This window comes from Lygodium microphyllum, chromosome 9, assembly GCF_053477565.2.
Source record: "Lygodium microphyllum isolate KBCC chromosome 9, Lygodium_microphyllum_v1.1.10, whole genome shotgun sequence".
NCBI classification, from domain to species: domain Eukaryota; kingdom Viridiplantae; phylum Streptophyta; class Polypodiopsida; order Schizaeales; family Lygodiaceae; genus Lygodium; species Lygodium microphyllum.
This window is the reverse complement of record NC_141143.1, coordinates 119,094,589-119,166,677: the sequence shown is the minus strand read 5'-3', so window position 1 is coordinate 119,166,677 and position 72,089 is coordinate 119,094,589. Positions and strand designations below refer to the sequence as shown.

The window sequence follows — 72,089 nt, the reverse complement described above, 5'->3', positions numbered from 1 at the left end:
ATATAGACTTACACTTGAACATAAGTTTTATACGTGGAACAATCGGAAAATGTCGCAAAACCTTACGAGGCACATCCATTGACTTCATCTCCACTTCCTATCTTGATTCGCCACAAATAGGACACTCAAAAAATAAGACACAATCATTGACACATGCATGGATCTTGACATAATAGAGGCCTCCCAGAGATGTCAAGTAATGTCTTGCTTGCTCTCTCTTAGTTGGCAATTTATTTCATTTTAGAAGCATTTGTGATAATAACCTACATATATTTTTAAAAGTGAGTTAAAAAACCACCAATATATATTTCTGTCTAATTTCAAAATATAACAATTAATATTATGATTCATAAGCCAAACTGAATTGATACCTACTTTACTAACGCATCCAAAGTGACATTACTCCATCCATAAATTGTTTGCAAGTTAAGTATCTGGAGGAACGCATGAAGAACGGAGTTCATACAACCTTCATATAACGGAGTAGATGACACTACGTATAGTGGATCATCTGGCTTCGTAGAGTGTCCTTCTCCCTGAACCGGTTGCGAAAATAGATGGTGTACTATGTTGTCCAAAATCTCATCCTCTACGACTTGATGGGGTATTTCATGAGGGCTAGTATCATGGTCGTCAGTATCCACTCTTCTTGAAGACTCTGCCTCCTCGCATCAACATTTTGCAGCCTCTCGACGCTCGGGAGGGAGCATTTGAGGATGTGGCACCGCATCCTGCTCAACCACAAAAGGGAGTTTCATGTACGGTGATATATATTAAGTAACATAGATTAGCAATCTTAGTGTTAAAGAAAAACAATGAATACCGGTGATTTTTCTCGATCCCATTCTCCATACATGCTGAGGTGTGACATTGCAACTCGATGTGCTCGAAAAATACACCCTCGACAACGATCACATATGCATTTAATTTTTCATCGTAGCCATGCATCTCGATTATGAAGACGTAATGTTTCATCCTCATTTGAGTATATGCTCGTTGACTCATCAGCATGCATTGCACTAGGTGATGACGACGACATGATTAAATCTAATTCATGACAACATCAAAATATTTGTCATTCATATGTTTGCATAAAAACTTCAAGTTGGCGTATTAATTATTCTAAGATCTCAATTTTAAATACACAAAACTCATCATAAATACATTAAAACTTATGATAAGAATTCACTATCAAAACTTATCTTAAAATCAAAAAATTATGATAAAACATAAATGCGTGTCTATATCTGCGTTTACGTACACGTCTAAATAAGTGTCTATTTTCGCATCTAACTTCGTGTCTATACGCGCATTTATGTAAACTTAGACGCGCATATACATGCCAAAATAGACACATACGTCAAAATTCAAAAGATACTTAAATCATTTCTTTTCAAATTGTGCCTTTCCTTTCCTGCGTTTTTTGCGGTTCTGAATCTTGAGTTTAGCCGACATACAGTCTCTTCATGCCTCATCTCCTCATGACTCACCTCTTCTTTCATTTCAAACAAACAAGAGGGGAAAGAGGAAAGCCAAGGAGAGGAAGAAAGAGAGAACAAGAGAGAGGAGAACAAGAGGAAGAAGAAGCAAAGGGAAGAGACAATAAGCAGCAAGCAAGCATCAAGGGAGAGTAACTCACCAAGGAGAGGAAGAAGGAGAAGGAAGAAGCGCCACCACCCGCCACACCAAACACCCAAGGTGAGTCCTCTCTCTCTCTCTCTCTCTCTCTCTCTCTCACTATGTCTGTGTATTAGGATTTATGATTGCATTTTGTAAATCATGAATGGCGGTCGTTGGGCCGAAATCAGCCGACTGAGCATGTTTGCCAGCGCGTCTACATTTCAGTGTAGACGCAGGGATAGATGCGAAGAAATGTTTTCTCTCATTGCATCTGAGGCCGCGTCTCAGAGCGTGTGTATTCTGCGTCGAAGATGTGAGAATATACGCACTTTGCACAGAAGACCCATTGACCTAGAAATCGCATCTGATAGTGCGTCTATACTGCATCTCAGATGCGGATATATACGCACTCTGAATAGAGGGTTGACTTTAGGGATGTGTCTGAGAGTGCCTCTATCCTGCATTCTATACACGGTTATACAAGCGCCAGCCATCTCTGATAAAAAATAAATTTCATTGCCTAAACAATATATTTTTGCAATGATGAATGTGACCAATCCCATGTTTGTGTTTATAAGTTTTCTTGATTCATGATCAAATTTTAGAAGCTTTAGCCTTCCAACCACTACAAGATATAGACCTTATAGCGACGTTTAAAGCGACGAAAATACAAACAACAAAATTTGCCCCCGTCGTCGCAAAAAGCGTCGTTATTGACGACGCCATGGAATCGTCGCTATTTGCGTCGCTATATGCGTCGCTATTTGCGTCGCTATTTGCGTCGCATATAGCGACGCAAATAGCGACGGTTACAGAGAATTTGCGACGCTGATAGCGACGACAATAGCGACGCCTGCAGTAAATTTGCGACGCAAATAGCGACGGTAACAGAGGAAAAAAAAATTTTGTGGCAGGGCAGCAAGCTGCCCTGCCACATATAGCACTGTGTGCTGTATGAGAGCCATACAAAATAGTTTCTGCACTGCTGCATACAAAGCGTTTGCAAACAAAAAGAATCTATACTGAAATCATAAAACTGATAGATGAAATAAATACATGATATCGCATAAAATGCGATTGGTACAATCATAAAACAATATCACTAATACATAGAAAATGTCTACATAGATCGGGCGACTAAAAACTAAAGGTATGTGAGTGCTAAGGATCCGAGGGCGAGCTACAAATTGTCGTCCCCCGAAAGCTCGTCCCTCTGCAAAGGAGCATCAAACGGATTCTGCAGAAAAAGAAACAACATATCAAAGGAGCTGTCTCGTTCTTCGTCCTCGGATTCTGCAGAAAAAGAAAAGGATCCGAGGACGAAGAACGAGACAGCTCCTGATCTGCTATCTCTCTGAATCTCGCGAGCTGATCTGGAGACATACGTGCCATCATCTCCTGAAACTCCTCATCGCTCATCCCTCGACTCATCCTGAAAATAAAGATACCTGCAGAGATAAAAAATAATGTTAGAATAATCAATTGAAACTATACAAAGCGCATTAATATAAATCATTTTTGAAAAATCCATCTTAAAATGCATATCTTATCTACCTTTATGGAAGATCTAAACAACGAATTGAGTAATACAATTCTCCAAGAATGAAGTATTCTATGGTCCCATGTTAATCTCCTGACATAACTCTGCATACACTGGAAGGTCGATAGACATGTCACCACAAAAGAACGAGTCTGCCTCGTTCTTAAAAAATTCTACGACTTCTGTATTTCCATCATTGTTAGCCGATGCGGGCTCCAAGCTTGCGGTGGCCTCCACCCCTTGTAATTTCGATCCCTCTATTTGCATATATTCTTCATCTATGCCTGGAACATCGCTTTGATCGTATACTCTCGCACCTCTAGGAGTTGAAGGTATAACATACCACCATCGAGGTTGTCGGGGATTTGGATAGAAGATTACCTGTTCACAAACACTTACAAACCGTCTTCAAATCATTGTGACATAAAGCATGTCGTATTACAATTAGCAAGCAAATGACTAGAAGATTACCTGTTCACAATGTGCCGGCAACACAAAGGTGTCGCGCAAATCCATCCATTTTTTTTCGGAATCTATTTCGAGAAATCCAGATGGACCTCGTCGAACCGTTGCGCCAGCTCCTCCAAGTACCACTTTGAACCACTGCACATCGAATATTATCATGGAGAAGCTACGGTAATCCACCGTAATAATACTTTGCAAATTCCCAAAATACTCCATCTCATCCACAACCGTGTTCGGATCCGTTGCTCGTCGCCGGCTCTCTTGCTCAAACCTTGCCATGACACCACAGTCCATTGTGGAGCGCATTTTGTCAATACGCTCCACCCGAAAATGCCGTCCGCGCGACCACGCTGCACTATATATTTTGTACTGCACATTGAAACACTCAAATTAGATGTAGCAAACAAATTCAGATACGACACATTCTAAACCCCTCATTACCTTTGGACTACATCCCCTCGAGAACTCCCACTCCTCCATTGAGACCTCTGCCCCTTCGCTGGATGCTGCGATCAAGGCTCCATACAACCATCGTGTTGACATAAACCGCGGCATCTCCTCCATGCCTTCGGGATATCGAATCGGTCGGTGACGCGTACTGCGTCGGAATTCAGCTCGCGCTTCCTCTCGATCTTGCCTTGCAATCTGGTACTTGGCGAGCCACGTCTCCATGGAGGCATGGTGCAACATACAAAAGCGATTCACTTTCTCTTCCATTGAGGCATCCATTCTTTTTTCTACCCCATTTCCAACCACCACATCTCCAGTCAGCCTGTCATCGTCCTTGAGCGTCCATAGCATTTCATTGTCTGGTTCCACCGTTGGTAGCCATTGTGAGATATGCACTAATGCCTCTGACACCAACCAACCCTCCGCCATGCTACCTTCCGGACGAGCTCGTTGTCGCACAAAGCCTTTCAGGGTTTTCATGAAGCGCTCCAGGAAGAACATCCATCGCGTATGGACAGGTCCGGCAATCTCCACTTCGTCCACAAGATGCACAAGAAGGTGAACTTGTATCGTGAGCATGCTAGTGGGCAGGTATTTCTCAAAGAGACAGACCGTCTCAACTGCTCCCCGCCTTGCGGATTCAATAGAGGACGTCTTAATCTCTTTCTGTGAGATCCATTGCACCAAAGTCGACAGCTTGTAAATGGCCCCGCGAATTTCTGGAGTTAGGCATCCCGCGATCGCGATCGGTAGGACAAACTGCCACAAATGAGAAAGCATTAAGAATAATGGTCACTTTTCAAATTTCAAAATGTCCACGCTTATTAAAATCCATTCTGTTCACAAACCTGACATATCTTATGCCAATCATGGGATTTTAGCCCAGACATTTGGTTATCTTTAGAAAATGCAGACCTGAGAGAACGCATCATACCCGTCGGAGTGCGGATAGACTTGATTACTTGCTTCACAATGCGCTCTTCTTTGGTAGACAAAACCCAGGGAGCGCGAGGAAGCTGCACTCCCCCTTCAGCACTCGACTGTGGCCAAAGCGCCTCCATCTTACCTACCTCCTTTAAATCCATTCGTGACCCTATAGTGTCTCTCTTTCCTGTGATGTGGTCCCATAGCAAGCTGCCCACATTTTTGAAAATATGCATGGGATCCAACAAGTGGTTGACCTGTAAGTGGGTCCAATATGGCAACTCGTAGAAAACTGAGAACCGTCGCATTCCATTTGGATGTGATTCCGGGTTTACCATTTTCAGCTCGTACCAGCTTGCAGCGTTCATACGTGCTGGAGGTCGTCCAAGAAAACCTTCCCTGAGTTCATGATCCTCCGGCAAGAAAGTGGCGTGTCCTTGATATACCATCTTCTTCATGGTTCGTGACCTTCGGGAGTCTAACTGTGGCCCACACAATGGACATGCATGATAACCTGAGGTAACGAGACCTGCAAGGCGATCCACGACCTAGTGAATACTTGATTGAATGAAATAAAATATAGATATTACCGGCGTGAACAAAGGTCTGCTCACCTGAGCACTCTCCCAATCCCGGAAAGTCATGCATCGTCCACATGAGAATGGCTCGAATGTTGGCTGACCGCCGACCATCGCGCCTGCTCATATCTTGCACCGTGACCCCCTCCTCCCACAAAATCTTAAGCTCATCGACTAATGGACGAAGATACACGTCCATATTTTTTACTTTGTAGCGGCCCGGGACGAGCAAGCTAAGGATGAGATGTCCTTTCTTCGTAGAAAGCCATGGAGGAATGTTGTAGTTGACAAGCACTATAGGCCACACACTGTAAGAAGTCGAGCGCAGACCGAATGGGTTCACACCATCCATGGCGAGACCGAGCCGAAGATTCCTTGGCTCTCGCGCAAAGCCTGGGAAGGTAGAGTCAATGTGGCTCCATGCGCGCGAATCTGCTGATATTCGTTGCACTCCATCCGTAGACCTATTCTGCACATGCCACGTTGTCAAGCTTGCCATGGCAGACGTGCGAAACATGTGGTTTATGCGGGGGATGAGCGGAAAGTGTTTGAGGACTTTTTGAGGGATGGTCTGCCCTTGCAAGTCCTGTCGATACCTGTGAGCACCACACTTTGGACATGTCTCCATAGTCTCGTATTCATCTCGAAACAATATGCAGTCATTGATACATGCATGGATGTTATTGTAGTCCATGCCAAGCTTCCGTAAAACATGTCGTGCATCATCACGAGACTCAGGCATGGTGTTTGCAGGTGGCAATATATGATATTTCAATAACCTGAAAACATCATAAAACACCTTGAAAAATCCATCCATATTTACAATAATACTGTTTAAAAAAAAAACAATGAAGTCTGTATGCAAGGTACCTGAATAACTCAGTCACACTCGTATCGCTCCAACCGTATTTCGCTTGCACACTTAAGAGTGCAAGCAATGTCTTCAACCGAGATACTCGGCACCCATCATATAATGGTATGGATGCTTCCTCTCTAAGCGGGTCAGATGTCTCAACATCCATGGGAATCAATGCATCGATCATTGCCTCCATCTCAGGCTCCAAGATTGTAGGCAAGTCGGGAAGGTTGTCTGTCTCCTCTGGCATTGACGATATAGATGGGCCTTGCGAGTGGTCTATTGGCTCCTGCCATCCATCCATCTCACGTCCACGAACTCTTCTAATTGGCCGCAAAGGGTGCACTCCCCCTTGGGTCGAGACATCACCCCCCTGGACACAAAATTTGCCAACAAGACCCAATCTTATTGTGTATGGTTTTCAATTAGCTTGAGAGTACAATGCATGAAAAATGCTAACTTGAAAATACCGTTTGCTGAAAATCTGCAATCGCCTGATCAATAATCTCAGGTTGAAACTCGCCAAATCGTCGTACGTGTTCTATAGACAATCGGCGTTTTCGTCTAATTGCCAACTTGCATTGAGAGCAAGGACATGGGACACGCTGATTAAGATACGACTCGCGGTCTTGAACAATAGGACCTTCTTCGTTTGCCATCTTATCTACATTACAGCAAACGAGGCTTAAATGGATAGCTTTTTGGAGATGTACGTCAACTTGCAAGTTGACCATAAACCTTGCATTGTATATAGTAGTCGAGAGATTTTCCGATGTTATATCTCGGCCTTGTATCATGCTCAACGATTTGTTTGTCCCGGTAGATAATTTTTTGTTATATCTCGGCTTTGAGTATAAGTAATCCATTTTAAAATTAATGCGCGCCATCTATGAAATTTTACAACTATAGTAATAAAATTTATTTCAATCAATTCTACTCATAGTCATAAGACCTGAGAGAAATTATCCTATACTCAATTTAAGGGATCTCCACTTCTATAACAATAATTTTGGGTTAATTTTGATGAAGTACGTGGCCGTATGCAAAGCACATTGCATACCATTATCGATACGTATATTATCTTAAATTTCATTCCCTTCCCTCTCCCTCTCCCTCTCCCTCACCCTCTCCCTCTCTTTCTCTCACCCTCTCCCTCACCCTCTCGTTCTCTTTCTCTCCCTCTCTCATTTCCTCCCTCCTCCTCCCTCTCCCTCTTTCTCCCTCTTTCTCCCTCTCCCTCTCCCTCACTCCCTCGCTCCCTCTCCCTCCCCCTCCCTCTTTCTCTCCCTCTCTCATTTCCTTCCCCTCCCCCTCCCTCTCCCTCTCCCTCTCTATCTCTCTTTCTCTCTCATTTCCTAAACAAGCAAAAAATAAAGTGATTTAAACATCCTCCAAGCAAAAGGGAGAGGGAGAGATACAATGCACTCTCCCTCTCTTTCTCTTTCTATCCCTCTCTCATTTCCTTCCCCTTCCTATCCCTCTCACTCTCTTTCTCTCTCATTTCCTCTCCTAAACAAGAAAAAAATAAAGTGATTCAAACATTAAACAAGCAAAAGGGAGAGGGAGGGAGAGAGAGAATGCACTCTCCCTCCTTCTCCCTCTCTTTTTCTTTCTCTCCCTCTCCTATTTCCTCCCCCTCCCTCTCCCTCTCCCTCTATTTCTCTTTCTCTTTCTTTCCCTTTCCCTCTCCCTCTCCCTCTCTTTCTCTCTTACTCTCTTGTTTCCTCTCCTAAACAAGCAAAGAAGAAAGTAATTTAAACATTAAACAAGCAAAAGGGAGAGAGAGAGAGAGAGAATGCACTCTCACTCTCTTTCTCTCCCTCTCCCTCTCTTTCTCTCCCTCTCTCTCCCTCTCCCTCTCCTTCTCTTTCTTTTCCTATCCTAAATAAACAAAAGAGAACGATTTAAACCTTCAACAAGTAAAAGAAAGAGAGAGGGAGACTCACCAATGAGATATAGCGAGCGTGGGCGGCTTCTCTTTGCAACGAGGGCTCCTCCTCTCCTTCGCGAACAACGACGGTGGCGGTGGCGGTGGCGGCGGCGGCGGCAACAAGTCTCTTCCTCCTCTTCTTTCACAAAGCCTTGGCTCTCTCCCTCGCTCTCGCTCTCAAAAGGCGAAGAAAACAAAATGAAAACGGCGCTCTGGTTTCGGCCGCGCTTTTTTTCCCTGCGGCGTCGCTATATGCGTCGCTATTTGCGTCGCAAATGCGACGCAAATAGCGACGCATATAGCGACGCAAATAGCGACGCATATAGCGACGCCAATAGCGACGCCGATAAACGCCGTCGCTAATCGGCGTCGCTATTGCCCCAGTCCCTTGTAGTGAACGTAGTGAATTAGGTAGCATTATACTTTCGATACCATATTAGAGATTTTGGGAATCTTCCAAGCTCCACTTGCAAATAAGGAGTAAAGATTTGACCAAGTGGCTAAATCTTAACCCCATATTTGAGAGCGGGACTCCCAGAGATTTCTTATTTATGAGAAGCATTAGCACGTAAGTTTTATGCTCAATGTCTAAAGAAAGCTAGATTATTAGCACTTTCAAGTGCCATGAGCATCCATGTATTTTTTTCTATGGGATTTTCACACCTTTGTTTCACTTAAATGGACCTTAGTAAGTGCTTGCAAAATACACTTGAAGAAAATGAAAATGTGTGGGCATCAAAAGCCTTCTCTTACATAATGATTCTAGGCTCACTAAATGATTTTTCATAATTAATGTTGGATTGGATCAAGGATTATGGCTCTTTAAAAATGTTTAGGTGTGGATGAAAGTAATATATGACTTTTTGTATGCAAACAAATTTGTCTTTTTCCTGTGTTTTTTTTGTAGATGTCACATCCTGGTTCATCTAGCAATGATCCGGATTTGGATCACATGAATAATACATTGGCTTTGTTCGGTAGGGGTCAATGCATTTTTTGGAGGTTTTCCTAGTAGGGAAGACTTCATGGGAGAGATGACCAGACACCTTGGCCGCTCTCCCATAGCAGACGAGGTGTTCAGCGTCATGTCTGGAACGCCTTTGACGTCTTTGCCTGGCACTACTTCCCAAAATCGAATTGCAGGTACTCCACGTGCAGCAACTGTACATGCATCGGCTGAAGCACAAGCGTCAACCGACATACGTGCATCTGCAGAAGCACGTGCATCTAGCGACGCAGAGGATAGTCGACAGAGAGGGAGGAGGGAGAGTCGAGGGGGAGGATGAGGCTTGTGTGGGGGTTGCCTAGGAGGTGGCGAGAGATCACCCTCACCAATAGATCACGTAGAGGAGCCAGTACGCCAGTACTATAGAGTTACAGATACTGGTGGCATCTTCCATGATGATGAAGGAAGGGATGTAATAGCATACATGAGGAGCGTCGTGCATGTGACGTATAAAGATTGTTTCGTCTACTTCAAAAATTAGAAAAGCGGCTTGTGGCAGGAGGTATTGAGGGCAGTCCATAGAAGGTACCCAAATCCTGAGGGTCATCGATTCTCAGATGATTGGGGACGCACAAAAGTGAGGGATTTGCTTCACAACAAAAGATCCCACCTCATGACATGCGCCAGGGACTCACTGCGAAGACAGGAGGAGGGGCATGGAGCCTATAGCCAACCACCTATGTGCCACCACATAGAGTGGAAGAAAGCCAAGAAGAAAGCAGCAGAGAAAGTGAAGAGTGTCGCATTACGAATCGTCGCATTACGGATCGGGCGGCAGAGAGTCGTGGAAGGCAGAGTTTGTAAGTATATTTTGATTTTTAGTTTTTTAAAATTTATATTTCTTTCAATTCTTTATATAATTTGTTCTAATACATTGTGTCTCATAATTGTTTGTATATATCATAATTGTTTTGCAGACTACTATCGTTGGTAGGATACCTACTCCTAGAGAGGTAGGTTACCATCGAGGCCATAACCGCGCAGCCACATGCCTTCACTTCTATGAGGAGGGTCTAATCACTGAGGACCAATACAACCGGGCTACGAGGATTCGACAACCAGAGGAGGTATGTTTTTCTTACTTTCCTATTAAAAGTATAGCTAATTATAATTTTTTCTCGGCCACCATGTTTACGTAAGCAACCTTGATCTTTTGTGTGTGTAGACGAACCTGAATATGGAGCATAGCTAGGAGGGGGATAGCGACGCTAGTAGCCATGGTGGTGCTAGCAAAGATGTTTCTTCTTTAGATTCGTAGAGCAGCACCATACCTCCTCTATGGCCTTGTTTTCTTGTATATGTATTATCCATCTTTGAGCCTATTGCTTGCGGTCATGCTTTAGGTCACAAACACTTAAACTCCCCATGTAAATGCTTTTGATCTATAATGAATACATGGACTTTTATTTTCAATTCTCGTACTTTAGATCCATTGTCTTTTTCCCAAATGCACAATATGATGTATGGGAGGGGAAAATAAAACCAGAGAGCATATGGCTGCAAAGCAACTACATGCTCTCTGGCTTTTTTTTTCCAGTTCTATTTTGCGCGTCTATTCGCGCGTCTAAATTGCAGAAAACACATGTTTATAAGCGCGTCTAAAATGCAGAGTACACGCGCTTATACACGCGCTACATAATTCAAATTTAAAAAAGAAATTAAATATCTTTTTTAAAAAAATGAGATTTTTTGTTTTCTGTTCCCGTCTATGAGCGCTTGTAAAAGCACGTCTACGTGCGTGTCTATATGCCTGTCTAATTTGCAAGGTAGACATGCTGGTAGACACACTGGTAGACACACAAAATAAATTGAATAAATAACAATTTTGGTTTTTTTATGCACTTGTATTCACTCATGTATATGTGCGTCTGTTGCGCATCTATTTCTGCATGTAAATTCCTTAATACATGCGATTATAGACGCGAATTTGTAGACGCGCAAATAGACGGGCGGGTAGATGCACCCGTAAGATTTTCTCTATATTCAAAAATCACGTCTAAAAGTGCGTCTAAGAGGCCTTTTTGTTGTAGTGATGGAAAGCATTATGTGATTTTATACTAGTATTTGCCCTTTAAACAAAATTTTCATTTGTATACTATACTGTTCATAGCTTTTATTTGAAAACATAAACCATCAAGGTGTGCATAATTAAGTGGTTCAAGATTTTTCTTTATTGTAGTATTGTTTGTTTATTCCTTTGAGAACACATTTTTTATATTTTAGTTAATCTTGTAACGTGTCCCCTAGTATTATCCAGGACACGTCTTAGCAGTCCGTCGGAAAGGATGTCTAGAAAACTCCGCCCGGCACTCCCATGGAATGTTACGGATTTTGGGATCTAGGTCTTCCCGCGTCTGCCACGTAGCGGAAGTATCCTGGCCGTTTCCCACTTAGGATCGATCGGAATTAGGGTTTTCTTGTTTGGTCAAACAGCGTAAATCGGGTAAGACGTAACTCTAGGTCATCGTTCTAGTTATTGGTTTTGATGATGATGATCATTCTGCTGTTCTTCGAGATTTTTGAGAAAAGTTCCCGGCTAACCGGGACCACCCAACCGTAGGATGGACCCATGGCCCATCCTCCGCACTCTTCTCGGTTTATTTTAGTTATGTAATTATCTAACACATTAATTTGACATATAACAATCAGCTTCTTTAATTAATCCCTTTAAGCATTGGTTCCTTCACGTAATCTTATCACGTGACATAGAAAAACAATATCAAGCAAGTTCATTTTTTACATTTTATCATTTTATCATTGAAATACAAGGAGTTCTGCCCGTAGGCTTGTCCATAATTCGCCCGAAGGCTATCAAGTAATCCCCACGGACCACTATTCCAAGCTTCCGCCCGTCAACTAGTATGCAGGCCTCGAGATCCAATCGCGAGTCACGTTAGCCTCTTGTGCAGGACCCGGAAGGCAAGGGATTTACGGCCAGAGCTTGTGTATGATCCAATGGGAAGGGCTAAGGGGATTTTTTTAAAAACCCGAGGGGGTGTTGGTTCCCAAGGCCAAGGAAGGGCTTAAGGGGGGGAAAGGGGGCTTAAGAGGCCCCTTAGAAGCTTCCCCCCAGGAAGCTTCTAAGGCTTCATGCCACGTTGGGGGGGGGGGGTTTCAGGGCCGCCCGTCGACGGCGATGCCCAAGTGGCCAGAAACCGTGGCGGCTCCTCACCAACACGCGTGCCTATGTCCCTCGGCTTGTCCCTCCCTCAGGCCCTCTCTCTCTCTCATGTTGATAGCGCGACGTTATGGCGGCACTCCTTCCCTCCTTTCGTCATGGCAACAGCACACGGTATTTGGCAACCCTCCCTTACTTCCCTCGGCCGTTTCCTGGCTCTCCCCTCTTCACGACCACCCTCATGCAATCACGATAGCTTTCCTCTTGATCTTCCGGCGGGGGCCTTCAGCGTGTCGACCCTGATTTAAATAGGGGAGGGGAGGGGGATCCTCCCTCCCCTGTGTGTCATCACGCATGCTTCCCCCCCTCGCTCCAAGCTCCACCAAGGAGCTTACTCAATCCTTCTATTCCCCTCCCCCTCCAGCTCGTCAGTCGGCTGGGGGGATAAGGGGGGAATTATTAAAAAAAATTTCATTTATCCAATTCGTTTTTCATTTGAGGCAGTTCACGCGTGAGTTAAGCAAATCGAAATATTACATTATCTCCCCCTTGGAGGAATCGAGATGTCCTCATCTCGAGATAAACTGGGGATATTGATGGTTGAGAGAGCTTTCATCTATCCAAGTGGCATCCTCTTCGGGATAATCTTTCCACTGGACGAGGCATTCTCTCAGGGTTGTAGATCTTAATTGTCTTTCCCTAACATCTAAGATCCTATCTGGTCTTAGTTCAAGGACTCCTTGACTAGGCATTACAATTTGTTGGTCATCAAGTACATGATTAGGGTTGGGTACATATTTTTTCAAGAGGCTGATATGGAATACATTGTGAACTTTTAGGTTCTCAGGGAGTTGCAATTTATAAGCATTGGGTCCTAGGCATTTGAGGATTTTGTACGGCCCACAATACCTTGGACTTAGCTTCTTGCATTCTCCTAGGGATAGAGAACTCTTTTTAGGGCGTACACAAATGAAGATCATGTCTCATTCTTCGAAGACTCTATCTTGACGTTTCAAATCTTCGTATGCCTTTTATCTATCCTTGGCCACTTGTATGTCTTGTCTTATTGACCTTATTTGATTATCCATGTCCTCCCACATTGTCTTGAAGCTTCAACTCTTAGGGTTGGATCAGAAAAGTTTAGGGGACTTCGACAATCATGACCATACAATGCCTGGAAAGGGGTCATTTGAATGCTCTGATGGTAAGAAGCATTGTAGGCAAATTCAACCAAAGGCAATAATTGAATCCACCTCTTTGGCTCTTGACAGCAGTATGCCCTAAGCATATCCTCGATGACTTGATTTACTCGCTCTGTTTGGCCATCCGTTTGGGGATGGTAGGCGGTGCTAAAACAGAGTTGAGTCCCAATAGCTTCAAAGATAGCTCTCCAGAAGTGTGATGTGAAGAGAGAATCTCGATCACTAATGATTCTTCTAGGTAACCCATGTAGCTTGAATATCTCCTTGATAAACAATCTCGCAATGTCGGAGGCTTTATAATTTGTCTTTACTGGAATCAGGTGTGCAACCTTGGTAAGCATGTCAACCACAACCATAATGGAATTGTATCCTCCTTGGACTTGGGGTAAGCCCACAACAAAATCCATACTGATGAATTCCCATTTCATTTGGGGAATGTCAAGCGGTTGTAGTTTCCCTGGCATCATGACATGTTCGGCTTTGATACGTTGGCAAGAAAAACACTCAGTGACATACTTGAGAACGTCACCTTTAAGCCTCTCCCAATGGTAGCTCTTCCTAACGGCATTAAGAGTTTTAGCATAGCCAGGATGTCCTGCGAAAGGAGAATCATGAGCTTCCCATAATATCTTCTGCTTAAGTGACTGGCTTGCTGGTATACACAGCCTTGTTCTGTAGTAGACAAGTCCATTATCAATGGAAATTTCCTGATACTTAGCTTGCAACTTTTGATTCTGCTCCTTGGTAGATATTTCCTTTATCATTGTTTGGTAGGCCAAATCATGGCATGCTTCCTCTCTAGCTAGTTCAAGTATAGGGTTGTTTGGCATAGATGCTTTTGTAGCCAGAGATCTGGCCATTGATGGATTTTGCAAGATTAGGGAATTTAGGAATGCCTTGCGACTTAGTGCATCGGCAACTACATTCTCCTTCCCTGGTCGGTACTTGATTTCAAAATCATATTCCTCCAATACTTCAATCCACCGACGTTGCCTCATGTTGAGCTCATTCTGGGTAAAAATCCATTTGAGACTCTTATGATCGGTTACTAGAGTAAACTTGTTACCCAACAGGTAGTGTCTCCAAAGCTTTAGAGAATGGATGACAGCTAGTAATTCCAGATCATGCGTGGCATAATTCTTTTCATGACTCTTCAATTTCCTTGAAGAGTATGCTACTGGATGAACTTCCTGCATAAGGACACACCGCAAGGCAAGAATGCTAGCATCAGTTAGTACCTCGAACTCCTTATTGAGGTCAGGAAGTTTTAGAATAGGTGCTGATACCAAACTTTGCTTCAATTTGTCGAAGCTATTTTGTTCGGAAGTTGACCATGTAATGGAAGTCTGCTTCTTTAGTAAGTCTGTAAGAGGTGCTGCAATCAAAGCATAGTTTTTTATGAAGACCCTATACCATCTTGTCAATCCAAGAAAGCTACGTATCTCTTTGACGGATACTGGTATTGGCCATTCAAGCACATCTCTGACTTTGGCTGGGTCTACTGATATTCCTTCTGATGATACTATGAATCCCATATATTCAATCTGACGCTTGAAGAATGCACACTTCTTCATTTTTGCATACAGCTTATGAGACCTCATTGTCTCAAGGACAATCCGAAGTTGAGGTTCATGATCTTCTTCCTGTTTGGAATAGACTAAAGTGTCATCGAAGAAGATAAGCACGAAATCATCAAGATATGGTCTAAAAATATCCTGCATTAATCTATTGAAGGTGGCAGGTGCATTTGTAAGCCCGAATGACATAACCAAGAACTCAAAGTGCCCATATCTTGTATTGAAGGCCGTCTTTGGAATATCTTCTTCCTTGATCCTTATCTGATAGTAACCTGACCTGAGATCAATCTTGGAGAAGATCTTTGCACCTTGAAGACGATCAAGAAGCTCATCTATTCTAGGAATAGGATACTTATTCTCGACTGTTGATTGATTCAACCCTCGATAATCAATACATAGTCGAAGTGTCCCATCTTTCTTTTTCTGGAATAGTACTGGAGCTCCCCACGGTGAGTTGCTAGGCCGGATGTAACCCTGATCTAACAGTTGCTTGAGCTGTTCCTTCAACTCAATTGCTTCTGGTATGGACATTCTATAAGGTCTCTTTGCAATTGGTGCAGCTCCAGGCACTAGCCTAATCTCATGATCTACTTCTCTTGGAGGCGGAAGTTCAATCAATTCCTCAGGGAATACGTCAGTGTATTCCTTTAGCCAAGAAGGTCCTTCATGAGACTCTTGCTTTTGATCTAACTTGTTGAGTTTGATCAAGTAAATGGGTAATCCTTTTCTGACTCCTTTTATGATCCGAGATACTTTGGCCAATTGGATTCTTGGCACTCCTGCCTCACCTTGAGTTGTGAAAAATTCCCTTTCAGAGTTTCGAAAGGAAACTTGACCCTTTCCACAGTGAATGTGGGCGTCGTTGGGCTTAAGCCAATCCATTCCGAGTAGACACTCGTGGATACTTAAATTCATGACTCTGAATTTGACTGAGGTCTTCTTTCCTCCCAGAAAGAATTCCACCTTAGCAGTTTGCGTGGTACAAGTTACCTCACGACCGTTTGCCAATTCCACAAGCAGGGTAGGTGCTTCTACTGTGGCTATTCCTAATCTTTTTGCACATGCTGGTGAGATAAAGGAATGTGTACTGCCACAATCAATCAAGGTTTTGAAACCTTTACCTTGATAGTCTGACGGTGTCTGAATCACCGAGAACTGGCAATTCGGCCCTTTCTTGTGTAAAGTGGCATGGACTGTTGCTCTTTCGAATTCTGCTTCCATAGTCAAATCTTCCTCTCCTTCTTCTTTGTATCTTTGCCTATTAGCAATGCAGGCAATTCTTCCTCTGCCACGGGTGGCGGCTCCTTGACTGCGGCCTGCACCTTGGAAAGGCGTTTGACGATGTCCTCCGCTGAGCTTGGGACATTGCCTCTTGAAGTGACCGGGTTCGTTGCAGTGGAAACAACGGAGGTTTCAGTCGTTACTTTGAGTAGGAACAAAGTTGTTGACGTTATTTGTCCTTTCTTTCTTCCTTTGTCCCTGATTGTGACCTTGAACTCCCTTCATTTGAGGTCTGAATGCTCCTCTGTTTGGGTCACTATAGGACCAAGTTTTGTTACCCCTTGGTCTAGCTTGCACCTCCTGAATTATAGGCGCCGCTCGAATGAGTGCATCCTGAAGATCTGATGGACGCATAGATTCGAGACGGGTATTTACGGGTGGATTTAAGCCTACACAAAATTTGGACACCTGCTACGTCATGTCCATCTGTGGTGCATACTTTAAAAGTGAGACGAATTTAGAGTAGTATGCGTCAAGAGTGAGTCCTAGCTGTTTTAGCTCGTAGAACTCATTCATTTTCTGCATACGATATGCAGGTGGTAAATATCTTCCCTCCACGGCTTTCTTCAACTTCTCCCAGGTAACGGACCCCTCTGAAGTCCCTTGATCCCTGCACCATTGCTTCCACCAAAGTCTGGCTTCGCCGATGAGTTTTAACTTGGCGAGCATGGCCTGATTGGTAGGTGCAGTAGCAGCTGCTTCAAAGTAATCCTCCATAGATTCAATCCAAATTTCAGCATCAGCCTGGATGAATCTGCCTCTCCCGTCAAACTCGGGTGGCTTTATCTGCTTGAGGAGGAACTTCTTCTCCTGGGTCACAGTAGTACTTGATGTAGGAGGCGAATTTGGAGCCTGTACCTGGGTTGTGCCTGGTTAAAAGTTTTCTTAACGTTATTATATGATAATCGATGTTAGCTTATCTTTCATTTTTAGTTCAACTATCTCGTAAACAATGTAGCTACTTAACTTTTTAACATCTCTTATGTGCAGCCAGATATTGATAAAAAGAAGTCTTTATTTGTATTTACATGGGAATAGCCTTATACAATGTTCCGTGTGATGATAATCCAATCATTACATTCAGTTTGGGGAGAACAACGTTGTATTGCATTTATCTACAGGAACTGTGTAATAGTAGGGTTTTGGGTCATGGATCTTTAGGAATCGATAGTTCATTGGAAGTTCAGGATATCCTTTCCATTGGAATCCATACTTCTCATGGCGGCCCAACACTTTAATCCTGTCAGCTGGGATTACACAAGTTACTTCCTCATATACATATGAGTTCATTTCAACCCTCCGACCTTGAATACGTAAAGTTGAATTTATGTGAGCTTCCACAAAAATGAATAGCTTCACGACTTTCAAGTCTTCCAACCACTTGATCCTCTTTAGGTTGGTCTGTAGATAAGCAAACCGGTGGGAGGCTATATAGTAGATTCCTGAAGACCCCGTCCATCTTCGTTCTATGTATAAAGGTGATGGATTATAAATCTGCTCCAGGATGTTCATAATCCCAATTCTTTGTCTATAAAGGGGAGAATGCATTGCAGTCATAAACATGACCCGAAATACCAAAAACTTGTTCCACGCTTCATAATTCTCCAAGACAGCATTGAAGATGAGAAATTGTTTGGACAACAACAATTTCTTTAATTCATTTTATTGAGATCTCATAAAAACAATTCCGTTATTGGTCGGCTCTCATATCAACTTGTAACGTGTCCCCTAGTATCATCCAGGACACGTCTTAGCAGTCTATCGAAAAGGATGTCTAGAAAACTCCGCCCGGCACTCCCATGGAATGTTACGGATTTTGCGATCTAGGTCTTCCCGCATCTGCCACGTAGCGGAAGTATCCTAGCCATTTCCCACTTAGGATCGATCGGAATTAGGGTTTTCCTGTTTGGTCATTAGCTAACAGCATCTAGCGTCAGACCCGAGCGAACTACTTTACGTAGAAACGCTAGGTCCGAAGCGGATTCACGCTGCCGTAACTCCAGGTCATTGTTCTCATTATTCGTTTTGATGATGATGATCATTCCGCTGTTCTTCGAGATTTTTGAGAAAAGTTCCCGTCTAACCGGGACCACCCAACCGTACGACGGACCCATGGCTCATCCTCCGCACTTTCCTCGGTTTGTTTTAATTATGTAATTATCTAACACATTAATTTGACATATAACAATCAGCTTCTTTAATTAATCCCTTTAAGCACAAGTTCCTTCACGTAATCTTATCACGTGACATAGAAAAACAATATCAAGCAAGTTCGTTTTTTACATTTCATCATTTTATCATTGAAATACAAGGAGTTCCGCCCGTAGGCTTGTCCATAATCCGCCCGAAGGTTATCCAGTAATCCCCAGGGATCACTATTCCAAGCTTCCACCCGTCAACTAATATACGGGCCTCGAGATCCAATCCTGAGTCACGTTAGCCTCTTGTGCAGGACCCAGAAGGCGAGGGATTTACGGCCAGAGCCCCCCTGGCACCCAAGCGTCCTCCTACTCAAAGTAGAGCTCAACTGAGAGACCTCTCGCGGTGGGTTCGGTCCACATTCCCGACGCGGTCAACAAACCCCTTGGTTAGGGTTAGGCAGGTAGTTAGGGGTAACTGAAACTGTCTCTTCCTTCAGGCCTTTAACCTGAAGTATAGGTACTCATTTAATTTGTAATTCATAATTCAAACAGAGCCCTAAAATCTCTAGCAAGCACAAACATTTCCATTAATCAACTCAGTTGTATGGCAAACTGCTAAGGAAGTGTTCTTTCCTTTTTTTGAGTGTATCAGCACTCGTTCCCAAGGTGTCTTGTAAATTGGAAAGATCTTTTACATTCCGGTGTAGGGCATACCCAATTTGGTTAACCCTAAAGTTCCTTAGATATGCTAGTTTCCGGTTTACAACTTTCCTTATTTAGAAGGATATCCAAAAATACGTCTTTTTGCAAGATAACTTGCGTAGGGATCTGCCATCCTTGATGAGGGTTTTTACCCTTCCTCCTTGTGAATCAATCACAAGACTAAATGATTTCGTACTGCATACCAACTATAACGCGTCCACTAGTATCATCCAGGACATGTCTTAGCAGTCCATCGGAAAGGATGTCTAGAAAACTCCGCCCGGCACTCCCATGGAATGTTACGGGTTTTGCGATCTAGGTCTTCCCGCGTCTGCCACGTAGCGGAAGTATCCTGACTGTTCCCACTTAGGATCAACCAAAATTAGGGTTTTCCTAATGGGTCACTAGCTAATAGCAACTAGCGTCAAAACCCGAGTGAACTACTTTACGCAGAAACACCTGGTCTGAAGCGGATTCACGCTGCACTTGATTCAAGGAGAATGGGAAACGAGAGGGATGCAAGGCTCAACCTCTCTGCCATAAGGCATAGTCCCATTCCGTCCCCCTAAAACAATGTAAATCGGGTAAGACGTAACTCTAGGTCATCGCTCTCGTTATTCGTTTTGATGATGATGATCTTCCCGCTGTTCTTCGAGATTTTTGAGAAAAGTTCCCGGCTAACCGAGACCACCCAACCGTAGGACGAACCCATGGCCCATCCTCCGCACTTTCCTCAGTTTCTTTTAGTTATGTAATTATCTAACACATTAATTTGACATATAACAATCAGCTTCTTTAATTAATCCTGTTAAGCACTGGTTCCTTCACGTAATCTTATCATGTGACATAGAAAAACAATATCAAGCAAGTTCTTTTTTTTTAAACATTTCATCATTTTATCTTTGAAATACAAGGAGTTCCACCCGTAGGCTTATCCATAATCCGCCCGAAGGCTATCCAGTAATCCTCAGGGATCACTATTCCAAGCTTCCGCCCGTAAACTAGTATGCGGGCCTCGAGATCCAATCCTGAGTCACGTTAGCCTCTTGTGTAGGACCCGGAAGGCAAGGGATTTATGGCCAGAGCCCCCCTGGCATCCAAGCGTCCTCCTACTCCAAGTAGAGCTCAACGAAGAGACCTCTCGCGGTGGGTTCGGTCCACGTTTCCGGCGCGGTGAACAACCCCCTTGGTTAGGGTTAGGCAGGTAGTCGGGGGTAACTGAATTTGCCTCTTCCTTCAGGCCTTTAACGTGAAGTATAGGTACTCATTTAATTTGTAATTCATAATTCAAATAGAGCCCTAAAATCTCTAGCAAGCACAAACATTTCCATTAATCAACCGTGTTGTTTGGCAAACTTCTAAGGAAGTGTTCTTTCCTTTAGAGTGTATCAGCACTCGTTCCCAAGGTGTCTTGTAAATTGGCAAGATTCTTTACATTCCGGTGTAGGGCGTACCTTATTAACCCAACTTGGTCAACCATAAAGTTCCTTAGATAGGCTAGTTTTCGGTTTACAACTTTCCTTATTTAGAAGGATATCCAAAAATACGTCCTTTTGCAAGATAACTTGCGTAGGGATCTGCCATCCTTATTGAGGGTTTTTACCCTTTCTCCTTGTGAATCAATCACAAGACTAAATGATTTCGTACTTGCTGCGCAAGTCCTGTGATGGAATAATCCGTTTTAGATCCTTTAAGGTGACGTATGTCGGGCCTAGGGTTTCTTTTTAAGGATCTCGGGGACAGCCCTAGTTCTTTATCTTTACGAATTTTTTTGACCCTACAATAAGGAAAGTAGTCAAGTGCTTAGGGTATGAATATTTCTATGTTTAGATTGGTTTGGATATCTTTTGGAAGGTAATATTAATCGTCTTGTCACAGTTTTGCTATCCTTGTGACAATTTACTTTTCAGTCAATACAGTTCAATTTAAACTTCCTTTTCCCTTGCAGATGAACTCATGCGAAATAACAAACATTTCCCTTGCTAAGATGTGCAATTAGCAATGATAACTTCCTAGTAATTTGAGCAATGAAAGAAACCTTTCATGAATTTAATCACTTAAAATGATTCGTTGCGAAAGGAATAAGACTAATGGTGCAAGATATAATTTCTATACCTTTAGGATTTAACTAATTATCATTCATTCAAATAAGCTAAACTCCTTCATTACAAATAACTCGGACAAATATATCCTATCCCTAACAATTTCTCTTTGCATGATCAACTTAAAACCGAATTAAAGCTAAGAAGAAAAACCTGGTTTTGGGGTGAGATATCCACATGGATACCGGGAGATGACCCTCCCACGGCTATGCCTTGGACTTTCTTAGGAGGCATCGCAATTGTAGTTTTTCGAACGTGGAAGCAGCTCTACAACTCCTCCTAGAATTCCACCGTCACTTCCTTGCACCGCTTGTCGATAGTAGTTTTTGGAAGGCTCCCTCCTTGGAAGTCAAGGAAATTCGAAAGGGTGTTTCAGAGTCTTCTACAATTAAGACCCATTGAAGCCATGGGGAAGGCTTAATGGTCTTTTAATGACTCGCTCAAACGAGGAACGAAAAGGGATGGAAAAAACACAAGGTGCAGGAGAGAACTTCTAAGGGGATATAGTAATCGTAAAGGTTATAAATAAGGTCAAAGGACCCTTAAGTCAAACTTAAAAAGGGAGTTTCAATATGCCACAAGGGGAGGGCTAGGAAAGGTATAAATACGGAGGAAAGAGGGGTGGTTCCCAAGACAAGGGTTAGGGTTTAAGGGTTAATACACAGGGGGGTGTGGTTGAGGATTTATAAAATACGAAAAAAAAACTTAAGGAAAGGGGCTAAGTGGCTTTTTTTAAAAAAAACACGGGGGTGTAATAGTAGGACCTTTAAGCCACCCTTTATAGGGAAAAAGGGGCTTATAGGTTAAACACGGGGGGTAGGGGGGGGAGGTGACTATTGTTCCAAGGGAATGGGAAAGGGGTTTAAGAACGGGTATAAAAGGGGGCTTTAAAGGTTAAACACGGGGGTGAGAGGGGGGGGAGGTTTTAACACCAGGGGGGAATGGGGGCTAAGAAAGCCCTTTAGAAGCTTCCCCCCAGGAAGCTTCTAAAGCTTCCACGTGGGGGGGGGATGACTAGCCGTCCGACGGCGGTGCAGCGCGGTAGCTCGACAGCCTTGTTCGGCAGAGCCATGACAAGGGGGTCCTCCTTCCTTCCTATTGCAAGATGGCAGCGTGGTTGGCGTAACCTGCTCTCTCCCTCAATGTTACAGACTGGCGGCCCTCCTCCTCACATATTCCCTCCTCCTCGATGGCAACGTCTCCCCTTATTTAAATAGGGAAGGGAGGGGGATCCTCCCTCTCCTCGTGTCGGCATGCATGGTCGTGCCATACCCGCGAGCTGCACCAAGGAGGTTCTACTTCGTTACTATTCCCCTCCCCTTCCAGCGCAACAGTCGGCTGGGGAGGGGAGAAAAAATATATATATTATCCTTAAAAAATTGTTTACTCAAACGTTACAGAAGAAGATGGTATATCAAGGACATGTTGCTTTCTTGCCAAAGGGTCATGAACCGAGGGAAGGTTTTCTTGGATGACCTCCAGCACGTATGAATGCCCAAAGCTGGTACGAGTTGAACATGGTCTACACAGAGTCACATCCAAACAGAATGCAATGGTTCTCAATTTTCTATGAGTTGTTATATTGGACCCACTTTACAGATCAACCACTTGTTAGATTCAATGTATATTTTCAAGAATGTGGGCAGCTTACTATGGGACCAGATCATAGGAAAGAGAGACACTACAGGGGCACGAATGGATTTGAAGGAGGTAGGCAAGATGGAGACACTTTGGCCGCAGTCGTGAGTGTTGATGGTCGCTTGCAACTACCTCCTGCTCCTTGGGTTTTGTCCACTAAAGAAGAGCACATTGTGAAGAAAATTATCAAGTCTATCCATACTACGATGGGTATGATGCGTTTTCTTAGGTCCGCGTTTTCTAAATACGACCAATTATTAGGGCTAAAGTCCCATGATTGGCATAAGATATGTTAGGTTGGTACTATGAATGGATTGTAATTGGCCTGCCTATTTTGCTATTTGGAGTGTAATTGTTGTTCGTAATACTTCTTCATTTGTGGTAGTTTGTACTATGGATCACGATCGCAGGATGCCTTACTCCTGAAATACGCGGGGCGATTTATAGGTTGTCAAATCTAGTGCAATGGATCTCATAAAAGGAGATCAAGACATCCTCTATTGAATTCGCAAGGCGGGGAGTAGTGGAGACGGTCTCTCTCTTTGAGAAATACCTGACCACCACCATGTTCACGATACAAATCCACCTTCTTGTGTATCCTATAGATGAAGTTGAGATTTTTGGACCTATCCATACATGATGGATGTTCTTCTTGGAGTGCTTCATGAAAACCCTGAAAGGCTTTGTGCGACAACGAGCTCAGCTAGAAGGTAGTATGGCTAAAGGTTGGTTGGTGTCTAAGGTGTTAGTGCATATTTCACAGTGGCTACCCACGATGGATTCAGACAACAGTATGCTATCATCGCTGAAGGAAGATGATAGACTGACCAGAGATGTGGTGGTTGAAAATGGGGTAGAAAAAAGAATGGATACTGCAATGGAGAAGAAAGTGAATCGCTTCTGTATGTTTCACAATGCCTCCATGGAGACCTGGCTTGCTAGGTACGAGCAAGCTAGGAAAGATCAAGAAGAAGCGCGATTTGAATTTTGACGTAGTACGTGCCATCAATCGATTCGATATCTTGAGGGCATGGAAGAGATGTTGTGGTTTATGTCAACATGATGGTTGCATGGAGCTTTGATCGCAGCGTCTCGCAAAGGGGTGGAGGTCTCAACTGAGGAGTGGGAGTTCTCGAGGGGATATAGTCCAAAGGTAACGACATGTTTAGGGTTTATCGTATCTACATTTTATATGCAGCAACTAATTGACTGTTTCAATGTATAGTACAAAATATACAGTGCGGCGTGGTCACGTGCACGGCATTTTCACCTGGAGCATATCAATAAAATGTGCTCCACAATAGATTGTGTTATCATATCAAAGTTCAATCAAGAGAGCCGATGACGAGGAAGGGATCCAAACACCGTTATAGATGAGATGGAGTATTTTGAGAACTTGCAAATTATTATCACAGTGGATTAGTGTAGCTTCTCCATGATCCTATTAGATGTGTAGTCGTTCAAAGTGGTACTTAAGGGAGCTGGAGCAACAGTTCGACGAGGTCCATCTAGATTTCTCAAAATAGATTCTGAAAAAAGATGGATGGATTTGTGTGACACGTTTGTATTTCCGACCCATTGTGAATAGGTGCATGAACTCATGTTTTTTAAAAATTTATTACGACATGGTACATGTCACAAAAGTTAAATCTCTCTTGTACGTGATTTTGAATAGGTATTTTTCAATCCAAACCCCCGACAACCTCAACGGTGGTATGTTATACCTTCAACTTCCTGAAGTGCGAGATAAGGATAGTATGCAAATAGAGGGGCCGATATTCCAAGGGGTGGAGGCCGCTAAAAGCTTGGAGCATTTAGAGGAGCTAGAATCGGGTAACAATGATGGAAATACAAGAGTCCAAGAATTCTTTGAGAATGAGATAGACTCATCCTTTTGTGGTGACCTGTCTATCGACCTTCTAGTGTATGTGGAGTTGTGTGTGGAGATTACTTGGAATATCCACCTACTCAATTCGTTGACGAATCACTTATAAGGATACACAAGATATGTGTTTGAAGTAAGATTGTTTTTTTAAGATTTATATTGCCATGATTTGCTTTATTTATATTGATTATGCTAACATAAATTTTTATATGTGTAGGTGACCTTTGTGGATATTTAGATCAGCACGATGAGTTGAGGGATGAGCGACGACGAGCTACAAGAGATCTTCACATGTAGGTGGAGCCCCAAGAGAGACACCAAGGAAAAGGGGATTTTACTGCAAGAAAATCTATCTTGTAACATCAACAAGCTTTCATTTCATTCATTTGATCATCAAAACAAAGAAAACAGCAAATCTTCACGCAGCATCATAGTAAATATCTCCCACGGATTTGATAGAATCAACCATAATCTTCAACATCTTCACAGAATTCTTCAATAGAACAAAGAACCTAGAAGAATACAGCATTTTTGAATGGAAATAAATCACATAATATTCATCTTCAATGTCTTTATATTTCTCTCTCTCAATCTCTCATATACAATTACACTATTTTGATAGAATTGGCTATCTCTGACTCTCTCTCTCTCTCTCTCTCTCTCAATCAATAGTACATCATATCCTCACTAAAATACTCAATAATAACTCTCAATAATCCTTCTTAAGTCGTGGATGCACCTCCCAAGAGGTATGTTTGATGTGAAGAGGTACCAGAGCCACTACAGTGTCTCTTCATAGCTCGCTACTGTCATTGTCGCTCAGTCTTCTCTTCACTCTTCAGCAGTTGCTTCTTCCATTTGTTTTAGCTCTTTTGAACTTAGATTCATACTTTCCAAAAAGTTAGAAAACTTTCCCAGAGTCACACATACTTTCTAGAGAATACTTACAGAAGGTCTACAGAATAGTACAGTACAGTACCAGAGCAGATACAGACAGTTACAGAGCAAAGACAGAGGCTCTACAGAAGGTTTAGTTTACAGAGGGTTATAGAAGGTCATTAGAAAACAGTAAATCCTTATAACTCATACTAAAACCATTCCAAACTATAAAAAACTATTCAATAAGTTTCAAAAGATTTCAATCTTCATCAATCATCAATCCATGCTTCATACAGAAGAAAATCAGAACAAAACAGAAGCTTTACAGAAGGTATACAGAACCAGTCAGAATCTCAATAGAACTTAGCGAAACATCACAGAGCTTCATATTTCCACTGAGAATCATCATGATCTTTCAAAACATAATCAATATCATCCAAAACACTCTCAAACACTTCCATTATCAACCATACATCACTCTAAATCCATCAAAAATCAATCATTCAGACCTCAAAAACAACAAAAACCAGTCAAAAATTCATTCTTTTCCCACTCTCAACATATCTCCACACTTAGAAAGGAAGCGTCCTCACGACCTAAGGAAAAGAAGAATATAAGCTTACTAACAAGCTTAATTTATATTCTGTAGGATCTTCAACAATCTTGCCAAACTACAACCCCAACTTATCACCTGTATCTCTAGAAAAAACTACTAAATGAAAACTTCGTTATTCATTAACTCATCTAGTAATCATTTAAAAAGGCATAACAAATTTGTAAAGGATATAAGAGGTTCTTCTTCATCTTTCCACCATAAGTGTTCCATCCATCATCACCATCAATAGTTTGAAAAGAGCTCTCGAATAAATTATTCTCAATCAGCATGAACTCATCACATACAATTATTATAGCACACACACAAACACTAACACACCCATCTGAATGACACCTCCAAAAAGAGAGATATATATCATTAAGAATCATCCAAAATGCATTGCAAAGGTATCAATGAAGGTGATCCCTTTTGAAGGTTTGGTGGTTTCAAAAATGATCCATGGATAAGGACTCATCCACAAATGTCTTGGGAGGATTTTGAAAGAACTGCAGGCAGCACATCCTTTCTAGCAAACCAAGGTATCTGCTAGGTAGACATAGGGCATGAAAATATAGGACATCCAACTGTTGGGAATCAATGTTCACATTGACATTCATACAAAGCTTTGGAATGGAATTTTGATCATTATGGGAATGTCGATGCATGTATGCTAGATACCAAGCAAAATGAGCTGTCAATCTCACTGAAGGATCTAGAGATTGTGAATATTGGTGAGCAAAATGGAGGTAATTCTGGTATGCTCCAGTCCCTTGGAATTAATAACCAGTTAATCTGTGGTCCCGTGAGAGAATCAGTCGAGCTCCATCCTCTTCTTCTTGAAATCTGCTGATCAAATCCTTCGTACTCACACTAACCAACTGAGGGGGTTGAACACCATATTGGGGAATATAGGAATTTTCTATAAGTTTGGGACACGTGGTCAAATCTTTGGATTTGTCATAACTTGAACACTATAACTCCAAATTGAGCGTTTTATAGCTCAATAGATTCTATTTTTCAAGCGTTTTCCAATGATAGGTCACATCATATGGTTTTGAGAAACTTATGGGTATGTTATCCGGGTGCCACCTTTTTAGGATTCAAAAAATGGGAATTGGGAGATTCCCAAACTCACTAATATTGTGTTGTTGAGAAATAGAAGTGGCATGAGATGGAAGTGGAATAAGTAAAAGAGGATGAAGAGATGGATAAGAAAAATCATAAAAGGAGAAATAGGCTAAAGAAGGAGTGGCTGAAAATTTAAGTGGATCAGTTAGGAAAGGTGTGAATTGATAAACAGGAAAAGTAGAAGGTATATGGATAGATGGAGAAGGGCATGGTGGAGAAGGGGAAAATACTTGATCTTCAATGAAAGAACAATAGGTAAAGATAGGAATTTGAGGAAAACCCTGAGGTTGGAAAAGAAGAGGTAAGATAGCTACTGAATTGGTTTTATAAAGGGAAAGATAAGTATCATAGCGATGAGCCATTTGTTGATAGTATAATAGGTTAGGAATAGAGGGACCTAAGACAAATCCTCTAATAGGCATCAAAAAAGGATGAATCAAAGGGGTGGTTCTTGGAAAGATAAGCTAGGAGATCCACCCTCAGTTGGTTAGTGCTTTGCACATAAGTAGAGGCTGTATTCTGACGTTGATTCAGGACCACAGAATCAATCATTGAATGCCATGAATTGTCAGGGCAAGTAGCCACTTTTGAGGAATAACATTGGAACATGTCATCTATCCACAACTCCAAATAGTTGACATACAAAACAGCTTGCAAAACCACATCCCCCACATACCAAGCCAAATCTACTTAAATCAATAGATCTCCTCATAGATACATGTAAGACAGCAACATGGTATCCATCGTCACAGAATCTTCAAATAGCATACGGACCACTTCTATCAGCAAATCAGGAGACCAAGCCCCACCCCAACCATCCTCTAGAAGAGGAAGATCCATCATTGAAAGCTTCATATAGAAGGCCAACTTCTGCAACTGATAGTGGACAAAGAAAGAATGGTCCAAAGGAACATACTCCTGAAAGTGCTCAAATGTAGACCATAAAAAATCCATCCTGGACTACAATCTTTCCACTTTATCTTGAAACTAGGGACACAATGTGGCCTGTCCCTAGAGAACTGCCAAGTCTTGCTTAGAGATAGAAGGAATAATAGGAACATTGGGGCTTGGAAGAACGGACCGTGACTGTGCCAGTTGATCTTCCAACTGCTTAATCTGAGAAGCTTGTGATTCCACTGTATTATGAGTAGTCTATAAGACTGACAATTTTGCATCTAAAAGAGTCTGAAACTCTTGAGCTTCTTTGGACATTCTCTCTTTCTCCTCCGAGACTCTAGTGACCTCTGACGGAGCTTTTGTTAACTGAATCTTCAAAGAAGATATTTCTTCTCTGTGGGTCTCAATCATTTGGGTCTGCTGCTCCATCTGCTTAAATAGATCTGCAAGTGTGTCTTTAGCAGAGGCTAACTCTGAGGTTGTCTTATGCAACTGGTCTTTGGACTGCATCAGTTCTTCATAGAAAGAAGCATACAGCTGTTGAACACAAGCTGTCACTGAGAGTTCAATCATCGAACTCTAGATGTCATAACAAAGGAATGGAATAGCATCTCCTGACACTAAATTGTTCAGTGAAGGGACTGATATTTCCAAAGAACCCTCTCTATGTGCCCTGAATAAATTGTTACATGTGAGGTAAGCAGGGAGGTCACTGCCAGATGTAGCAGGAATTATGACTGAAGGAAAGACTGAAGGAGTTTTATCTGCCACACGCTTCAAGCGCTTCCGCTGAATGACCAATGGAGGAGGGGAATCAAGATCCTCTATGTCAATAGGTTCGGACTCTTCGGAAGGTGGAGGGGGAGATACTGGATCAGATGGAGGAGGTGGTAGCACACCGTTCTTAAGGCCTGAGTACATCAAGAAAGCATATAGGTAGGAACCATAAGTGACATTTGTGACATTTCCTCTGGTTACTTTGACAAAATGTTGGTCCATCTTTGTAAGCAGGTAAGTACTCCAATCAATGGCCACCCCTTTTAACACCATCTTGGAAGCTGTGAAGAGCTCTTTGGACAAATAATGAAATGGTGTTTTGGCAGGCATAAACCTATCTTGGAGGAACTAACAGACTAACTTCCAAAGAGGATCAGTGATCATGGAAAAAGATACTCCTGAAGTATTTATTAATTTCTTGACATCCAGAATCTCTTTGGTCTACTTCTGTAACAGCTTGAAAATCTCATCGTTGGAGAATAATTATCTAGCTGTAACAAAGGGCTCTCATTTGTAGGGAAGAGACAAAGCCTTCCCTAACCCTCGGGGTGTCAATACCATGGAAGCACCATGAACTAGGCCCGACTTCTTACTGTATGATGCAAGAAACGCATCACACAGAGATGGATCATCTGGAATCAATGGGAATGAAGCAGCCACGAAAGTTGCAAGTCCTGCTTTCGCTATAGGCTCAAAAGCCAGTAGGGAAGAATAATCCCTAGTGATCAACGGGACATACTGGATAGGAGGAGGAGTGTGAGGCGTCATTCAGATGGAAAACACACACACCACAATACAGACAATCATAAATAATGCCTGCAAAACAACCAAAATAGCTATAAAAAAGAAATCAATCAAAAGAAAGACATACACAGACGTAACTAACCAATTTACCACCCCAAACAATCCACATCTTGGAAAAAAATCGGCATGACTTCTACACATATGTGACCGAAAACTTCATGCGATGCAACAGGCAGGCACCCAAAATCCTATATTATGCAAAAAAGAAAAAAAAACTGCAAAACGCACCCGTAATTGTAGCACATAAGCAAACCATAATACCACAAAAAACTTAATCAGGACACCTGACCATAACTTTGACCAACAATTTCAACTTAGAGGACTTTACGTGCCCATCCCTCGAAGCGCGTCTATTAAAAAGGGGGAAAAAAATGCAGTGAGGAGAAATGGTTTTAATGAAGGGTCTATCTTAAGAAATTATTAACAATGGGTGAAATTTTATTAGGTTATAAACCTTAATAAGAAAACGGTAGTTCCTTCTTATAATTTTAATTACAATTTATTAGGGTGAAACGGTGCTTTAACGAAACCCGGACTGCAATTCCCAGACTGGGGTCTCTAAATGCAAATTCATTAATTAGAAATTAATGATGATGTGTGTGCTTTTTTTTGTGATGGCTGGTTCATTCTTAATAAAAATTAAGGTGCCTCTGAAGCGTACGTAGCACGTGCAAAGTGAATAGTTGATTGATTTTAAATTATTAGAACATTGTGTGTTTAGCGCGAGTGCGCGTGGAAAAGTGGATGAATATAGTTCATTTTAGCAATTAATTGTGGTTAAGGGGTAATAAAAATAAATGAAGCTAAAAAATAAATACCTGGTAGGGGTATGTATGCAATAGACCGAAGGCGCACTGAGTAGTCCCAAAGGCAAGGAATCCAGTAAAAAAAAACAAACACCACTCACTAGAAAAAATAAAACATCTTAGTGTTTTTGCGTTATTTTGATTTTTTTACATTTTCTTATGTTGTTTATTTGTGTTTTTTTTCAATTGTATTTTAGTTGTGTTTGTATTTTGTAAAGTGTTTGATTTTTTTTTTTTTGTTCTTTTTTTTTGTGTAATGATTAAAATGGGATAAAGGACACATGAATATGTTGTGAAGTGTAAGGATGGAATTTTAGCAATCTAGCAAGTGTCAACAATGTGTTTGAATTTATCCATGAATTTTTAGCTGATTTTTGAAATTTAAAATGAATTTTCATGAGATGAAGTATTAAATTTAGGATTTTGACTTCAAATCATACTTTGGCCATTTATGAAAGCATTTCCAATTGAGAAATTATTGGCAAAATGAGCAAGGGGATTTGTGGAATTTTGTAAAAAAAATTGGAAATATTTCTAATTTTTTTACTAATTTTTAATTAATTTTACTCATTTACATGTATTTTTGGAAGGAATTTTTAAATTTTGATTTTTTTGCAATTCATTTTCTTTAATTCCCACTTTTGAAAATATTCCAAATGATTTCAGCAATGTTGGAAAATTTTTAGAAATTTTTCCACAATACCTTTGGATTTTAAATGAATTTTAATGAGTTTTGAAAGTTTTTAGGTGTTTTATGTTTATTTTTATGTGTTTTTATGTATTTTTCGGGTTTGAAAATTAAAAGGCGGTATCCTCACTGCGTGTGAACAATGGAGGATGACTGTGTGTGAACGGCTGACCGCAACACACCACCGCACGGACAAACTGGAAGCACATCCTCGCACGTGAACGCTTGCTAGCACACCTGTATATCGAGAGCGACCGCAAGACATGGGAACAAGGGACGGAGAAGGAATAAGGGGCAGAAACGAGGGCTTTAAGTGAGTAACCTAAGTGAATTAGGTGAACGGAGTATGTTAAGTCAATTAGGTTAGCTTAGTCAATTAAATCAATTAGGTTAGTTTAGTTGGGTTTGCTAAGTTGAGTAAGTTAGTTTAGACTAGTAAGTTGATTAAGTTAGTTTAGTCTATTAAGTGGAGTAAGTTAGTGTAGACTAGTAAAATTAATAAGGTTAGTTAAGACTAACCAGGAGAGGAGGAGTGGTGCTGCTGGCCGGGAGGAGAGGAGGAGAGGATGTGGTGCTGTTGGCGGGGCGGAGAGGAGGAGAAGAGGGTGTGGCGAGGACGGCGGTGGGGAGGAGAGGAGAAGAGGAGGTGTGAAGCGGCGGCGAGGAGGAGAGGAGGAGAAGAAGAAGATGGGCGCGGGCGGGGCGGAAGAGGAGAGGAGAAGAGGAGGTGTGAAGCGGCGGCGGGGAGGAGAGGAGGAGAAGAAGAAGATGGGCGCGGGCGGGGCGAAAGAGGAGAGGAGAAGAGGAGGTGTGAAGTGGCGGCGGGGAGGAGAGGAGGAGAAGAAGAAGACGGGCGTGGGCGGGGCGAAAGAGGAGAGGAGAGGAGAGGAGGAGAGGAGGCAGCCGCAGGCGGAAGAGAGAGAGGACTGAGAAGAAGGAGGGGAAGAAGGAGAACGCGTGGAGAAGGAGGAGGGCGGGATCGTCAATGGGCGAGGTGGAGAGGGATCGAGGATGTGGAGGACGCGAAGGAGATGGGGCGGGAGACAGCGTGCAGGCGGGAGAAGGTAACCGTGTTTTTTTTCTTTCTTTATTTCTTTTTTTTTCTTTTTTCTCTTTTCTTTTTATTTGTCTTTTTTCGCTTTTATTTTTTTGTTTTGTTTTGTTTTTTTAATGTAGGGTTGTGTGGAGATGGGTGTGTGTGGGTTTTTTTTTCTTTTTTTGTTTTTAGAGGAATTGTTTGTTGTTTGTTTTTTTGGTTTTTTTAAAATTAATTATAAAGAGTGTTTTGTGTTTTTTTAAAATTTTTAATTAATGGTGTGTGTTGTTTTGGATGTTTATTATTAGTAGTATTTTTTTTTGAAGTGGATTGTTTTTGTTTTTGTTGTTGTTTTTGTTTTTTCTTTTTTTTGTTTTCTTTGTTCTTTTTCTTAATTTAAAGAAATTGGTTATGGGTGTGAAAAAAGAACGCACCCCCGTCTCGCGCGCATGCATGATGCAGGCGTTTTTTTTTTTTGCATCTACGAAATCAAACGAGGCAGGGATGCGATGCGCGAGCCACAGACGCCACGGGGCTATTTCGAGGCGCATAAAACCAAAAACAGGCGTGTTCATGCGCAATACGAGAAACACGGCCACACTGCAAAAAGGAAGAAAAATTAATAAAACCCAAACCATACGTCAAATCAAAAATCTGTAAAAAGGAAAAATGTACCAGAAGATGAGGGGAAGATGATGTAAAAAAGTGACACGGGTTCCGAGTCAAAATCAGGGTGTTCACAAGGAAAAAACGCCAAAAATAAGCCCAAAAACACTTACATGTATTAATAACAGAAAATCCGCATATCGGAACGCAGTGTGGAAAGAAGAAAAAATATGAAGAATAATGTGCCCAACAACCCTATTATGGCAAAATACATTTCCGATCAAGGTAGGATGTGTTCATATGGAAAAAACTCCAAAAACGAACTCGAAAATGGACTCATAAATTAATATGAGAAGAACCGTACACTGGAATAGATGACAGTAAACAGAAAAAATTTCCAAAAGAAAGGAATTCACAGGGCTGGTGTATCAAAACTCAGTTTGGGGAAAATTGGGAGGGGTTCACATGGAAAAAACACGAAAAACACACCCAAAAAATTTAATAACTAAAAATACGGCAGTCGGAAGAGGGGGGAGGAAAAAGGAAAAAGTGGGGGAAAGACTGACAGGACACCGCTATCAAGTTAAACTGAAATTCTGATGAAAATAGGGCAAGTTCACATAGAAAAATATAAAAAATAGACACGAAAAGGACCCGAAAACCCGTAAAAATTAATAACGGACCAACCGTACATCAAATTGACACGGAGTAACAAGAAAAAATGTCAAGGGGAATGGGTAGAATAGGGTTGGTACATCAGAGCAGGGTTCTGAAGCAATAAAGACACATTCGCATGCGAAAACCAACCAATTTATGGGAAGTGCTTCAAAAATTAATAACTTTAGAACCGTCTGTCGGAACAGGGGTTGGTAAAAAGGAAAAATGGGCAATTTAAAGGGACAAACATGGCTATAAGGTTGGATGTGAGTCTCAATGAACGTAGGGTGCGTTCGTATGAAAAAATCACAAAACAAAGGATAAAGGCAAACGGTTAAGGGACGGCTCTAAGGATAGGATGGAATAGAACACAAGAGTGGGGAAGGGACCTCATCAGGGTAAAATGAAGTTATGGCGTAGATACATGATCCTAGCAAGGTATATGCATGGAGTTATGCAGCATAGACACGTAGGGACGTGTCTCCACACTTAAAACCTTAATAAGAAGGGTAACCCGAACATCAAGGACCGAGTACCACACATCAGACAAACCACGAATGTCCCTCACTTAAGACATGACCGTCACTGAGAAACAGAAGGTGTAGTGTTAGAAAAACTTGGCCCATATTACTAAGGAGGAATGTCAACTATTGAGATTGCGTCTTGTATCGTTGTCGGCTGCAGAAGGTACCAAGGTGTCTTCACAGCTCACGTCCTTCGTGGCAGGGACCATGCGACAGCTCCCAGGGAGATAGCTGGTTGAAGGAATCGCCGAAAATTCGGCGATGACGAGGGATATTGCACTCAACTGACGATCACTCACATGGAATGAAAGAACAGTCACTCGGCCCATTACTAACATCACTCGAGTGAATAATGATGGAACCGAGATCTCACACCCAGTTTAGGAATTGACAAGGGAATGGTGCAGAGAGAGTATGCCAGGGTACACAATTGATGGTGCATCAGTGCGTCCAACCCCGTCTGGCATAAGTGCAAGGAGAAAGGCCAGTGAGCCTTGTAGTGTAGTGTACAGAATAGAGTGACGTGTCTTGTACTGATGGCAGAGATCCATCCCATGGTTGCATAGGAAAATGAGAACGTACCTGACTCCAAGGGTCGTAATGTCCCTCAATCCTCACCTCTCGATAAGTGATTGAAGAAACACCAGTCACACTCAACCCACCCTCTGTCTCACGCTCTGTTGAAAGATACAGAGGGTAGCCCATTCCTGAAACCCATTGATGTAATCCTCACTGTCACTTGTGCAGAGGTTGTATGCCTTGTGCGTAATTGATGGTGCAATTGTGCATCCCGCCCTATGCCAGCATACAGTGCAAGAAGGAAGGCCACGGAGCCTTATGGTACAGTGCACAGGAACAGATCGTTCATTGTGCATTGAGAGGCCCATCTCGTGTGTGCAACACTCCGTTCACACATCTCACCTCTCATTTGACTCGAAGGGAAAGACTGGTCACTCACCCCACCCTATGTCTCACTCGCTGATAGATACAGAGGGCAGCCCATACACACATACCCATCCGATTAGGATGAAAGCTCACATCACTCAAGGGGTTGGTGATGAAGATCATGTTAGTTGTTGTTGTCATCAGGATCTTGAGGAAGAGGCATACCCAGGGAGGTAGCCAACAAATCTCATACTTCAAGGATTTGTAAGAAAAGTCGTATGTTAAGAAGGGTAGACAGATTGATATTACAGAGACAGCGCACCAAGGGAGGTGGCTTCGAATTTCTTGCTGAAAAGGATCTCTTGATGAGTCAGCTATCCTGAACTGCGGGGTGTTACCACCTTTTCAACAGTCAGCTTCTCGCCCAAGGGTGTTTTCACCTTTTCTTGGAACGAGGCCTGTTATGACAGGGAATTTCTTCCTTTTCTCCCATAATAGTTTTGTTTGTTTTTTCTTTTTCTTTTTATTTTTTCTCTACTTTTCTTTTTTTTTTCCATTTAGGAAAGTAAATGGTAGAAATACCATGTATCAAGAAGAAAACAAAATCGGGTTGAGATGTTTCTGCAAGGGATTAGCAGGACGAGACCTCCTCATGAGGAGAATCATAAGGACTATCAGAAGCACGACGAAAAGGACAGTGTGATGCCCAAAAGGGGGAGGGTAGGACAACTGTGATTGTCAAGATCCCCAAGGAGGGAAGTATTTCTTCAGACGATAGCCATTGATTAGGAAAGGATCATTAGAGGCATCAACGGTCTGCACCTGGACAGAGCCGTTAGGATTGACAGCAAGTACCTTGTACGGGCCCATCCACCATTGTTGAAGCTTGCTAGGAAACTTGCCAAATCTCGAATCATAGGCTTGGACAAGATCACCTTCTTTGAACTCATTGTACTTGATGAAACTATCATGATAGGCCTTGCATCGCGCTTGAGTAGTTTCCATGCCCTGTAGGGCCATCTGCCATATCTCATCCAAGCATTCTAAGTGCAGGAGACGGTGTTGCAGTGACTCATTATCTCCCAAGCGTTCTTTAACTGCCACTCGCAAAGAGCGAAATTCCAACTCAACAGGGAAGACGGCTTCTGTACCATACACTAACTGGAAAGAGGTCTGTACTGTTTCTCCTTATGAGAGGTTCTGTATGCCCAGAGGGCCTCTGTAAGTCGATCATCCCAGCCGCGACGATGGGTAGAAATCGTTCTTGTCATAATCGAGCAAAGGATGCGATTGGTGACCTCAACTTTGCCATTGGCTCTGGGGTAATAGAGAGTAGACTTGCAATGACGGATCTTATACTGTTCTGTCAGCTCCTCCATGATTTTGTTAAGGAAATGAGTACCTTTGTCACTTATCAACTCGAGGGAACTGCCAATAATATTCTCGAACATGAACAGGGCTACGCTGTTACCATCGTCCCGCTTCAGGGCTTTAGCTTCACACCACTTTGTGACATTGTCTGTACATACTAGGATGTATCTGTTCTGCTTCCATCTGGTGGATGGATCAATGGGACCCACAAAATTGATCCCCCATTTCTCGAACGGCTTTAGGGGAAGAATGGGTTGCAGAGGCATGGCACTTATTTTGGTGGGTTTTCCCATTCGCTGACAAGCATCACATATCTTACAAGGGAAGCAAAAGAAACTTGTAAAGGACGGTGGAAATTAAGAAGGAAATTCACAAAGTAGCATCTACGACGGAAAGGCTACACTCATAATGCCTCCTAAGAAAGCCCAAGGCATAGCCGTAGGAGGGTTATCTCCCAGCATCCATGTGGACATCTCACCCCAAGCCCAGGTTTTCCTTCCTAATTTTTATTTGGTATTATTGTAATTCAATCATGCAAGGTTAATTGTTAGAAATAGGATATATTTTTTTCCTAAATGCTCATGACAAAGGAACTTAGTCATTAATACTTTCAATAAAACATGCAAAATGAATGCGCATCTATTTCTGCGTGTAAATTCCTTAATACATGCGATTATAGACGCGAATTTGTAGACGCGCAAATAGACGGGCGGGTAGATGCACCCGTAAGATTTTCTCTATATTTAAAAATCACATTAAAAGTGCGTCTAAGAGGCCTTTTTGTTGTAGTGATGGAAAGCATTATGTGATTTTATATTCGTATTTGCCCTTTAAACAAAATTTTCATTTGTATACTATATTGTTCATAGCTTTTATTTGAAAACATAAACCATCAAGGTGTGCATAATTAAGTGGTTCAAGATTTTTCTTTATTGTAGTATTGTTTGTTTATTCCTTTGATCCTTTGAGAACACATTGTTTATATTTTAGTTAATCTCTTCTGACACGATAATAATAGTGAGTGATTCCTACTACCCTCACATGAGAATATCACACAAATAAACTAATGGCATACACTCTCTTAATATTGGTTACATCACAATGTAATATTACTTGGGTATGAAATAAAGAATACTTGAGATACAAAATAAGCATTTGCAAGTAGCCAAAATGAAGCTACTCTAAAGACACTATCAAGATTTTCAAAAAAACAAAGGTGATGTAATCACAAGGGCTCACCTTATGAATTTTTATGTTTATTTATTTGATAAAATGTAATATATGTTGTTGAATGTTCTAAATATGGACAATATATAGTTCTTGGTTTTTTTGTTTATTCATATATTTTCGTATTCCTTTATGTTTATGACATATTTTCAGGTGGTGGTTTATTGTTAGTCTATGGCCTTTTATTGATGTGTATCCTATATACCCATTAACATGAACCTAATGATTAGTTGTTGTGTTTTTTTCTTCTTGGAGACAATATTTTATCTTACATGATCATGTGGTTACCAAGGAAATCTTCCTTATGTTGTTGGAAGCTACAAATATCTAAGGACACAAGTAACAAATTTTCTAGATTTACATTTGTAATATCTTGGTTTATGGTTTTCCATGTTGTATTTGATTGTAGTCTTTCTATTTCTTTGTTGACTTCTTGGTCTAGTTCTATTTGGGCTGGTTGTATGGGATGTAACAAGTAGAGATTGTTTGGATCTTTAATATGTGATAATGTAGTGTATATTAGACCATGTATTTTTATAGTTGTGGAACTAAATGCAATTGTTTAAATTGTGAGTCCTTGTGCATGAATATGTATTATTTATGCTACAACTAGTTGCAATGGGAATTGTATTTGGCTTATTATGTTGTTATGGTTTTGTTCTATTTGAAACAGTTTTTTGATTCAAGAAATTGGAGTCCAATTAGTGTCACAACTATATATATATCATCTCTCACTTGACTTGGGTCTCACCTATATATACTAACTCTACATCAATATGAATCATTCTTTGGGAGCATGTCTTGTATATCTCTCTCATACTCTCTCTCTCTCAACATGGCATCAGAGCTATGGATGCGTAGCAACAACAAGGAAGATAAGTTGTTTCATTATTTGATATTGTTTTGGGAGACCTGTCTTGCCCAGTTCAACCTATTGATGTGATGAATGACAATTCTCTAATTATTGATGGCCTGCTATTTGAACAATGGAAAATTGATCATACTGATTGGATTCGTCATGACAAAGCGGCTCGTCGTTATATATTGTCTACACTTCCTGACTCACTTATGTTGGATGTCTTTCATCTGGAAACCTCTCATGCTGTTTGGGAGTATCTTATCTCAACGTTTGAGAAGAAATTGGTCACCGAAATTTCATATCTCCAAACTCGTTTAAAGAATCTTCAATATAAGGTTGGTACTTCTATGCGCTCTCATATCGAGGCTTTTAAAGACATTATCAATCAGCTTGGTGCTGCCGGCGCTCCTATTGCTAAAAATCAGATTGTTACTCAACTTCTTCATACCATCAAAGATCCTTTATATGACAATATTATCACTATTTTGTCTAACAAGGATGATATCCACTTTGAAAAAGCATGTATATCTCTTATTGAATATTCTCAACGTCATGAGTATCATTTGGAAAAATCTGATGCTGTTTTGGTCACTCATGAACAAAGGGATTTTGATGCTGCTTTTGTTGCTCGCAAGCGTCCCGCTTCACGTTTTCAGCAGGGTGGACGCCCTAATCAAGGTGGTGAATCTTCTCCTCTTGCTTATCCTAATAAACATTGTTCTTATTGTGATAAGAAAGGCCATGTGGCTTCTGATTGCTGGGCACGTCAATATGATGAGGAGCATGAAGTTACTACAAAGCAACCTCGCTCGTCCAAAAGTTTTGCTCCTTGTGATTATTGTGCACATAAAGATCATCCATCTCATCGTTGTTATAAATGCATATATGATGAAGAACGTTCTCGAGCTTATATTGTTCAACAAACTACAACTGATGATGATCATACTTATCAGGAGCTCAAATTCGTCCATCATGATATCTCTCCAAAAAAGGTATTTCATGTTCATGATGGTTCTCTATTCATCGTTGATTTAGGTGCCACTGGAAACATGACATAGCAATTGCAGTGGCTTCACAATTATCATTCTCTTCCTGTCAAGAAGTTTGTTTACCTTGCGGATGATACGACTTGTCAAGTCAAAGGAGTGGGTGATTTATATCTGGGGACTATTTCATCCACTAGAATATTAAGAGGAGTTCTTCATGTTCCAGATTTGCAAAGAAATCTTCTTTCTGTTGCTCGTCTAGTTGATCTTCGTTTGTTTGTTGGCTTTGATCATAATCAATGTTGTATAGAGAAAGACAGACATACTATAGCAGTGGCTCCTCGACATGGTAATCTATTTGAGCTATCATTGAATGATACGGTTGCAAATGTTGTTACTGCCCCTGGAGATGTAGATTGCAAATTATGGCATCAACGATTTGCACACTCCAATTTTGCCAAAATTCTTGATCTTCATTGTCATGGTCTTGTGCAAGGTATGGATCTTAAATTTCATCCATGTATGGGAATATGTGAGTACTGTGCACTTGGAAAATACCATCGTTCACCTTTTCACACTTCTACTTCATCACATTCCTGTGCTCTCTTGGATTTGGTTCATACCGATATTTGCCGTCATTTTCCTGCCTTAAAGTCTCAATATCGATATTTTCTAACTTTCATTGATGATTTCTCACGGTACACACATGTTTATCTTCTTCGACATTAGTCTGAGGCTTTATCTATATTTAAACAATACAAGATAAGTGTGGAGCTTCAAACTGGATTCTCTATAAAAACTCTTCGCAGTGACAATGGCGGTGAATATGTATCCAATCTATTTGATGACTTCTATAAGGATCAAGGTATTTATCATGAGTTTACAGTTCCTTATTCTCCTCAGCAAAATGGTGTTGCTGAGCGCAAAAATCTCACTATTCTTAATACTATATGTTGCATGCTTATACACTCTGGTTTGTCTCAAAAGTTTTGGACTGAAGCACTTCTAACAGCCGTTTCTATTCAAAATCATATTCCAACAACTGCACCTACTGGTAAAATTCCTATAACAATCTGGACAGGGAAGACACCTTCAGTCTCTCACTTTCACACATTTGGGTGCATTGCTTATATTCATGTGCCCAAGGACACTCGACATAAGTTGGATCCTCCAGGTTTGAAGGTTATTTTTCTTGGTTATTCAAATCATTCCAAAGGTTACAAATTTTATGATCCTTCTACTCAAAAGGTTATCATTAGTCGTGATGCTATATTTGATGAGAAGACTATGGGTGGCACATGGTCGTCAGATGTTTCAAATGATACACAGTCTTTGCTTAGTGCATTTCCTTACTTGCTTTGTGAGTCTACTAATTCTGATGATCGTAAACCTCCTTCACCTCCAAAGAACATTGATGAAAATTTGGAGATATATGTCGATCTTCCTATTGAGATAGAGCATGGATTCTATTCTATTGAATATGATGTTTTTGATGATGCTATGTCTGTCCAAGAGGATCCAATATCATATATGGAAGCTATCAATTCGTCTCAAGGGGATCAATGGCAAGAAGCTATGCAAGCTAAGTACGATTCTTTAATCTCCAAAGGTACATGGATTCTTACTGAACTCCCCCCAAATCATGTTCTTATCAAATGTAAATGGGTTTATAAAACCAAGACCAAAGCTGATGGCTCGTTTGATAAGTTCAAAGCACGACTTGTTGCAAAAGGTTACTCGCACATTGCAGGAGTAGATTATCAAGAAACATTTTCTCTAGTTGTGTGCTCCACAACTCTTCGTATGCTTTTGGCTTTTGCAACACTATTTGATCTAGAAATTCACCAAATGGATGTTAAAACGGCTTTTCTCAATGGAGATCTTGAAGAAGAAATCTATATGGAGCAACTTGAAGTTTTTATGATTGCAGGAAATGAGCATCTTGTATGCCAGCTTCATCGTGCATTATATGGATTGAAGCAAGCCTCTCGTGCTTGGTATATTAAGATTGATCAGTTCCTCATATCTAAAGGTTTTGTTACATGTTTTGCTGACCCAAATTTTTACATCAAAAGGGAGGACAAATGTTTTATTATTCTTGCTCTTTATGTTGATGATACTATTCTTGTGTCAAATAATATTACACTCTGCCAACACTCCCATTCTTTCAAGCTCTACAAGGGTACATCTGCAACAAGCAATGAAGAATCATCCATTCATCAACCTTTTGCTAATCTTGTTGGTTGTCTTCGATTTATTGGTTTAAACACAAGACCAGATATTTTATTTGCAGCTAACTTTTTGGGACAGTATCTTTCTTCCCCTTCCACTATTCATTGGAGTGCTGCAAAACGTATTCTTAAGTACCTCAAGGGTACTAAGGAGTTTGGTCTTATTTATCATCGTCGAGAGGATTCTTCTTTATCTTCTTCAACTTCTCTTGACCTTATTGGATATACAAATGCTGATTGGGCAAGTTCACATTTATCCATGCGATCTACAAGTGGGAATTGTTTCTTTGTAAATGGATGTTTGGTTTCTTAGTCCGGCAAGAAACAACAATGTGTTGTGGTTTCTACAACTGAGGCCGAATATGTTGCTGCATCATTAGCAACTCGCGAGCTAGTTTGGCTTCGACAACTACTTGCAGATTTGGGACATCCTTCATCATCTAGTACACCTCTTCGATACGACAAACAAAGTGCTATTAGTCTTACCAAAGACTATATACAACATAGTAAATCAAAGCATATTGCTATTCATTATCATTATGTTTGACATGAAGTCAAGAAAGGTTCCATTATGGTGGAGCATTGTCCTAGTGATCAAATGGTTGCAGACATCTTCACAAAAGCTCTTAGTGAAGCTCGCTTTAGTTCATTAAGACATGCACTTGGTATTGTTCCAAGTTCTTGTCTCATACTTGTTGTCAACTTCAGAATAGGAGAAATGAGACAAGAAGGAAAAGTTCTTTTGTTGTCGTCCAAGAAGGGTAAATGATACTTGAACTAAACTCTAGAGTTTGGAAGTGCTCTTTAGCACATCTAAGCATGGGTTGTTATGACTAGCTAGTGAGGACGACGCTTTATTCGTTTTGGATTTTAGTATTAGTACTACATTTGCTGGTATTATCCATCCTCTATTTACACCATGATCATAATACAACATAAGAAAAGTCTCAAGTAGCTTGGATTATGCCTCTGGAGGTGGAGTAATAGCTAAAACATTTTTGCCATAATATGCTCAGCTTGATGGGGTGAAGCCTCTTATTGTGTAAAATAATATCTATATAATTTTCTAGTTGGAAATTTTATGCATAATTTCCTTCTTAGAAATTGACATAAGTAGGAATGTACAAACTAAGAAAAATGAAAGATTTTCTAGTTAGAGAAAAATTAGAATCACATAGGAACATTCCTTTATAGGAAAATTATCATATATAGGGAAATTTCCATATGTAAGGAAACATAGGAAAATTTCGCTATCTCCCCACATAGCGCAACCAAAAGAGGAGGTAGGGAGAGCGCAGGGAATCCAGAGAGACTCTCGAACAAAATTAATATAAAAAGGACCCCAAGGCGAATGAATTATGCCGATATTAGCCGCTGATGAGGCCATACACAGTAGGATCAGTGAACCAGGCAAATAGTTAGTTATCGCAGTGGAAATAAAATTAAAGAAATTCTGGTAGTCGCTGCTCATGCTTGTAATTAAGACTTTAATCAGGCGGACCTACTTCTAGAAACTAGCTAGTTAGTAGGGGCGCTCGCCGATCACGTTGCCCGGGGGGTAGTACTCGCAGACGGCAAGGGTGTCGCCGCTGGCGGGGCAGGTGTAGGAGGCGCAACCCACAGATGTCGTGGTGCGCCACACGATCTGGGTGTAGTGGCCGCACATGGAGCCGCCGTCGCAAGTGTTGCTATCGTAGTGGTAGTGAGGCTGCTCCGCCAGCCACATGCTCACGGCGTCCCCCGGCGTCCAGTTCCCGCCAGCACCGCCCCAGAATAGGTTCTCGCCGTACGGCCCGCCCGAGTGCACCATCTGGCACTGCACCTGCATCGCGTCGTTGTAGGCGTAGCTGGCCAGCTTGGCGTCCCATGTCAGCGGACTCAGCCCCAGCGCAGCCCGCGCTCCGTTCTGAGGATCCAGATAAGCCGACGGCGAGCCCGTCATTGTTTGCGCTCGGACATTAATAATGTTATGGGCATCATTCAATGCTAGCAACGTAGCCGCCATCAGCATCACCTTCATCATCATCCTGATCGACAATTGCGCTAGCAGAGCGGCCAGTATAGTACTCCTCTTGGTAGCTATATGAGCAACATGTACTCGATCAACTTTCCTTATCTTGTGGTACAACCGCCAGTAATTAGCTGATTCAGAAGCTAGCACGGTTAATGATCGGGGCTGATGAGATGTATTATATTATGGCCGGTGGAGGGGATACTAGCACACAAATATTGGAAGGAGAGCCAGGAGCTCCTGCTAGTGTTGCAGCAGGAGACAAGTCAATAGTCTGTACTAGTGCGCGCATCAGCAGTAGCAGTGGGCAATATAGCTGCGTGCAGAATCCTGAGCGTTGACCCAACTTAAATAGACGCTGCATACGACATGCGGCGTCTTGTAACGTAATGAATGAATGAGAGAGAGGGAATTCTTTTGCTTTTCCATTTTCTGTCGTACAACAAGCAACGTCTCCGTCCTGCGCCAGCTCCCGCTGATTCTAAATCAGTGTATAAGCAGCTCGTTATTATTAGTCCTCTTGGCGGGCAACCCTAACGTTCATTTCTGTTCTATTGAATAGCACGGTTTGAAAAACATTCGCGTGGCGCTGATTGAAGCTCAAAGTTAGAACTTAGCAAGGGTCTCGCGGCACTTTTTCTTCATGCTATAACGGCTTATCAACAAGGGCGCGCAATAGCATCGCCTTTTGTTTTTTGAAAATCTTGACAGCGTGTTTGGAGGAGTTTGATTTTGGTTGCTTGCAAATGCTTATTTTTTATCTCAAGTATTGTTTATTTCATACCCATTTAATATTGCATTTTAATGTGACCAATATTAAGAGAGCGTTTCTCATTAGTTAATTTGTGTCATGTTCTCATGCAAGGGTAGTACGAATCACTAACTATTATTATTACTGTGTCACAAACAATAAACTAAAATCTAATCAAAGTGATCTCGAAGAGCTGAGGAAACAGTACTATCATGAAGAGAAAGCTCGAACCGCGTAGTTTCTTACACTTTGATAGTTTATGTTTTCAAATAAAAGCTATGAATACAATGGTACACAAATTAAAAAAATTGTTAAGGGGCAAATACTAATATATAAAATCATAGAAGTGCTTTCCACATTCAACAACCATGATAATATTTAATCATCCCAATGACTTAATCACAATAATATTTAATGATATCAATAATGGTAAACAAGGTGCAAACATTAAAAATTTGTTTAAGACATACTAACAAGAGAAGCACATTAATAGCATGTAATAAAACAATTTGTATGTTGCTCATTTTCTACAGATCATGTCAATCAAAAAGTTAGGAATTCTCCCTACTTGTTTGTATGGGCCAAACTTATTATTAGAAATTAAAGGATTTGCCACACCCTTGGAAACAAACAATAGTACATGACATTCATACCTATTGCCTTGCTAACACACTTGATGTTGATGTTGATGTTGATGTGTATTGCCTCACATTTAGTGTTAGAGCACTATTGAGAGAGAGATAGACACACGCACACACACAATATTAAGTTCAATTTATCTTCCCAATCAAAATAAGCATCACCTAAACAAGCTCCATTTCTAGGCAATTACTTCGATAAAATACAAAAACACAAAACAAGAAATCATTGAATGGCATTTGTTTGTCCAAGTTTCAAAAAGATATCACGCATGTCAATAGCCTCTCACGCCTCTAGATTGCTTGTCATGGCATACGAAGAAATCATACTTCCATCTATCAAAGCAGATGACACATTCTAAACTTATATAGCATCATGTCCATCATCCTATATATATATATCCTCCGACTTTTGAACCTTTTCATAGACTAGAAGCATGTCTTGTGTATCATGTGGATGCGTCAGTTTTTCAATCTCCATTTGATCCACTACATCAAGTAATACATGAGTCTCAAAGGCTTCCTCATAAGCACTCAAAAAGTTTGCATATGCAATGTTCATCTAATTTTCTTCAAGCTCTTCCGAGGCATCCTCTACATGGCACCTTAAAGCATCAATATTATCAGTATAGACATCCTCTACAAGGCAAGAGCTAGTAAGTAGGTAGCTTTCCTTTAAAATATTTATATGTACTTGAAAAGCCAAAGAAAGAAGCTATGAAACTCTAGAGTATATGCCCTATCAGATCCTATAAAAAAGTAACAAAAGCTCATATAAAATAGTTTAGGAGATTAACTATTAACTTAATTTCTCTCACGACAATTAGCCCTCAAGGAGACTTTGACTCGAGTCAAATACACCTCAACTTAGCTAGCAAAGAATTTGACAATGCAAGACAATCAAGTGTAACACGTGGTTTTTACAGCAATGAGCTCAAGATAAGGTTCTAGAACCTAATACACAACTCCTTTGAATGCACTTCACAAAAGATGGATGCATGAAAGGTGAGAACCCAAGGGGTTTCAGTGGTTTATTAAAATCTTTATCAAAAGATCCTTGAATTGACAATGTAGAAGGATCTCAACATGAAATTGATGCTCTCAAAGGCTCTTAATGTAGTTCTTTAATTAGAGAAGTGGAGTCTTAAGAAAAATGATATTTTGAAAAGAAACTTGAAGAGCTTGAAATGAAGGTGTGGAGATTCATTAGGTTATATAATATCACCTAAGATAATTCATGTTGCAAGTCTTCATCCTTTTTATCCAGTTTCAAGGTTTATGGATGACAATGGGTAGTTTAATAGCAAAGATGAGAACAATAAAATTCGTATGGCATCATGCACTTGTAACAATTTTCAATTACTTGGATGAACTAATAAATAGGACCATGTCAATTGGGATTGCACATCATGAAAGAGATGTGTTGTTCTTAGTAGCCTCCATGATTGCTTCTTTGACTTTTAGGGCTTCACACTCCCTTTGATTTTATGAAGAGGTTGATTGTGTTAAGGTCCAGTTCTTATCATGGTTGTCCAAAGCTTTATATGCTCTCCATAATGATGCTGAAGCTAGGAAATTACTATAAATTTTGTGGAAAAAATATCATGATGCATTTGTTCTAATCGAATGTTGATTGCTACAAGCATATACTAGTAGTGGCTTTCTTCTCAGTTATTAAGGATCATGGCAAGTATATTCCAATCACTTGGGAGTGCCATCTTGTTAAGCATCTCATTGATGATGTAGTAGCAATATGAAGTTAGGCAAAAGGAGACCACTCTTGAAGATCATGATCATGATCATGTTGATGTCGCCAATGGTAAAATATCGCAACCCCACAACTATGATCCTCTTCCCTTCTTTACATCCCCTCCTCCACATGTCTCATGCATGACAATGTCCCCAAAGGCTTTTCCTCACTTATTTTTCTCCTTCCATGATCAAAAATCACCCATGGGTGAAAAAATCAATATGCTTTTAATCCCTTGCATTTGTCCATAATAACCTCCTTTCCAACAAGGATAATTTTTTCCATGTAGCAATCTTACTAGCCCTTTCATGCTCCTTTACCATTCTTATCTTCTAGTTTTACAAAGGTCCTCCCCTCAACATGCATCCTAAAGGCAATCATGAGCTTGTTCTAACAAAACTGATGTTGTAGAGAGTAATTCATTAGGGATGAGCTCATATAAGTACAACTAAGTCCTTAGAGTCAAACCAAAGGTGTTACAAGGCTATCTTGCTCTTTAGACCACAAGAAGGATGCTTGGACAAAAAGCACATGCACAAAAGGAACTTTTAATCATTTCCTACATAGGGAAAAAGAGGCAATTCCCTATCAGAGAGGGAATCCCATATCTAGTTTTCCTCTTATTTACTTTCCCTACTTACATGTATTTTAAACTAGGGAATTGAGAAGGAATTCCCTTTTCTTTCCTTCCTATGTAAGAAAATTTTCCTATGTGGGGAGATAGGGAAATTTTCCTATGTTTCCTTACATATGGTAATCTCCCTATATATGATAGTTTTCCTATAAAGGAAACTGCCCATGTGATTCTAATTTTTCTCTAACTTGAAAAGATTGCATTTTTCTTAGTTTGTACATTCCTACTTATGTCAATTTCTAAGAAGGAAATTATGCATCCAATTTCCAACTAGAAAATTATATAGATATTATTTTACAGAATAAGAGGCTTCACCCCATCAAGTTGAGCATATTATAGCAAAAATGTTTTAGCTATTACTCCACCTCCAAAGGCATAATCCAAGCTACTCCAGACTTTTCTTATGTTGTATTCTGATCATGGTGTAAATAGAGGATGAATGATACCAACAAATGTAGTATTCAACACTTACAGAAGGTCTACAGAATAGTTACAGTACAGTACTAGAACAGCTACAATACAATTACAATACAGAAAGAGAGCAGAGACAGAGGCTCTACAGAAGGTTTACAGAGGGTTACAGAAGGTCATCAGAACCTCATAAATCATACTCAAACCATTCCAAACTATCAAAAACTATTCAAGAGGCTTCCAAAAGATCTCATCCTTCATCAATCATCAATCCACGCTTCATACAGAAGAAAATCAAAACAAAACAGAAGGTATACAGAACCAATCAGAACCTATTAGAACATATCAGAACATTACAAAGCTTCATAACTCTACTGAATATCATCATGAACTTCCAAAACATAATCAATATCATCCAAAGCACTCTCAAATACTTCCTTTAACAATCATACATCACTCTAAATCCATCAAAAATCAATCATTCAGACCTAAAAAACAACCAAAATTAGTCAAAAATTCAGTCTTTTTCCACTCTCAACATATAATAACATACACCACATATCTAATCAAACCAAATACCACGTTAAGGGGTGTTTGCATTCTCTCTATAACCAAGGATAGCATATCCATTTACTACATCAAGAAAAAATCAAAGATGTGCTGTGCAAACTTGCCATATTGGACATGCTTTAATGTGTAGACATTTTAAGGATGATATTTTGAGTGGAATACACTACTCCTAGAGTAGTGGTATTGGCAAGAAAGTACCATCAGAGAGCCATGAAAATCCCTCTTCCTAGATGAGGTGCTCCAAAAATCTGGACTAAGAGACTCTTTCAATGTGTACCCCAAATTACTTACATAGAAACTATACCAATCAATCATATTGAAAACTACTGCTAAGTTTAAAATATGATGAAGGCAAGTCAAAACAAAAGCCCAAGGAAATGCACACAAACAAAGGAAGGGAAGGAACATCAACCAAATGCTTATTATAAACGCAATTGTACATCATGTAGAAATGAATGTCTTGGAGATGATCAAGAGAGACATACATGAGCTTGATAACCTAAAGAAGCATAATATCGTGTAGCCTATTATTGATGAAAAGAAGAGTAATCACTACAAGGATATGGAGATATAGCGACAATACTTTTCGACACAAAATAGCAGCGTCGCTATTTGCGTCCCTATTAATAGTGATGGTGCTCAGACAAAAAAAGCGGGCCAAAACTCGAGCGTATTATTTTGTGCGCATACAGGAAAGAGAGAGTGAAAGGGAGAGTGAAAGAGAGAGAGAACATCTTGCATTTGAGAGGGAGAGGGAGAGAAAGAGGGAGAAGGAAAGCTTCTCACTGCCGCCATCGCCATTCACGAAGAAGAGGAGGAAGTATACTGAGGGCGAAGAGGAGCCACCGAATTCATCTTCGAGCCTTTACGGTGAGTGCATTGTTCCTTCTTGCTTTTTTTTTGTGTTTTCTCTTTCTCTTTTACTTTTTTTTGTTAAAATTCATGTGTATTGAGAGAGGGTGAGGAAATGAGAGAGAAAGAGAGGGAGAGGGAGAGAGAGGAAATGAGAGGGGGAGAGGAAGAGGGAGAGAGAGGGAGAGGAAATGAGGGAAACATTAAACATAATAAGGAAAGGGAGAAAGAAAGGGAGAGGGAGAGGGAGGGAGAGGAAATGAGAGAGGGAGAGGAAGAGAGAAAAGAAAAGAAGGAATGAGAGAGAGAATGAAAAAACATTAAACATAATAGGGAAAGGAAGAAAGAGAGGGAGAGGGAGAGGGAGAGGGAGAGAGAGGGAGAGGAAGAGAGAAAAAGAAATAAAAGAGGGAGAGGGAGGAAATGAGAGAGGGAGAGGGAGAGAGAAAAGGAAATAAGGAATAAGAGAGAGAGCAAAAAAACATTAAATATAATAGGGAAAGAGAGAAAGAGGGAGAGAGAGAGGGAGAGGAAGAGAGAGAGGGACGGAGAGGAAAGAGAGCGAGAGAAGAGAGAGGGAGAGGAAAGAGAGGGAAACATTAAACATAATAGGGAAAGAGAGAGGGAGAGGAAGAGAGAAAAAACATTAAACATAATAAGGAAAGAGAGAAAGAGAGGGTGAGGGTGAGGGAGGGAGAGGAAGAGAGAAAAGGAAAGAAGGAATGAGAGAGAGAGCAAAAAAACATTAAATATAATAGGGAAAGAGAGAAAGAGAGGGAGAGGGAGAGAAAATGAGAGAGGGAGAGGAATAATAAACATTAAACATAATAGGAAAAGAGAGAAAGAGAGGGAGAGGGAGAGGGAGGGAGAGGAAATGAGAGAGGGAGAGGAAGAGAGAAAAGGAAAGAAAGAACGAGAGAGAGAGGGAGAAAACATTAAACATAATAGGGGAAGAGAGAAAGAGAGGGAGAGGGAGAGTGAGGGAGAGAGAGGAGGGAGAGGTTATTGTTTTCTTGTTTGTTGTTGTTGTAGTAGTAGTAGTTTTTTTCTTTTCTTGTTTATTGTTGTTTAGTTTTCTTGTTTTTTTAGTAGTAGTAGTTTTTTATTCTTTTCTTGTTTATTGTTATTGTAGTAGTAGTAGTTGTTATTGTTATTGTTTTTTCTTCTTTTCTTATTTATTATAGTGGTAGTGATAGTGGTAGTGGTAGTGGTAGTAATAGCAGTTTTTTTTCTTTTCTTGTTAGTAGTAGTAGTAGTTATTGTTGTTGTTGTTGTTGTTGTAGAGAGAGAGATATGTTTTGTTAAAGAAAATGAGAGAGGGGAATGAAGAGAAAAAGGAACAAGGAACGAGAGAAAGGGAATAAACATACAACATAATAAAGAAAGAGAAAAAGAGAGAGATGGAAGGAGAGGAGATAATGAATGAATAAAAAACAAAGAGAGAGTGGTGGCGAGGTCCGGTGTAACACCACGAGACACGGGAAACACTTCGACATACGTTAATTTGTGGGTGGGTGGGTGGAGACTTTACATACGTTAATTTTTGTTGAGTTACAAGAGAAGAAATCCCTTCTCAAATAATTTAAGAAAGAAAAAGAGAATGATAACAAAGACAAATTGTTTGTCGTAATGTAGACAAAATGGAAAATGATGAAGGTCTTCATGTTCAAAATTGCAAGGCGTATCTTAATTAGTTTGTCCCATGTCCTTGTTCTCAATGTAAGCTGGCAATAAGACGAAAACGTCGATTGTCTATAGAACACGTACGACACTTCGGCAAGTTTCAATCTAAGATCATTGATTAGGCGATCTTGGATTTTCAGCAAACGGTAAGAAAAGTTAATATCAATCATGCATTGTACTCGCAAGCTAATTGAATACCATATACAAAAAGATTGGGTGTGGCTGGCAAATTTTCTATCCAGGGAGATGATGTCTCGTCCCAAGGAGGAGTGCATCCTTTGCGACCAATTAGAAGAGTTCATGGGCGTGCAATGGATGCAGTGCCTGAGCCAATCCACCACTTGGAAGGTACTACCCAATCTATACCATCAATACCAGAGGAGATAGACAGCCTTGGAGACTTACCTATAATCTTGGAGCCTAAGATAGAGGCAATGATCAATCCATTGATTCCCATGGATATCGAGACTTCAGATCCACTTAAAGAGAAAGCATCCATACCATTATATGATGGGTGGTGAGTATCTCGCCTGAAGACACTGTTTGCACTCCTAAGTGTGCAAGCAAAATACGAGTGGAGCGATACGAGTGTAACCGAGTTGATCAGGTACCTTGTACATACGCTTCATTGATTTCCTTTTGACACTATCATTAAAAATATTTATTCTTTTTCAATGTATTTTATGATTTTTTTCAAGTTACTAAAGTATCATATATTACCACTTGCAAATACCATGCTTGAGCCTCGTGATGATGCACAACATGTTTTACGAAAGCTTGGCATGGACTACAACAGCATCCATGCATGTATCAACAATTGCATACTATTTCGAGGAGAATATGAGACTATGGAGACATGTACAAAGTGTGGTTCTCATAGGTATCGACAGGACTTGGAAGGGCAAACCATCCCTCAAAAAGTTCTTAAACACTTTCTGCTTATCCCCCACATAAACCACATGTTTCATACGTCCGACATCGCGAGCTTGACAACGTGGCATGCGCAGAATAGGTCCACAGATGGAGTTCAACAAATATCAGCGGATTCACACGCATGGATCCACATTGACTCTATCTTCCCAGGCTTTGCCCGAGAGCCAAGGAATCTTCGGCTCGGTCTTGCAATGGATGGCATGAACCCATTTAGTTTGCGCTCAACTTTTTACAGTGTGTGGCCTATAGTCCTTGTCAACTACAATATCTCTCCATGGCTTTCTATGAAGAAAGAACATCTCATCCTTAGCTTACTCGTCCCCGACCGCTACAAAGTAAAAAATATGGACGTGTATCTTCGTCCATTATTCGATGAGCTTAAGATTTTGTGGGAGGAGGGAGTCACCGTACAAGATATGAGCAAGCGCGATGGTCGACGGTCCGTCTATATTCGAGCCATTCTCATGTGGATGATGCATGACTTTCCAGGATTCGGAGAGTGCTCATGTAAATAGGCTTTTGTTCTTGTTAGTAATATCTATCATAGCTTGTTCAAGTTTGTATTCACTAGATAGAGGTGTTGGGATAGGTCTGGTTACCTCAAGTTATCATGCATGTCCATTGTTTAGGCCATAGTTGGACTCCCAAAGGTCACCAACCATGAAGAAGATGGTATGTCAAGGACACACCGCTTTCTTGCCAGAGGGTCATGAGCTCAGGGAAGGTTTTCTTGGATGACCTCCAACACGTATGAATGCCCAAAGTTGGTAGGAGCTAAAAATGGTCCACGCAGAGTCACATCCAAATAGAATGCGACGGTTCTTAATTTTTTACGAGTTGCCATATTGGAGCCACTTACAAATCAACCACTTGTTGGATTCCATGCATATTTTCAAGAACGTGGGTAGCTTGCTATGGGACCACATCACAGGAAATAGAGACACTATAGGGGCACGAATGGATTTGAAGGAGATAAGCAAGATGGAGGCGCTTTGGTTGCATTCGAGTGCTAATGGTCGTGTACAACTACCTCACACTCCTTGGGTTTTGTCCACTAAAGAAGAGCACATTGTGAAGCAAATAGTCAAGTCTATCCCCACTCCGACGGGTATGATGTGTTCTCTCAGGTATGCGTTTTCTAAAGAAGACAAATTATTAGGGCTAAAATCCCATGATTGGCATAAGATATGTCAGGTTTGTACTATGAATAGATTGTAAGTGGCCTACACATTTTGCTATTTACAGTGTAGTCATTGTTCATAATGCTTTCTTATTTGTGGCAATTTGTACTATCGATCGCGATTACATGATGCCTTACTCTAGAAATGTGCAGGGCGATTTACACGTTGTCGACTTTAGTACAATGGATCTCACAGAGGGAGATTAAGACATCCTCTATTGAATCCGCGAGGCGGGGAGCAGTGGAGATGGTCTGTCTCTTTGAGAAATACCTACCTACGAGCATGCTCACGATACAAATCCAACTTCTTGTGCATCTTGTAGATGAAGTGGAGATTGCTGGACATGTCCATACGCAATGGATATTCTTCTTGGAGTGCTTCTTGAAAATCCTAAAAGGCTTTGTGGGACAAGGAGCTCAGCGAGAAGGTAGCATGGCTAAAGGTTGGTTAGTGTCTGCGGCGCTAGTGCATATTTCACAATGGCTATCAATGGTGGATCCAGACAACAATATGCTATGGTCGCGCTGAAGGACGATAATAGACTGACCAGAGATGTGGTGGTTGGAAATGGAGTAGAAAAAAGAATGGATGCTGCAATGGAGGAGAAAGTGAATCGCTTTTGTATGTTACACCATGCCTATATGGAGACGTGGCTCGCCAGGTACCAGCAAGCTAGGCAAGATCGAGAGGAAGCATGATATCTGAATTTCGACGTAGTATGCGCCATCAAGTGATTTGATATCCCGAGGGCATGGAGGAGATGCCGCGGTTTATGTCAACGCGATGATTGCATGGAGCTTTGACCGCAGCGTCTCACAAAGGGGCGGAGATCTCAACCGAGGAGTGGGAATTCTCAAGGGGATGTAGTCCAAAGGTGATGATGTGTTTAGGATTTTTCATATCTATATTTTATATGCAACAACTAATTGAGTGTTTCAATGTATAAAAATATATAGTGTAACGTGGTCGTACTGCAGACGGCATTTTCGCATGGAGTGTATTGACAAAATGTGCTCCACAACAGACTGTGGTATCATGGCAAGGTTCGAGCAAGAGAGCCAATGACGAGCAATGGATCCAAACACGATTATAGATGAGATGGAGTATTTTGGAAACTTGCAAAGTATTGTTACGGTGGATTACCGTAGCTACTCCATGATACTATTCGATGTGCAGTGATTCAAAGTGGTACTTGAAGGAGCTAGAGCAACAGTTCAACGAGGTCCATCTAGATTTCTCGAAATAGATTCCGAAAAAAAAAAGGATGGATTTGTGTGACACCTTTGTGTTGTCGGCCCATTGTGAATAGGTGCATGAACATCTTTGTTTGTTAATTGTATTACGACATGGTACATGTCACAATAGTTAAATCTCTCTTGTACGTGTTTGTGAACAAGTAATCTTTTATCCAAACCCTCAACAACCTCGATGATGGTATGTTATACCTTCAGCTCGTTGAAGTGCAAGAGTATATGATCAAAGTGATATTCTAAGCATGGATGAGAACAATATGCAAATAGAGAGGTCGATATTGCAAGGGGTGGAGGCCACTGAAAACTTGGAGCATGTAGAGAAGCCAGCATCGAGTAACAATGATGGAAATACAGAAGTCCAATTGAGAATGAGGTGGACTCATCCTTTTGTGGTGACATGTCTATTGACCTTCCAGTTTATTCCGAGTTGTGTCAGGAGATTTAGATGGGACCATAGGATACTTCATACTTGGACCATCCACTTACTCAATTTGTTAACTAGTCGCTTATAAGGGTACACAAGTTATGTATTTTAAGTGAGATCATTTTTTTAAGATTTATATTACCGTGCTTTGTATGATTTAAATTGATTATGCCAACATCATTTTTTTTCTGTGTAGGTGACCTTTGTGGATACTTAGATCATTAGGATGAGTCGAGGGATGAGCGATGAGGAGTTGCAAGATATCTTCACGCGCATGTCTCCAGATCAGATGGTGAGATTTAGAGACATGGCGGATCAAGAGATGTCTCAGATATTCTCAAGCCACTCTATTAGATCTACTTCGACGCGATTAGATGTTTCAGTTCCGAGCAGATGAGGTCGACACTCCAGACTTGGGCCAGATGGAGGGAGTACTTCAGGGTCAGAGGTATGCTGCAGAGATCCAGATGCAGTGAGCCCACAGTCAACTCGGGATACAGGTGCTACTCCTCGCTCTCGTGGTGGTTCTAGAGAGCACGGCTCAGGTGGTTTTGCTATGGAGGCACGGACGCGGTGTCTCCGTCTCATCGTTCTCCTTGAGTTACATCACCTCCAAGATTTGTCACACCTATGGAGACGTCTACTCCAGTCACTTAGCCATTTGTAGGTGGCACCCCTATGGGTGCTACTCTGATAGATACTATCTCGATCCATACACCAGATGTACAGGGGTCTCCTGGATATGCCCAGGAGTGTGGTCGCATGTGGGAGAGGACTCATCTTAGGCATACCCGAGAGGGGTATGCCTACCTTGTAGATGATAGGTCAAGAGCCATCATCATGAATGATGATGGGAGGAGGGTGATGGCTCGCATGAGAGAGTTATGCCAACAAGTTTTTCGGCACAACGTCTTAGATCATTGGAAAAACATACCGGAGGGGAGCAAGGACTACATAGTAGCATCCTTGCATGAGGAGTTTCCGGTGTACCAACTGCACCAGATAGGTTTTCTACGGACTGGATGATGGAGTGCATGCGTGCATATATGTTACATAGACGATGGAACGCACACAAGGCACTCAAGGGTGGGGTTGCAAAGCCCGAGTGGCTAGACGCGGATGACTGGCGCCGACTGAGGGAAGAGGCTACAGATTCTCTAGGACATTGGAGACAACAGCACGAGGCGGCGAGGGCACAACTAGAGGCCGGAGTCATCTTGGGAGTGGCGGCCACATGACATATCTAGAGGAGTTTGTAAGTTTTTCTTCTGTTTTGCTTACTTATTTTTTTGCAATATCCTTTGTACTGATAATCGTGTTTCTAACAGTTAGTATTTTGTTTCATTTGCAACACTCCATTAGAAATCGCGATCCAACTGGCCTTGAGACTCGATATGCAAAGAGGCATGGTCTCACTCCATTGATCGACCGATTGTCTGGATGCGGCGGTCCTATAAGTCACTCATCTTTCTTGTCCGTAGTTACCATGTTTAATAAGAATGCATTATTGTATGGTGGACTGATGTGTAGTTGTTTCTTTTTTTGCAGAGTCCATTCGATGCTCCTTTGCAGAGTGAAACAAGCTTTCGGATGGCGATGATCTATAGCTCGTGCTTGGATCCTTAAAGCTCACACACCCTTTTTTTTTTGTCATGTGATCTATATAGACATTTTCTATGTAGTAGTGATATCTTGCCATGATTGTACTAGTTGCTTTCATTATGCGATCATGTATTTATTTCATGTATCAATATTATAATTTAAGTATACTTTATCTTTATTTACACGAGCATTGTACACAGTGCCGAAACTATTTTGTATGGCCCAAATAAAGCCCTATTACCATTGCTATTAGCGTTGCAAATTAACTACACGCGTCGTTATTGGCATCGTTATTAGCGTCACAAAGCGTCGTTATTTGCGTCGATATCTGATAGCGAGAAAATAGTGACATTGATAACGATGCTAATACCAACTGTTCTATGACATCACCAATAACGATGCTTTTTGTGATGACGGGGGCAAATTTCAATATTTACATTTTCGTCGCTTTTAACGTCGGTATAAGGCTTATATGTTGTAGTGAATATCTCACAATGATGTACATGATCTTATAACCAAAGGAAGCCTATAATTGATATGCAAGAGCATATTGTGCATCTCAAAGATAAGCAAAGATGAGCTTGTACTATTTTCATAGCTCAAAGATGAGTAAATCAAGACAAAATCAAGCTGCAATTCAAGTCAAGATTTTCAAAAAATCTTTCTTTGTATGTGTTGGCATGCTACAACATCGACACTTTGATTTTCTTTCGATACCTACAACCAAACGAGGAAAAAAGTAAATATAGACCATACTAAAATGACCTACGTTGTTGTGATGCTGCATTTCTACCACTGTGAACGTGAGGGTAGAGTTTTTCTCCAGGAATTTGATCTCATTATTCAACGTCAATAGGAATTTGATTTTTGTTTTGTGTGTTTTTCGTTTGCTGTTCAGCTTGAACTATGAATGGGATGTGTTTTAGAGAACAATACTATTGTTGATTGGTCTTGGATTCTGAAAATCACACACAAAGATTGAGATAGGTTATGTGATGATTAGAATAAGAGCTACATGAGTTGGCTAGTGGCACGCATGCTAAGGCCAAAGAATTACAATGTGCTAGAAGTTTGGCGTTCTTTGTCAAAGTTAACATCCGATGTCGTTGGGAGGACACAACTATGATGATAACATTATCTGCAATGTGAAGGGTACTTGGTAACTAAAGGATTTGCAAACAAAGATGAATGTGCAAAACTTGTGCAACTTATAGAGGAGCTTGTTCATGGATTTGATCCCTCACACACTTGGAAGCATGCTGAGGATAGCTATTTCCATGACAGTGCCAATTAAATTCATTGAAGAAAAGGCATTCAATGACAAAGGAGAGCTTTCAAAGTATTTGTCAAAGCAAGGCATGCATTAGACCTATGGTGGGCTGCATGCTTCAATAAATTGTGATCTAACGAGATTAAATTTCAAACTATAGGACAATCATTTTGACCACAAGTATAAAACTAAAGGCTTAAGAAGGATTGGCAACTTAATTGGTGATAGCCAATGAATAAAGACAACATGGATTGGGATGATGAGGATATTATTGTACGAGGGCTAGGTCGGATGGAGATCGCAAAACTTTAGGAAAAAAAGCTAATGTTAGCCATAAGAGAAAGCTACGTGCTTTCAGGGCGCGACTCGAAAAAACCAAAAAAGGAGGTCAATGCTATTTTTGGAGAATCCGTGGGGTTCATGGAGAGCATCATAAGAGGAAGCAAGTCTTCATGCTTAATGTGGACATGAGAGAGTGTTTGGGAAGAGGTTTGGTGATCTGCTACAACTTCCATAGTGCCCATGCAAGATTACTCAGCAAGCAAAGTATTACAAGGACTTGCTCATGAGATCAATGTGTCATATATGTTACCACTCTTGGAGCTAAGGAGAAGCATGCCATCACCAGCTCGTAGTACAGAGCTTCATTGTACTTGAGAAACCTATTCCTCTAATGACTTGCCTTAAATTACTGTTCTGCAATATCATCGATGAAGACCATAACTTCATGAGAAGTAATTTGTCTTCACAAGAAGGATTGGCGATTGAGTAAGAAGAGAAAACGTCATGAAAGGAGGCTATATTATTGCAGCTTTCTGTAAAGCAGCGATGATAGTGACACGTCAGAATGATCTAGTGGTGCTAGAATAGTGGAATAGTGCTTGCTTTATCGACTGCAGGAATCGCAAGTGATGAATCGCATGCAGAGAGACTGACAAAAGCTTAAGAATACAAATAGTCAAGCATGCCGACATGACAAAACATTGCATGAAAGAATTCTAGGAGAAGTCCATCAACCTTCCATTGAGCCTAGCTTTGGTGTCATCTTAGGAAAGTTTAGGCATGGGGAAAAGATTGAGAAGTGCTTTTCTTAATGGCAATTTAAAGGAAGAGATATGCATGGAGAAACTAGAGGGATTTGTAGTCAAACATAAGAAAAATCTTGCTTGCAAACTTCATCGGGCACCATATGGTCTCAAACCATCTTCATGAGCTTGTTATCAAAAGATTGATCTCTTCCTTACAAAACAAGGTTTTATCTCTTGTTCTTCAGATCCTAAGTTATATGTCAAGTGCTGCAATGATAGTTTTGTTATTCTTGCTCTATATGTGGATGATACCATACTTATTTCTAACAATCTTAACTTCCTTTAACAAGTAAAGAAGGTTTTATCTTCTACGTTTGACATTGTGGATCTTGGAGACATATCATATCTGTTCTAGTCAATTTGCGTACCCCTATATCTATATTCTAAGTTTGTGGGAGAAACTTGCAACAAAAACAAGTTGTAGACTACTTTAGGACAATTCAGACTACATAGATACATGAAATTCATGTTCTTTCTCTTCTTTTTGAGTTATATATGATTACTTTCTCTTATGTGATTGAATTTTATTTTGAGAATAGAGATTGAAAGTGGGACTAAGAGTCATGCATACAAATCTAACTTGGTATATCACACAAGCTAGAATGGGCTTTTCATTCTTTTATAAATGATACAAATCATATATAACGTAGAGTACAAATTTTGTATATATTAGAGCATGTTAAATTTCATAGAGTTATCATTTTGTGGTTTTTAAGAATGAGTTATTGGTTTATAAATGCTAGGTATTCTGATTAAATACTTTGAGTAAATTGATTGCTTCATGAGCTAATTTTGTAATTACATAGTCTGAAATCTACATTATAAGGTGGTGTATTTAGTTACATATGTACAAAAATTCTCTAGTATATTATTATTTTAAAATATCATTGCATATAGGTGTAAATTAGAATCATCTTATTGGCTAAATAATGTAGTTGTTATTGAGTATGGACTAAATGAGAGAATATATATATAACTATGAGAGAGAGAGGGGGAGAGAGAGAGAGGGAGGAAAACTCAGTGTGATTTTGAGTTTGTAAGTGATGTATTTAACAAAGATTTCTATTCTCTTACTAATGAATATCAAAGATATTTCAATCTATAGATGAAAACATAATACATATTGTGATATATATATGTAAAACACGTGTATTTTGGATGTGTTGATTCATATTTTATGACATTCTCTTATATATAAACATTAAGATGGATACAATAGAAACACAAGGACGAGAATATATGGGATATATATATGATATTATATTATCGACACTAATTGAATATTTCTTTTCAAAGATATTAAGATTATTGAGCCTCTTTAGGAGGGAGATCATATAAGTCTCTTGCAAAAGATGTAACTCTAAATGAGAATGAGAAGGAGAATTTGAATAAGAAAAAATATGGCCATTAGTATTTCTAATTAGACATGCTTAGATATAATCTCCAAGTGAGAGAGATTAATTTAAACCAATTAGTATGATTGGACTCAACTCTATTGTGAAGGTGATTCTTTAAGAAACAAAAAGGATTGACTTGAAGATTTTGATGCTCACTTTATGAAGACTATATGTGAAGGACCATCAAGAAGATATCTAGCTACGCAGAAGACTTTATGAAGATGATGCAAGCTATTAGAAAGACTCTTTCTGGATAAATTATAATAGTCTTTGATTTGAAGACTACTCTTATGGAGATATATATGGATTCGAATATAAATGCAGGTGATGCTCAAGATCTACAACCACATTTAAGATATGACAACAAACATGGAGGCAATATAAAAGGTCACTTCTTTTACATCTTTTTCTTTGATATTTTAGCTTAATGAGCCGAATTTTTATTTGATAATATAATAAATAAGACTTAGAGAAATAGTTTTTGAAGAGGGATTGGATGCTAAGCTTTGAGGACAAAGCTTTTGAAGAGGGATCGAATGTAATGATCTTATCCATAGAACTATCAAACATATTAACTTTATGATTCTTTTATGTGAAATTTTATGTATATTACATTATTTAGTGGTTTTAATATAATAAATAAATAGTACTACTATCAAAATACATATCTATGAACTTGTTAATAGGTAGTATTGTTCAAACTCGATAGTCTATAGAGATTAAACAAAGTTATATTGGTTATAAATGATTTTTTAATAGATAATATTCTGTTTTTAAATAATAAAATATATAAAATAGTCTAAAATAGTATGTATGAGTCACTTACAAAATACCTAATTTTGTAATTTTGCGTGTGTTGCCTTGTCGACAAGTCTGTTTCGATTGATTTGAATACTTGTACGTCTATATTTTGAATTTGTGGAAGAAAGTCATAACAAAAACAAGTTAAGACTGCTTTAGGATAGTTCAAACTAGATAGGTATAGGGAGTTTATGTTACTTTCTTATTTTCATATATTGAGTTATGTATGATTCCTTTCTATTATGTTAATGAATTTTATTATGAGAATTGAGATCAAAAGTAGGATTAAGACTCATGTATAAACATTTGACTTGGTATATCACACATGTTTGAATGGTCTTTTCTTGAGAAATACATAGTTTGAGAAGATATGCAATTCACGGATTCATATAGAAGATAATTGATTATTTAAGCTAATCCTAGTTCTTCATATTCATACAACAATTCAAGATTGTGATTATAAATGAGATTGAGAGTGAGAGTGGGATTGGGATCCCTCATCATATACATTCATGTTGCAATTGTGGTGCTACTCGCCCCTTCATGTCTCTTAAGTACATAAAGAAATTATAGTTAGATCCTAAGCCGGCTAGAAAACTTGTAGTTGAAGTAGGAAATGGGAAAGAAGTGTACTCAAATGAAACTATCAAAAATATTAAACTTCACTTAAGAAATCAACACACAAAGACAAACTTTAGGTGATCTCTATTCTTCAAAACATACCAATGTCTCTTAAAAATGGATTGGTTACGTCCTAATTAAGCAAGTAGCCATAGTGGTGGGAAAGAAAAAATTATTTTCAACAAAATTAAGATAACATTAGTCCAAGCTCAAGGAAAAGAAAGGAAACCCAAATTACAATAAGAAAAATCAATTCAACTAATTAAGGCACTACAAGATATAGGCCTTATACGGACGTTAAAAGCAACGAAAATGTAAATAAAGAAATTTTTCCCGTCGTCGCAAAAAGCATCGTTATTGACGATGCCATAGAAGAGTTGGTATCAGCGTCATTATCAGCGTCGATATTAGCTAATACTGATGCAAATAACAACATTGATAACGACGCTTTGTGATGCTAATAACGACGCCAGTAACGACGCGTGCAGGTAAATTTGTGACGCTAATAGCGATAGTAATAGGGAAAAAAATGTGCTTTATTTGGGCCATACAAAATTGTTTCTACACTGTGTACAATGCTCCTGTAAATAAAGACAAAGTGTACTTAAATCATAACACTGATACATAAAATAAATACATGATCGCATAATAAAAGTGACTAGTACAATCATGGCAAGATATCACTACTATATAGAAAATTTCTACATCGATCACGTGACAAAAAAAGAAGGGTGTGTGAGCTTCAAGGATCCAAGGGCGAGCTATAGATCCTCGCCATCTGAAAGCTCGTCCCGTCGCAAAGGAGTATCGAACGGACTCTGCAAAAAAAGAAACAACTACACATTGGTCCACTATACAATAATGTATTCTAATTAAACATGGTAACTACGGACAAGAAAGATGAGTGACTTACAGGGCCAACGCGTCCATACAATCAGTCGATCGATGCACTGAGACTGTCCCTCTCTGCATATCAAGTCTCAAGGCTGGTCCGTTGTAATGGAGTGCTGCAAAGGAAACAAAATACTAATTGTTAGAAACACGATTGTCAATATGAAGGATATTGCAAAAAAAAAGCAGGCAAAACAGAAGAAAAACTTACAAAGTCCTCCAGATATGTCCTCTGGCCGCCACTCCCAAGATGATGGAACACTCCGGCCTCTAGTCATGCTCTTGCCGCCTCGCGCGCTGACTCCAACGTCCTAGAGAATCTGTAGCCTCCTCCCTCAGTCGGAGCCAATCATCCGCATCTAGCCACTCGAGCTTTGCAGCCCCACTCTTGAGTGCCTTACGTGCGTCCGATTGTCTCTATGACATATATGCACGTGTGCACTCCATCATCCAGCCCGTAGAAAATCTATCTGCTATGGCTAGTATCGAAAACTCCTCATGCAAGGATGCTACTATGTAGCCTTTGCTTCCCTTTGGTATGTTTTTCCAATGATCCAAGACATTGTGCCAAAAAACTTGTTGGCACAACTCTCTCATGCGAGCTATCACCCTCCTCCCCTCATCATTCATGATGATGGCTCCTGACCTATCATCTACAAGGTAGGCATACCCCTGTGGGTTATGCCTAAGATGGGTCCTCTCCCACCTACGACCACGCTCTTGGGCATATCCAGGAGACCCTTGTACATCCAGTATACCGACCGGGGTAATATCTATCAGACTAGCACCCATACAGGTGCCACGTGCGGACAGTTGAGCAAAAGACGGAGTGAGTGGAGTAGACATTCCCATAGGTGTGATAAATCCCGGAGGTGATGCAACTCGAGCCAAATGATGAGACAGAGAAACTTTGTCTGTGCCTCCACAGCAAAACCACCTGAGCCACGCTCTCTAGAACCACCATGAGAGCGAGGAGTAGCACCTGTATCCCAAGCTGAATGCGAGCTCACTACATCCGTATCTCTGCAACATCCCCCTGGCCCTGAAGCACTCCCTCCGTCTAGCCCAAGTCTGGAGCGTTGACCTCGTCTGCTCGAAGCTGAAGCATCTGATCACGCCGAAGTAGATCTAATAGAGTGGCCTGACGATGTTCGAGATAGCTCCTAGTCTGCCATGTCTCTGAATCTCGCCATCTGATCTGGAGACATGCGCGTGAAGATATCCTACAACTCCTCATCGCTCATCCCTCGACTCATCTTGATGATCTAAGTATCCACAAAGGTCAAGTGCACAAACAAAAAATGATGTTAGCATAATGAATTTAAATCATACAAAGCACAATAATATAAATCTTTAAAAAATGATCTTACTTCAAATGTATATCTTATGTACCATTATAAGCGATTAGTCAACGAATTGAGTGAGTGAATGCTCCAAGTATGAAGTATCCTATGGTCCCATGTCAATCTCTTGACACAACTCGGTATAAACTAGAAGGTCGATAGACATGTCACCACAAAAGAATGAGCCCACCTCGTTCTCTTGTATTTCCATCATTGTTACCCCAATGCTGGCTCCTCTACATGCTCCAAGCTTTCGGTGGCCTCCACCCCTTGCAATATCAACCTCTCTATTTGCATATTGTCCTCATCTATACTCAGAACATCGCTTTGATCATATACTCTCGCACTTCGAGGAGCTCAAGGTATAACATACCACCACCATCAAGGTTGTTGAGGGTTTGGATAGAAGATTACATGTTCACAAACACGTACAAGAGAGATTTAACTATTGTGACATGTACCATGTCATAATGCAATTAGCAAACAAATGAGTTCATGTACCTGCTCACAATGGGCCGGTAACACAAAGGTGTCGCGCAAATCTGTCCATTTTTTTTTGAAATCTATTTTAAGAAATCCAAATGGACCTCATCAAACTGTTGCTCCAGCTCCTTCAAGTACCACTTTGAACCACTGCACATCGAATAGTATCATGGAGAAGCTATGCTAATCAATCATAACAATACTTTACAAGTCCCCAAAATAATCCATCTCATCTATAACCGTGTTTGGATCCGTTGCTTGTAGTCGGCTCTCTTGCTCAAACCTTGCAATGATACCACAACCTGTTGTGGAGTGCATTTTGTCAATACGCTCCACGTGAAAATGCCGTCCACGCGACCATGTTATATTTTGTACTATATATTAAAACACTCAATTAGTTATCGCATATAAAATATAGATACGACAAATTCTAAACATGTCATCACCTTTGGACTACTTCCCCTCGAGAATTCCCACTCCTCGGTTGAGACTTTTGCCCCTTCGGGAGACGTTGCGATCAAAGCTCCATGTGGCCATCGCGTTGATATAAACCGCGGTATCTCCTCCATGCCCTCGAGATATCGAATTGGTCGATGGCGCGTACTACAAAATTAAGATCGCGCTTCCTCTCGATCTTGCCTAGCTTGCTGGTACTTGGCGAGCCACGTCTCCATAGAGGCATGGTGCGACATGCAAAAGCGATTCACTTTCTCCTTCATTAAAAAATCCCTTCTTTTTTCTACCCCATTTTCGACCACCACAGCTCAAGTCAGTCTATCATCGTCCTTCAATGACCATAGCATACTGTTGTCTGGATCCACAGTTTGTAACCATTGTGAAATATGCACTAGCGCCTCAAAAACCAACCAACCTTAAGCCATGCTACCTTCTGGCCGAGCTCGTTGTCACACAAAGCCTTTTAGGATTCTCATGAAGCACTACAAGAAGAATATCCATCGCATATGGATAGGTCTAGCAATCTCCACTTCATCTACAAGATGCCCAAGAAGGTGGATTTGTATCATGAGCAAGCTGGTAGGCAGGTATTTCTCAAAGAGACAAACCGTCTCCACTACTTTCCACCTCGCAGATTCAATAGAGGACGTCTTAATTTCCTTCTGTGAGATCCATTGCACTAAAGTTGACAACTTGTAAATGGCCCTGCATATTTCTGGAGTAAGGCATCTTGCGATCGCGATCAGTAGTACAAACTGTCACAAATGAGAAAGCATTATGAATAATGACTACACTCCAAATAGCAAAATGCGTAGGCCACTTACAATCCATTCGTAGTACAAACCTGACATATCTTATATCAATCATGGGATTTTAGCCCCAATAATTGGTCATTTTTAGAAAATGTAGACCTGAGAGAACGCATCATATCCGTCGGAGTGCGGATAGACTTAACTATTTGCTTCACAATGCGCTCTTCTTTAGTAGACAAAACCCAAGGAGCGCGAGGTAGCTGCATGCGACTATCAGCACGACTACCGCCAAAGTGCCTCCATCTTTCCTATCTCCTTTAAATCCATTCGTGCCCCTATAGTGTCTCTCTTTCCTGTGATGTGGTCCCATAGTAAGCTGTCCACATTCTTGAAAATATGCATGGGATCCAACAAGTGGTTGATCTGTAAGTGGGTCCAATATGGCAACTCGTAGAAAACTGAGAACCGTCACATTCCGTTTGGATGGGACTCCGCGTGGAGCATTCTCAGCTCATACCAGCTTTGGGCATTCATACGTGTTGGAGGTCATCCAAGAGAACCTTCCCTGAGTTCATGACTCTCTTGCAAGAAAGCATCGTGTCCTTGATATACCATCTTATTCATAGTTCGTGACCATTGGGAGTCTAACTGTGATCCGTACAATGGACGTGCATGATAGCATGAGGTAACGAGACCTATCCCAATACCTCTATCTAGTGAATACAAACTTGAACGAGCTATGATAGATATTACCAACGAGAACGAAAGCCTATTTACCTGAGCACTCCCCGAATCCCGGAATGTCATGCATCATCCACACGAGAATGGCTCGAATATTAGTGGACCGTTGACCATCATGATTACCCATATCTTGCACAGTGACCCCTCCTCCCACAAAATCTTAATCTCATCGATTAATGGACGAAGATACATGTCCATATTTTTTACTTTGTAGCGGCCGGGGACAAGTAAGCTAAGGATGAGATGTCCTTTCTTCGTAGAAAGCCATGGAGGGATGTTGTAGTTGACAAGGACTATAGGCCACACACTGGAAGAAGTTGAGCGCAGACTTAATGGGTTCAAGCCATCCATTGCAAGACCGAGCCGAAGATTCCTTGGCTCTCGGGAAAAGCCTCGGAAGATAGAGTCAATGTGGCTCCAAGCGTGTGAATCCGCTGATATTTGTTGAACTCCATTTGTGGACCTATTCTGCGCATGCCACATTGTCAACTCACCATGCTAGACGTACAAAACATGTAGTTTATGCAGGGGATAAGCGGAAAGTGTCTAAAAACTTTTTGAGGGATGGTTTTCCCTTGCCAGTCCTGTCAATACCTGTGAGAACCACACTTTGGACATGTCTCCATAGTCTCGTATTCTCCTCGAAACAGTATGCAATCATTGATACATGCATGGATGCAGTTGTAGTCTATGCTAAGCTTTCGTAAAACATGTCGTGCATCATCACGAGACTCAAGCATGGTATTTGGAAGTTGTAATGTATTATACTTTAGTAACCTGAAAAAAATCAAAAAACACCTTGAAAAAGCACAAATGTTTTTAATGATAGTACCAAAAAGAAATCAACGAAGCGTACGTACAAGGTACTTGATCAACTCAGTTACACTCGCATTGCTCCACCCATATTTTGCTTGCACACTTAGGAGTGCAAGGCGAGATACTTGGCACCCATCATATAGTGGTATAGATGCTTCCTCTCTAAGTGGATCAGAAGTCTCAATATCCATGGGAATCAATGCATCAATCATTGCCTCCATCTTAGGCTCCACGATTGTAGGTAAGTCTCAAAGGTTGTCTATCTCCTCCTCTGGTATTGACGGTATAGATTGTATAGTACCTTCCAAGTGGTGGATTGGATTAGGCACTCCATCCATCTCACACCCATGAACTCTTCTAATTGGCCGCAAAGGGTGCACTCCTCCTTAGGACAAGATGTCACCTCCCTGGATAGAAAATTTGCCAGCCACACCTAATCTTTTTGTATATGGTATTCAATTAGCTTGCAAGTACAATAAATGAATGATATTAACTTTTCTTACCATCTGTTGAAAATCCAAGATTGCTTAATCAATGATCTCATATTGAAATTCGTTGAAGTGTCATACGTATTCTATAGACAATTGACGTTTTCGTCGAATTGCTAGCTTGCATTGAGAGCAAGGACATGGGACACGCTGATTAAGATACACCTCATGATCTTGAACATCAAGATCTTCATTGTTTTCCATTTTGTCTATGTTACGACAAACAATTTGTTTTTGTTATTATTCTTTTTTTCTTTCTTAAACTGTTTGAGAAGGAATTTCTTCTCTTGTAACTCAGCAAAAATTAACGTATGTAAAGTCTCCACCCACCCACCCACAAATTAACGTATGTTGGAGTGTTTCCCGTCTCGTGATGTTGCATCGGACCTCACCGCCCTATATCTAGTAAAAAGCTCTTTAACTTCTCTCAAGAATTTGAAGTTGCCACTAATGCTAGTATTATTAAAGTGGGCTATGTGCTTTTCCATGACGGCCAATCCATTGCCTATTTCTCTCAAAAACTCAAATCTTATGAGAAACAATATGCTTTGCATGATTTAGATATTTTAGAAAAATTATTCGTGCTCTCAAAATTTGACACCATTATCTATTTGGTCACAAATTTGTTGAGAAACATGGATCTTGAACACACTTTAGCTATGGAAGCTTGACCTCATAAGCAAGAGATGTGAAGACTAATGACTATACACAGACTTTTACTCAAGTGAATTAGGTTCCAAGATATATTAGCTTGGACTCATAAACACAATCTTGAGTGGATAGAGTTGCAGACTCTTAGTACAAAGTATAGTAGCATTGCATTGAAAAGTGAACCAAGTACATGTCTTTATAGCTTTCCAACTTCTCCACTTTTCTCACTATACATATGGGATTCAGGAAATCTCTTCTTGGAGCATACATCATTTGTTATTTATCAACACCCCCCCTCAAATGATGAGTCTCTACACTTGTTGGCTTTTCCCCCCTACATGATAACATGGCATGGGAGACTAGCTCATAGGCAGCCTAGTCAAATTAACGTTGTTGATGGTAGCAGAAGCATCTTCTTCTTCATTCATGAATTGACTTTGGTGGTGGTCATTTTTCATCTATTGTGCTCTTTTCTTGTGAAAACATTCACTAGAAATATGGCCAAGCTTACCACAATAATGACATGTCATTCCACTTTTGTTATCCGTGTTGAATCCTCAATCTCTTCCTTCGGGTCTAGCAACTCCTTTGGTGTATAAGAGATTTTCCCTAGATGATGGAATACCATCTTTTGTATTCTTGTTCTTCTATTTGTTCTCTTCATCAAGAAGAGAGTGCTCAATATCTTTAAGTGAGAGATTGGAAACATTACTTAGTGTTGAAACAAGGTTTTCATATGGTTCGTGATTTACACTGGCAAGTAGGAGTGCTATTGCCTCATTTTCATCAATGTTATTTTTTAGATTTGCTACCTGAGTTTTAAGGCTCTTGAAATTATTGATGTGTATAGTCATAGATGAACTCTCTTTAACATCCAACTTATAAAACTACATGAGTAATTTCACTTTTGAGTTCTTTGCTTGTGTACAAAGATCCTGTCAAGTTCTTCCCATGCCTTCTTTGCATCCCTGATGCCAAAAATATGATTTAATACATCATGGGATAAATCGCATGCAATAATACCTAGAGCTTTGTTGTTCATCTTTTTCCATGCCTTTGTTTTAGGTTGGTCTTCTGTAGCATCTTCTTCCTTGTCATCTGCATCATTTTCCTCAAAGAGATCCTAGAGGTCTTTTCTCAGGAGACGGTACATGGTTTTCTCCTTCTAGGCATGAAAGCCTTCACCATTAAACTTTGCTGTCTATTCAAGTTCAGTCATTTTAGAAGGAGGTCTTACCACGAGAATTCTTGGCCAGTGTCTATCCTTTTACAAGGGATTTGATCAATGTGACTTTAAGTCGTCACACAACTTGAGAATATTCTTTGAAATAGGAATAAGAAGGTGAGTTACTTTTGAGTAAGTTGAAAAACTCAAGTGCCAAGAAGCACTATTTGAGTATCAATAATTACTATATCTTGAAGATCTTCATATTTGACTCAAAGTTGCTAGGTAATCTTGGAGCTTCCTTGGACACTTCTAGATCTGCAGTAGGGTTTAGAGATAATGTCAAAGTGATCAAGGTCACTATTGGTGATGGTAGTGAGAAAAGACAAGGTTGCCAAGTTTTTTAAGTTCTTGGCTATGGATTCCACTGTTTAGGGTTTTTGATAGCCCTAATGTTTTTCTTATAGCAGGAACTAGGCACAGCCATTCAGGCCAAGAATTGGATGGAGAATTGCCTATAGTATAGGATTTGAAAGCCCCATATAGGCAGAACAAATCATAGCCTCCACACATCACGTAGATAGTATGACTATAGTAGGGCATAACAGAGACATCGATGTTGATTTTTCTTAATTTCGGAATCCAAGGTGGAGAATATCACACTTTTATGTGAGATGGAGCTGTGCTAGGAGCAAAGGAAGAGCTTCGCAGAATACACCTTGAGCTGCAATCATCTGTATGATGAGATCTAAGTGCTCCATTCAAGGCAGGTGCAGTCTGGCCATGGTAACCAAGAAGAGGTGTGTGAAAATAAAGTAGGAGATGAACTCAACCACTTGTCCCTAGCTGGAGTTGAGCTATGAGAAGCAGGGGAAGAGCTAAACTGAGCACACAATGGCTCTGATACCATGTTGAGAAACATGGATCTTGAACACAATTTAGCTATGGGGGCTTGGACTTTTAAGCAAGAGACATGAAGACTGATGACTAGACACAGACTTTCACTTAAGTGAATTAGGTTCCAAGATAGATTAGCTTGGACTCATAAACACAATCTTGAGTGGATAGATTTATAGAATCTTAGTACAAAGTACAATAGCATTGCAATGAAAAGTGAACCAAGTACATGTCTTTATAGCTTCCCACTTTCTCACTATCCTCACTGTCCATATGGGATTTAGGACATCTCTTCCTGGAGCATAAATCATTTGTTATTTCTCAACAAAATTCACCCTCATTATTGATCACAAAAGCCTAAAATGGATCTTCATTCAACTAGATCTCAATATGAGGCAAAGAAAGTTGCTCAAAGTCATAAGACTTTTTTCTCAAGTTTCGATAACACCCTTCCAAAGAGAATGAGGTCGCTAATGTTCTTAGTTTGGAAAGCCTCCCTGAACGCTCTAGTAATTGAGGACCTTACAAGTCAAGAGCATCCTCATCTCAATACTTTGTAATCCCATTTTAGGGGCAATGGCTATTGAAGTGCCCAAAGATTTGATTACCTAGAAGTGAATATGGTTATCTTTCTAGAAAAGGATCAGACCACAAAAGAGAAGGCCAATTTCAAGAAGTATGTCTTACAAAAGGAGTTGTTTAAGTATCTCAAACCCTTAGATCTTGCATCAAAATCAAAGTTTAAATCTTGAATCATAATTATCATGATTCCAAGTAAAAAATTGTGCTAATCAATTTAAAAAAAATTAACATCCTATCTTAAGAAAAAACGAGGACAGACTATTGTATACAAGAGCATTGCCCTTTTTCTATATGAGAGAGAGAGAGAATACGATTTTTCTTTACTATTTGAAAACCAAACTCTTCTTTCTCAAAAATCAAGATCTCCACCCATTTCAAGGCTAATTGGACCAGTTAACTAAAGTTAACAATGGATAACGTTTTTGGGACATGTACAACCTTGTGATTGTACCATTACATAAGAATGTGCCCTAAAAGGCAATGCAAAAAAAACATCCTACATAATAATCATGGGGGATTCACTAGTAGTAACAAGGAGATGTCACCTGCGTGTAAGAAATATATGAAATACCCCTTATCTACCCTCTATTTATGGGACCTTACCTTATAAAATGTACCTTGCTTCCCTTAAATAACCCCTCTCCCTTACACTCACATGGTACTAATATCTTCCTAGAATCCCAACTATCTTAACATAAAAAACTAGTTTGTTCATTCCTTTGTGTTTAATAAGTATCATATTTTTTCATCTGTGGATCCTTAGAGATCCTCAAAAATTTTCCTTACAACTTTCCCTAGCACAATGAAAGTTGTAAATTATCACCAAGCTCATTGGCTTGCCGATTTTGCTCATAATCATATTAGAAAATATAGATGTAGTTCATAAAATCACAAGATGATGTATGTAAAAATTTTAGTGATTCAAGAGGCCTGTGAAGAATGGAATAGGTTTTATATATATGAAAGCTAGAGTAGTATTGGGT

General features: G+C 40.4%; 1 protein-coding gene across 1 annotated transcript; it reads right to left on the bottom strand.

The window, feature by feature from the left end:
- Positions 1–43,493: 43,493 nt before the first annotated feature.
- On the bottom strand, positions 43,494–43,976 carry LOC148031492 (pathogenesis-related protein 1-like). The gene has a single exon (XM_087685580.1). The coding sequence runs from the start codon at positions 43,974–43,976 to the stop codon at positions 43,494–43,496; it is 483 nt and encodes a 160-aa protein (XP_087541706.1).
- Between the last annotated feature and the right edge of the window lie 28,113 nt (positions 43,977–72,089).

What these genes read in the sequence shown, in the direction of transcription:
- LOC148031492 (XM_087685580.1), bottom strand. Translation starts at nt 43,976, where the DNA reads ATGGCGGCTACGTTGCTAGCATTGAATGATGCCCATAACATTATTAAT.